This window comes from Vigna angularis, chromosome 8 (assembly GCF_016808095.1).
Source record: "Vigna angularis cultivar LongXiaoDou No.4 chromosome 8, ASM1680809v1, whole genome shotgun sequence".
In the NCBI taxonomy this organism is placed as follows: domain Eukaryota; kingdom Viridiplantae; phylum Streptophyta; class Magnoliopsida; order Fabales; family Fabaceae; genus Vigna; species Vigna angularis.
The window spans coordinates 2657316-2713746 of NC_068977.1; the positions used below are offsets into that span (position 1 = coordinate 2657316).

The window sequence follows — 56431 nt, forward strand, 5'->3', positions numbered from 1 at the left end:
AATGCTCTTTTAACTATGTTTCTTTCTATAATTATCATAATTTCAAATTTTAAAGATAATTATTTAGTCAACCGTTGTTAAAAGTACACTGAAATTGCAAATTTGCCACCACAAGTTTTTTTTTACTACAGTGGCTTGTTAAACATCACCAATCGATGATGTGAAAAACTCTTTTTAGTCAGGCTGGCCTAAAAAGTCAGTTTAAAGCAAATCTGGTACAATTGAGGTCGTTCATTATTAAGCAAAACTACAATCAAGAAGTTGTTTATTTTACAAGAAAAATAAATCAAGTCATAAATTATTACGTAGTTAGAGACAAAGGGAAGAGACATACGTACCAAAAGATTATACTAGAGGAAGTGAAGCACTGTACTGGAAATTGAAGTGGTTTCATGTGCACAGATGACACCAACTTTAAAATTGATAAGACAAGAGAACTAATTAAAACAAACAAGTGACCAAGTTTGGCAAGGAGGTATCCAAAATGGACTTTTTCAGCCTTTAAGTCTTATACACTTCGGCTCAAGACCGGGGGACTTTATTATTGGTTATTATGAGAACAATTTTTGACTAAGATTCTGCTCTATAAATAGAGCATTTCCTGCATTCTAAAAGATACACCAAATCAAGCTTTATCTTCTTCTTTCAAATGAAAACTATATTTCTCAAACTATCTTCTTAGTTTTTCTTCCTTTCTTTTTCTTATCCTTTTTATATCTTAAATTTATTCTTTTACTTTCTTTATAGTTCTTTTTTTCAGCTTTTTTTACAACAACCTCATACTCCAAGACGGATGAAAAGTCCATAGGCCAATTCAAATTATATGGACTCAATTCTTATAATTTAAGAATAAATTAGGAAAAGATAAATGAGTTTATTTTCTATTATTATATTTGTATTTTATAATTGAAATATTATCTTTTTATTTTAAAAATAAATGATTTATAATTACTTTATTTATAAACCGAGAGACACATACCCAAAGCTAAAAGAACATAAATTTCTGACTTGAAGTATTATTAATTTTAAACCGGATTATTTAATTTTTGTATTTGTTCTCTAATTTGAATTAAAGCACCCAGAGATTTTTTTTATCGGAACATGAATCTTAATAAACAATCCCATCGCCAATTTTTCAACTAATGGATTTTCAAAACCAATTATCTTAATTATGTGTGCCACTTGCACTCTTTAAGTTTCTCTACCTTATAGATAAACACTTATTCAAAGTTTTCCCATTACACATTATAGTTTTGGTTATAATTAGTGTAAGAAAAGTTAACAATAGCAGCTAAAGCCTCCGTGGTAGTGGAGAGATATAATAATACACGTTTTAATTTGGTCCTGAAATGCACAAAATGAAAATTAACTTTTTTATTCTTTGCTACATAATAATATTATTTTTTATATTTATTACTTACTTTTTATGAATATTTTATATATTATTAATATTGTGTTTGTTGATTTAAATTGATAGTTTGATAATTATATTATGTCCTTTTGAAGGACTTTATTTTTATTCTGATAATTTCTTTAGGTCCCCGAGAACACAAGTAACTTGAGGATTACGGGACTTGCTTTTATATGTGATAATAAAATTTAAAATATTTATTTTTTATTTTTATATTATATATTTGATAATCTTAAAAGAAATATGCACTTACCAACATTCAATAAATATATTAAAATTAATATCATTGTATTATATTAGATATATACATGGTGGTAGAGTGGACCATACATGTCAAGTGGCCAATTTCATGGGGGTAAATTAATGTTTTTAATTTCTTAGACTATTTTGATTTTGATTTTTCTTTAATCCATCAATTTCACACGTTAAACGAGTAATGAGTCAAACTAATACACCGGTTTGTTTTTTTAATTAAAAACTAATTTAAAAGATTTAATTTTATATTATATTATTTAAAAGATAAAAATATATAATAACATTATAACTTAAGTTATAATAATCATTAAGAAAATTTTAGCATATAAATGTAGTAATAATTATTTTAATATATTTAATAGATATTAATTAATGAAGTAAAGACTTATGAACAATTTATATAATCAATATATTTTAAATAAAACAAACGTGATTACAAGTCTAACCAATGATATATTTTAATGTAAAATAAATGTAAATGCAAGTACATGTGTTTTTGCTATAATTACAATAAACAAGAACTTTTCTGAAACAGGTAACCTTTTCTTTGTGTGTGATCAGTAAGAAAAAGTTCTTCATTTTCCTCTTTCTCGTATTAACAATCATTAAATATATATTAATGAAGAGAAAAAGAAAAGAAATTTTTGTCCAAAAGATATTAATGATTTCCTAAAATAATTTAGTGTAAATAATTTGAAAATTTTATTTAAAATACAAGGAAACGTTAAGATTAAAAAGAAACTGACTTCTAAATAAACTCATATTAAATACTATTATCAATTTTATATTAAGTATACTGACATTCTAAAATTCATCAGTCATTATGGTCGCATGAAAATTTATTAAAAGAAAAGAAAATAAAATAAAATAATTGAAACATATACGACAAGAATCCCATAAAGATTAGACTTCACCTAATTAATAGTTTATGCTTTTATTTAATAATTAATATTTTTTTATCAAGATATATATATATATATATATATATATATATATATATATATAATTGTCTTAAATCAACCCTCTAGATGTACCCAATAATTTTTTTAGGTTTTACGCAAGTATTTAAAGATTATAAGACTTTTGAATTTACAGAGTGATTAGGGTACATTGAGTTTTTCACAAAAAAAAGTCTTCTCTAATATGCATCTGACCCACCAATTAAAATATCCCAACTCCCCTTCCCTTTATAAATGTCCATGCATCCATGCACCAAAATACACATCAAACCTTTACAAAACCAGAAACCCTAATTCCTTTTCCTTTTCAACCATGTCTCTTGCTCTAAAACCTTTACTCTTGTTCCTCGTACTCTGTGCGTTGAATCCTTTACCCTCTGTCGAGTCTGCAATTCCATTTATAACAACTCTCCAAAACCTGAGGGGCATTAGTAGGGGACAAAACGCGGATGGCGTAGGTATACTAAGAATCTACCTTAAAAGTTTAGGCTACCAAGTAAACGAAAAATCTCCTTCCGACAACAACTTCGATGCAAACGATGAATCTGCTCTGAAACAGTACCAAGCTTTCCATGGCTTGCACACCAGTGGTGTGGTGGATGATCAAACCATCGAAACCATGAGCCTCCCGCGTTGTGGAATACCTGATATCACAGCCACTCCTAACCCTAACCCTAACCCTAATGGTTTGTCGTCGTCGCCCCCCCAAAACTACAGTTACTTCCCAGGAAATCCAAAATGGAGCAAGTTTAACTTAAAATATCGAGTGACTGCAAACCCTTCAAATGTTGCCGTCAGCCTGAATGTCTTGAGACAAGTATTGAGCAATGCCTTGAACACCTGGAGACAGAACAACAGTTTCACGTTCAATGAAACCACTGGTGTATCTGACATAGTCGCTGGCTTCCAGCGTCTCTCCCACGGGGATGGCAACCCATTTGATGGGCGAGGTGGGGTTCTGGCACACGCTTTTGCTCCACAAGATGGAAGAATGCACTTGGATGCAGATGAAAGGTGGAGCACTACAGGGATATCACCAACCATTGATCTTGAAACTGTTTGTTTGCATGAACTTGGTCACAATCTGGGGCTTGGACACAGTAACGATCCTAACGCGGTTATGGCACCCACATATGCAGGGGTACGACGGACTCTAAGACAAGATGATAAGGATGGTTTAAACAATCTATATGGGTTTTAAGAACTTGAGAAATAATCTTCAGGTGTAGCATGTGTTTGGCCTAGGTGTGTCAGTAATTAATTTCATATATGCTGAAACCAGTTGCATGTACTACTATTAAGCAACAATTAAATAAGCCACCAACTACACTTGCGATCAAAATTTCCTTGTTATAATAATATTTACCGAGTAAGTAATTGGTTATCATAATATAACGGTTGAAAATTTAAATGAGTACATTTAACGTAAATTAAAGAATAAAATTCATGGTTTTATGATTTTTAATTACAAAGAATATCAATTTTTTATTATATAAATTAGATTGATGTCATGTCTGGTGTTTGATAAAAAAATATATAAAAGTAACTTTGCTTAATTGTGGAACACAAATTTTATGTAAAGGGGAAATGAGAGAAATGAAAAATGAGAAATGATATTTGATCCACATAAACTTTTTATATTTATTTGATATTATTATTTTTTACTTTTTAAAAAAAATATTTAAAAATTCATTCTTTTATAATATTTTATGCTTATGTATTAAAAAAATGTAAATGAACGTAATCATACCATGAAAATCTCGAACCTAAACTGTCCTCTTTGATTGGCTTGCAAAAGCTTAATGCAGTAATTAATTTTCCTTTTTCAATATCCTCTAGACCAAATGAAATATCCTGTCATAATTTCAAAACTTTTAACTAAATAAACTTGTACTTGGAATCTATAACTACTGTACTTGGAATCTATAACTAGCTATACCAAATATAACAAAATTGACGCGCTGAATACGTCCATAAAAAAAAAGAAATTACCTTATGAGGAAGTAAGTTGAATTCCAATCTTATTAATTAAAGTTTTTAGTAAGTGCAATTGATTGTCATACGGTCACATAGGTTTCTATCGGATAAGATCACCAAAGGAGGTGACTAGTCTAAATAGGTTGCGGTGAATATCACAATGCGTCATCCAACTAACTAAGATAAGAGAACAATATTTGATAATTAATTGTATGTCCATGAAGAAAAGATTTCGGACGGTCTCTAACAATAAAGATTCCTAAACATCATTTCCAATCAAAATTATTGGTAATAATTATTTAGTAGGCAATGAATCACAATTGGGTCATGATTAGGATTTCCTTAATCATAAGTTCATCTCATATAAATAAGTGATTACATTTATTGTGAACTTAAAATTTTTCTATGACTCCCAGATAGGATTAGTTACTTACTTGAGTATTAGAGTATCTTTGATAGATATATCCGAACGGTTTGAAGTACAAACAAAAAAGAACTTTGACCAAAGACATTCAAAAATACATAAATCAATTAAAAGTAAAATGTAAAATAGTGTATTTTATAGAAATCTTCGACTCTACACCTGAGATAGTAAGTTTATCAAAATGTCAAATGAACTTTTACCTATATTATTCTAGATGAAATTGTGGTGTTATTTGAATAAATTTAGCCAACTGTAATATAATTTAAAAAGTTAAAAAAATTAAATTATTTTTAAAATGTTTAGATATTTATAAAGTAAGTTTAGTTTAAGTAACATTAATTATTTTTAGCTCAATGTAATAAATGGATATTTATTTCGCATCAGATTATTTAATTAACGATAACAGAAACTACTTAATAATAAATATCAATTTTCCTTTTCTTAATATCGATCCCTGGACCAAATAAAGTTTCCATGGCAAAATTTTAAAAATTTTAATTAAGTAATTGGTTGAATCTTGTACTTGGAATCTATGACTAGCTGTACCAAATATGTCAATAATAAAATGTTGTAATTAAAAATCAAATTAAAAGTTATAGTATCAGCTTTCAAAAGTCGACTTTAATAAATTGAGGTTTATTATTTTAGAGTCGGCTTGACATGTGAGACAGATAAATACTATTAAGGGTTGTAACATCCCACAATTTATACAGTCATCAACTATATACTTAGAATAATCACATGTATTAATATGGCAAAACAGTTTTACAATTAAAGGGAAAATAGATTCGAAAAAAAAATGGCCGAACGGTCTTACATAAATCAACGAGCGTTCACAAAATGAAATGAGGACGAACGGTTTACAAAAATCATTACCGAACGTCCAAATATCTACACAGACAAAGGAGCGCTCGCTCACAGCCGCTCACTCTCCTAACTACAAAAACTAAACTAACCGAACGCCTCACTGTTCGGCCTTCACTTCTACTTCGACGGGATTGGCGTCCTCCAAATTTTCTTCTTCCAGTCTTTCTTCCAATAACGCCTCTCCGTCTGCTCACATCCACACGGATGATCATTGCATAGACAAGACGAAAGTTCATGGACAAACGACAACACAAGAAAATAACACAGGGTAAGCTTATTGAATTTAATTCAAGCCAGAACATACATTTCATACATATCAAATATATCAAATGAATCATAACACGTACATTCAATTCAACCATAACTCAATCCAAATCCTGATACTAGACCGACCGTCCGGACTGTATGAATCCTGTGTAGCTAAGGCGTCTGTGCACTCAGGTGGGGTAACTGGAATGCTCATCAGTAGCCACCTAAGGTTAGTCTGTTCTGTCCAAGTTACAGTTATGGACTAGACCTCCTGCCATTCCCACGCATGACATGCTCCTCTCTACTTGAGAACGAGCATTCACGGAATATCAGGATGGATCACCATCTAAGCTTACCACGTTCATACTTACAAATCTCAATATCCATTCAAGAGTCGTTCCACCCTGGAATGCTCGTTCAAATCCACAATCACAATTTCAGTTTTCATAGTGTTCGCACATCTTAATTCATCCTCTTAAATACATTTTCATTCTATGTTCCACTTTCTTAAAAAGACGAACATTCAGCCCCCTTCATAATGAGGACGAACGTTAATATGGTACAGAGAAAGACACTCATTTCTGACAGAAGGAAAACGAACGTCCTTTCAATAACGGACGTAATGACCACTTGGATCAGTTAAAAGACTGATTCTTGAACGATTCAACTGATACTTAGAATAACTTAAATTTCAAAGACATGAGATTAAATCCAATTGAATAAGGACATCATAAAACTTTTAGATTTTAAAACGGATACGAATTTATAAAAGGTACTACCCGCCAGTCAATGACCGAACGCAGTAGCGGATATAAATTTACTGTTTGGACGAACGCTAATTAACTGTATGGACGAACGCTAATTAACTGTATGGACGAACGCAATTTCCCGTCAGGACGAAAGCAATTTCCCGTCAGGACGAACGCTACTTAATTTCAGGACGAACGTTATTATCGCTCGTTGCAATTTTCAGAAAGAACGAGCGTTCGGTCTAAGACCGAGCGCTACTTAGGATATTTACGTTTGGCCGAACGCGCAACGTAAGGCTAATGTAAGAGAGCGTTCGTTCTCAAAGAGAATCCTTTCCAAATGACAGGGTTCAACTACTTCAAGGAATTTTTACCAAGACTACCGAACGGTCAAAGACCATTTCGATAACGAACGTTCATTTTCATAAGATTTTCATATTTACATTTCAAATACAGTACCCATATTTTCCAGTATAAACTTTCATGCATTTAATCACTCATATCATGGCACGATTTCATTTTTCTTCATACATCATCTCATCATACAACTCATTTTTTAATTAAATCAAACCATAGAACATTTCATCATTTACATGCATCCTTCAGAATCATATTCGCACACCAAAATACAATAACACAAATCATACTTCAAACAACACTTAAACGTACATGCAGTACAGTACAATCACATGAATTAAATATAATAAGCTTCCCTTACTTGGATAGCAGTGTACGCCCTAATGCAAAAGTTGGGTTCGTCTCTTACAGCGTTCTACCCTCAGTTTCACTAGACACCTTCACTTGATCTAGATACCAAAATCAGAGATTACTCAGATACAGTCCATGCATGAACCGAGAGCATGGTTTCGCATGAAACCCTAAATGGACAACTACTAGAGAAGGGAACTTACCAGCTTAGATTCAAATTCTGTCCGGTCCAAAAGGACTATCACAGCTGGACGAACGTTCCTACGGTTCTGAAATGGAATTCGGAGAAGAGCTTGGTGAGTTACAGTAGAGAGAAGTTTGGGAGGTTCTAGAGAGATGGAGGAGAAGAGGAAAAGTCTGAGTTTGGAAGAGAAGAAGGTGCGCGTAGAGAGTGGGAGATTTTCCAGAAAATTTGTTTTTGTTCAAGACCCACTGTCAGACGGACGAGCGTCCCTCTACACGACACCTGTGCTCCACCACTGATTTCAGAAGTTTCCACTTTGACAAGTGGCACGCATGCATGGCTCGTTGGTGGATTTTCAATGTGCTGGACGCGTGGCTCGAAGCATTAATGGAAGCAAAGAGGTGAATCATCACTGAATTAAATGCGACGTGACAAGGGTAAAGAGAAGAAAATTTCAATCTAGAATATCCAAAATTTCTTAACATAAAATTTAATAATGATATGACGACCCCTGGTTCACTGATCAAGCAGGTTGATAGATTATGACGTAATGTGTCTACTGTTATATTTCTATAATTAATGACTAATAAGCGTCATTTATGTATAATACATATCGACCTGTCCTTTGCTATATAATACATCAACATGTCTTTTGCTACGAATCACACATCTCATTTTCAGAATTTAAACGTTCTGAAATGTAGACAAATTTCAATTTATTAAATTTTAGTTACTGTGAGGGTCGTTTTATGTGATATTGTTAGAATAAATGACTTTGTTCAAAATTATCTTATAAAATGGTTTTATATCAAGTTGATCAAGTTGACGTAAGACTATTAACTACTTTTTGATACTAAAGTATATACATTTTATGTAAAAGATTAAACATTAATAATGTGCGGTGGCTTGAAAATGAATAAAATAATATATTTAATGACTTTGATATTATATTAAAAAGCAAATATTAAATTTAATTTAATTTCAGAAACTTAATTTATAAATATATTTTAGAATATTGTAACATCCCAAAATTTATACAGTCATCAACTATATACTTAGAATAATCACATGTATTAATATGGCAAAACAGTTTTACAATTAAAGGGAAAATAGATTCGAAAATGGCCGAACGGCCTTACATAAATCAACGAGCGTTCACAAAATGAAATGAGGACGAACGGTTTACAAAAATCATTACCGAACGTCCAAATATCTACACAGACAAAGGAGCGCTCGCTCACAGCCGCTCACTCTCCTAACTACAAAAACTAAACTAACCGAACGCCTCACTGTTCGGCCTTCACCTCAACCTCTACGAGATTGTCTTCAGCTAGGATTTCTTCTTCAAGCGCTTGCTCCAGAGAAGCATCTCCTTCTGCTCACATCCACACGGATGATCATTGCAAGGACAAGACGGATATACATATACAGACAACACAATGGAAAGTGCAAGGGTAAGCTTATTGAATTTAATTCAAGTCAAACATATATTTCATACTTATAATATTCATCAAGTAAATTCACAACATATACATTCAATTCATACATTAATTCCATCCAAATCCTGATACTAGACCGACCGTCCGGACTGTATGAATCCTGTGTAGCTAAGGCGTCTGTGCACTCAGGTGGGGTAACTGGAATGCTCATCAATAGCCACCTAAGGTTAGTCTGTTCTGTCCAAGTTACAGTTATGGACTAGACCTCCTGCCATTCCCACGCATGACATGCTCCTTGATAATGCTAAATTATACCATATTTTAAGCATCATTTTAGTGGCAAAATCAACTCCTTTCTTACTTATAACTTGCTTAATCCTCTTGTTTTGCCTTGTTTTCTAAATAATTGTGTTTTTGGCTACTTTGATGTACTTTCATCAATAATCCCTTATTTTGTAGCTAAAAATGAGCTTGGAAGAGTCTCCAACAAATTATAGAGCAAACCAAAGCAAGCACATGCAGAAACGCTCGTCGCCAGCAAGAGTACGCTCGTCCAGGACGTTTAAAGAGGACGCTCGTCCAGGAGGACGCTCGTCCGAGGACGCTCGTCCAAATGCGAGAGGGAGAGGACGCTCGTCCAGCCAGGCAGAGGACGCTCGTCCAGCCAGGCAGAGGACGCTCGTCCAGCCAGGCAGATGACGCTCGTCCAAGCTAGCAGAGAGGACGCTCGTCCAGCACGTTCGTCCAGCAAGCAAGAGGACGCTCGGCCAGCTTGAAGGACGTTCGTCCAAATGCGAGAGGCTCGCGCCCGGGCGCGAAAACAGAGGGGCGCCCGGGCGCGACTTTTTGCCAGTTTTCAATATTTCCCGAGAGCCTCGCGCCCGGGCGCGACTGACAGAGGGCGCCCGGGCGCGATTTTTACTGATGTGGCAGACAGCTTATTTAACCCAGAAACGCGAAGGGTTTGAGGTCTTTGGTTCTTTGGAGGTGCGATTTCACGGCTGGAGCTCATGGAGGGCGTGAGGAGCTTGTGGGAACATCTCCTCCTCTTCCTTTGGGTCTCCTTCTTCATCCATCTTCCATGTTTGTAAGCTTTAGGGTTCTCCATGGAAATAGAGAACCAAATTCATCTTTGTTGGGATTAGTTGTAGCCTTTGAATCTTGTGTAATTGTTGAATGATTTGAATATATATATGCCTTTTCTATCAATTGCTAGTATTCTTGTTTCCGATCTTAAAGCTTGCATGTAATGGGAACGTTCATGGCTTGATTTTGGGGTTTTATGGATTATGGGAACGTAAGATGAAACCCGGAACTGAAATAGGAGTCCTTGTGGGTCATTGATTCTAGGAATGGAAGATGATTCACATGTTGTCTTAGATCCTAGCTCTTTAATGCGGGTTTTGCTTGTTAGATTGCCAAGGAATTGGGGTTTGATAAGGAAAACCTAGGCTCTTTCACCTAAGGAATTAGGGCTAGAGTGTTTTAGTGGATTGACTTTAGTAAATTGATAGAGAGGAGTTGAAATTGGTTATACACAAGAGTGCATTGGTGAAAACTAGCCTTAACAATGTCATTTCATACCATTTCTAGTCTTTTCCATTTCCAAGTGCCTTCAATACCAAAGTCCAACCTTGTAATTATGTATGAATTTACATTTCTGCACTTGTTCTGTAAATTGATGTTATGTTCTTGAGTCTATATGAGTTGTTAATCGCATAATTCTCTAGTATTACGAGTCTCTTGGGAAAACGATACCCGGTCTTACCGGTTTATTACTGGAACGATTCGGTGCACTTGCCGAAATCGAGCCCAACAAGTTTTTGAGCTATCACTCCTCTCTACTTGAGAACGAGCATTCACGGAATATCAGGATGGATCACCATCTAAGCTTACCACGTTCATACTTACAAATCTCAATATCCATTCAAGAGTCGTTCCACCCTGGAACGCTCGTTCAAATCCACAATCACAATTTCAGTTCTCATAGGGTTCGCACATCTTAATTCATCCTCTTAAATACATTTTCATTCTATGTTCCACTTTCTTAAAAAGACGAACGTTCAGCCCCCTTCATAATGAGGACGAACGTTAATATGGTACAGAGAAAGACACTCATTTCTGACAGAAGGAAAACGAACGTCCTTTCAATAACGGACGTCATGACCACTTGAATCAGTTAAAAGACTGATTCTTGAACGATTCAACTCATACTTAGAATAACTTAAATTTCAAAGACATGAGATTAAATCCAATTAAATAAGGACATCATAAAACTTTTAGATTTTAAAACGGATACGAATTTATAGAAGGTACTACCCGCCAGTCAATGACCGAACGCAGTAGCGGATATAAATTTACTGTTTGGACGAACGCTAATTAACTGTATGGACGAACGCAATTTCCCGTCAGGACGAACGCTATTTAATTTCAGGACGAACGTTATTATCGCTCGTTGCAATTTTCAGAAAGAACGAGCGTTCGGTCTAAGACCGAGCGCTACTCATCATTTATACTTTTAGGACGAGCGTTCGGTATAAGACCGAGCGCTACTTAGGATATTTACGTTTGGCCGAACGCGCAACGTAAGGCTAATGTAAGAGAGCGTTCGTTCTCAAAGAGAATCCTTTCCAAATGACAGGGTTCAACTACTTCAAGGAATTTTTACCAAGACTACCGAACGGTCAAAGACCGTTTCGATAACGAACGTTCATTTTCATAAGATTTTCATATTTACATTTCAAATACAGTACCCATATTTTCCAGTATAAACTTTCATGCATTTAATCACTCATATCATGGCACGATTTCATTCTTCTTCATACATCATCTCATCATACAACTCATTTTTTAATTAAATCAAACCATAGAACATTTCATCATTTACATGCATCCTTCAGAATCATATTCGCACACCAAAATACAATAACACAAATCATACTTCAAACAACACTTAAACGTACATGCAGTACAGTACAATCACATGAATTAAATATAATAAGCTTCCCTTACTTGGATAGCAGTGTACGCCCTAATGCAAAAGTTGGGTTCGTCTCTTACAGCGTTCTACCCTCAGTTTCACTAGACACCTTCACTTGATCTAGATACCAAAATCAGAGATTACTCAGATACAGTCCATGCATGAACCGAGAGCATGGTTTCGCATGAAACCCTAAATGAACAACTACTAGAGAAGGGAACTTACCAGCTTAGATTCAAATTCTGTTCGGTCCAAAAGGAAGATCACAGCTGGACGAACGTTCCTACGGTTCTGAAATGGAATTCGGAGAAGAGCTTGGTGAGTTACAGTAGAGAGAAGTTTGGGAGGTTCTAGAGAGATGGAGGAGAAGAGGAAAAGTCTGAGTTTGGAAGAGAAGAAGGTGCGCGTAGAGAGTGGGAGATTTTCCAGAAAATTTGTTTTTGTTCAAAACCCACTGTCAGACGGACGAGCGTCCCTCTACACGACACCTGTGCTCCACCATTGATTTCAGAAGTTTCCACTTTGACAAGTGGCACGCATGCATGGCTCGTTGGTGGATTTTCAATGTGCTGGACGCGTGGCTCGAAGCATTAATGGAAGCAAAGAGGTGAATCATCACTGAATTAAATGGGACGTGACAAATATCAATTAACATATTTTAGAGTGGGTTCACACGTAAGCCAATCAACAAAGATATGATTATATAAAATAAATCAAACGCATAGATATCGTAGAAAGAAATTAAAAACATCATTATCCATTTTGTTTTAAATCAGAATGTTTACTTCTGTACACACGACAATGCTATATTAATCTTTGTTGCATAATTGAGTTATCAAAGTTTCAACTATTTTACGAGGATAGGGTCTGTATTTTGATGTACTAGCTTCAAATTTAATTGAGACTTCTGAATACTTTTCATCAAAATTTATGATATTTGCATAAGTATTGATGGTTGATGATTAAATTATGCTGAAAATTTTAATTAGTTATTTCTAGTGAAAAATTTTCTTTCAAATACCAAAAGTGAACAAATACCGAAAGTGACATTCTTATTACAGTACTAGTGCAAGTATCATGGATTAAACCTCTCTTATATGACAATAATTTCGAATGAATTACTATTTTTTTTATTTTTCCCCTTTATATTTTTTATTTTGTTATTTTTAAAAAGTAATGCACCATCAGTTATTAAATTGATTCAAACTTAAAATAAGAAATACGAAATGAATCTTAAAAGGTAAAAGGCGCTTTGGTATCCCTTAAGTTTATTTATCTTCATACACTCACGTATATATTCACACGTACGGGTAAAATAGTTATAAAAAGTAAATTTTATATTTGTAAAAGAAAAGAAAAAGAAAAAAATTATGTGTGAGAAGTATTATTACTTTTTTTTTAAATAATGATAGAGTGATACATATTTATAGTCATAAAAAAATAAATTTTAATACTTAAAAAATTATAAAAAATAAAAATAAAATGAATATTGTCAGAACCAGAAAAATCAAAAGTAAGGAACCAGTAAAATCCAAGCACGTGTCGTTAGTGGAATTCACGTGTCAAGAAGGGAGCTTGACACTCAGATGACGAACACCAGCTGGTGTCAAGCGAAGGAGACCCGGAAATCAGTTAGTGGAAAACAGGTGTCGACTGAAGAGGGGACGTCCGTTCTCGACTGTGGAGCAAAACTTGGATTTTCAGAAAAACTCTCCACTCTCCTATGCATGCACTCTCTTTCCAAAATCTGATCTTCCATCTTCCTCCTTCTTCTCTCTAGAAAACCTTTCCCTTCTTTCTACTGTAACTAATTTTTCTCTTCTCCGATCAACATTCAGAAACCGTAAAAGGGATCCCGGCGTCCCAAGCTTCCTTTTAAACCGAACAAGTTTCAAGTTTGAGCTGGTAAGTTTCTTTCCTTAGTCGCTCCTTCTTTGGTTACATGCAAAAACCAAGCCTGGTTGCATGCGTGGGCAGAGTCTAAGTTATTCTCGATTTTTCATGTGGTTCAGTCTAGTCGGAAGAGCTAAGTGATCGTGAGGGTAGAAGTTGTAGTTGGAAAACCAATTTGCAATCTGAAGGACGTACGTTCACACTAGAGGTAAGGGAAGCTTATCTAATTTAATTGAATGTTGTTGTATGCTTGCTGAAAATGAATGCATGTTGCTGAATGAGTGAATGTATGTATCCAATATGAGTATGATGCATGATGGTTGATATGTATGAAGTGTAGGAATGTGAATATGAGTAATCGTTTTGGAGTATGAATTATTAATATGGATTTTATGAAGTATGTAAATTGATATTTGGCGTGAAGTTATAAGGTTATGAAATGATTATTTGAGATTTGAGTTGGAAATAAATGAAATCTGAATATGAAATTTCTACTATGATAGAGTACGTTCGTTACGGAACGGTCATTGACCGTTCGGTTTTCTGTGAACATAGTTAAAAAGGGATTCTTTCATTTGGATAGAATCCTAGTGTAGGACGAGCGTTCTCGTGTGGAATACTATGTTTGAGCGTTCGGCCAAGCATAGTTGTATCCGGATATCCCTTGATAAAGTAATATATATATATATATACCCTCGTACTTGAAGACTAAGTAGTGCTCGGTCTTACACCTAGCGCTCGTACTAAGTAGTGCTCGGTCTTACACCTAGCGCTCGTACTAAGTAGTGCTCGGTCTTATACCTAGCTCTCGTACTAATTAAGTAGTGCTCGGTCTTATACGTAGCGCTCGTACTGAGTAGTGCTCGGTCTTATACCAAGCGCTCGTACTAATGTATAATCAATCTTGATAAAATAGCGTTCGTTCAACTTCAGTAATATTTTCCTTTACCATGTTCGGTCATTGACTGGAGTTCGGATTTCTTGAGGTAAATTCAAATAAGCTAAACATTCATAAACGTTCGGTTTCTTCATATGAATGCCTCTAAGTATTATTATTGGAATATCTTGAAGTGTCGGTATCGATTGGTTCCAGCTTAGAGTCGTAGCCTTTGGTGAGGTCTTTCAGCGTTCAGTCAGAGTTAGTTCATATAATTGAATTCCCATTGCAAGGAATGTTCGGTTCATTCGTTCCCTGCTATATCTATTACGTTCGGTTTTTCTCTCAAAAATGACAGTAAACCTCTCGGTCTAATTCTATTCTGGAAATGGAAATCTCTATGTCTCGTTCCATGCGTTCGTCCTCATTCTGAGTGAGGATAGAACGTTCGGTATTTGGTGCTTTATAAACCTTTGAATAGAGAGGATATTTAATTTATTGACAATAAAGATGAATTTGAGAAAAGTGATAATGAAAGATGGAATTTGGGAATGATTATGAATGAAATAAGAAGAGAATGTGATATGACTGAAATTATGTGAAGTTGAACGATCGTTCCGGGGAGGAACGAGTCATGTATTGAATATTGGAATTGGTAAAGTATGACTGGGGTTATGCTACTGATGGCAGTTCATCCTGATGTTCCGTGAGTACTCGTCCTCACGTAGAGGAGGGTAGGTCATGTGTGGGAACGGCAGGAGGTCCTAGTCCTTAGGGGTACTTTGGACTGATAGGGCTAACCTCGGGTGGCAGCTGTTGAGGGTATCCCAGTTACTACATCACCCGGGTGCACGAACGCCTGTAGTTACACAGATTCATACAGTCCGGACGGTCCGTCTAGTGATAGCTTTCGTATGGTTATGTGTGTTGAACTATTCTTGTGTTGTTGAAATGTTTAATTTATATGTTGAAGTATGAATTAAATTACATAAGCTTACCCTGTGTTTTTCCTTGTGTTTTCTCGTCCTTGTACGTCCGTCTTGTCTTTGCAATGATCATCTGTGTGGATGTGAGCAGAAGGTGAAGCATTGTTGGAAGACATGATCGAAGAGGAGAATTTGGTGGACGTTGAAGTTAAGGCCGAACCTTAGGTCGTCCAGTTTTATTAGATGATAGTTGTTATGTAGTGATCGTTCGGCTAGTAGTATAGGTTTTAGCTGGAGTGGTCGTTCGACCAACGTATCTGTTTCTTTTAGTTATGTTCGACTGTTCCGTATTTTTCCCGTGTAAACCGTTCGGTCAGATCTCTGTATGTTCGGCCTACATTTTGAAATACTTCTATAAAGACGTTCGGCCTTGTGCGTTCGTTCCTTTAGTGGAAAACTGTACTGAATTATTATTACATGTAATTAATTCTATTATATGGTGATTACTGTATTTTTGAGATGTTACAAATATAAAAAGTTATCTATCAAATTATCATGACTTGTATATCTTTAATGTAAGAGAATATGTCATATGTAATAATTTTAAATGATGTCATTCAACTAATAGGTAGTCACCTAGTCCTTGTCGAGAGTGATTTCACATTCGACATCCTTAGCCACCTTTCCAATCTCTTCTTGACATCTGGTCAAGCTGGGTTTAGGCCTGCACCAATCACACATTGTCTTTTCTTGGTAAATTTCAACTGCAACTGTCTCTAATGCAATAGTGTTATTCCTATCTCTTCGACATAAATGGAGGCTCACCACGAAAACAACAACTACACTTCTATGACGTGGGCCTCATGGTTTCAACATATTTTATACTATACAAGGAGATCTCCTCTTACATTGAGGTGCCACGCTGATCATCGACGGGTTTGAGACTCTCTACCATGTGTTCTACCTACTCTAAGATATCACTAAGAGTGTGATTTTGTTTGACACTGAATAACAAGTTGAAGGAAAATTGAGACTTTTGTTTTCCGTTGTTTCTATTAAGGTGCCTCTCTTATGAATTCCAGTAATATTTTAATTCAATTTTAGTTTTGTCCTTTTACTTAAAAATTGATAGTAATGGCTTTTTGTTCTTTAATCGTTCTATTGGGTGACTAAGAAAGTGATGGATGATGTTTCTTCATCGTCCTTTAAAAGTGTATTTTGTGTCATAACATCAATGAAAACATTAATGTAACAAAAGGTATTTCTTTTATGTAATAAAAAAACAAAGAATGTTATTTTAATAATGATTACAACTATAGGATGAGAAAACAAAATGACTTGATTAATTGTATGCAAAACCTGGGAAGGAAGAACAAGAGTAGAATCTAATCAGCAAAGAGAAGGTGAAAGAATGTAGAGTCCATAGAGAATAAGAGAGGAAGAGTATTAGAAAAGAATTTACCAAACACATAATTCCCTTATAGCACATAGTCCTTCAGTATCACATTCTCCTTCTTTTTCCTCACGCTTTTTCTTCGATACTCATTTTGTTGATTTCTCTCCACATGTCTCTTTACTATAACTAAATTTCTTTTCTTATCCAGCTAATAGTCATTTGACGCACATGTTACATATGCCCTTGCGTTTTCCACTCATGGGATATACTAAATGTTCATGGCTTCAAAGCCCTTGATAAACTCTATAGCTTTGTGAAAGTACTAAAGGAGTTGATCGTTCTTAATTTTAAATGTTCTCTTTGATCTACAGGACCACAAATTGGGAGTCTGTTTTGTAATCTACTATGTCCGCTCCCACGACTATAGCTAAGATAAGACTTGCAATTAAGGCCTCATACTTCGTCTAGTTATTAGAAATTTTGATTTTGAACACTAATGAGTGTTTTATTACTATACTATTCGACCCTTCAAGTATAATACCAACTTCTTCACCTTTCTTATCGGATGATCCATCAACGTACAACTTCAATATTTGGTTTGGACGGTCACCCTAACTTTGGACCTTAGTAGCGAACTCTACCAAGTGTTGTCCACAGACTAAGCTGCACAGTTTGTATCAGAGGTCGAATTCTAATAACCCAACTAACCAACTTACCATCCGACTAGCCAAATTGAGTTTCCTCAAAATTTTGGCGATAGATGATCGGTGAAAATGACCACCTGATGACTCTATAAGTATGGCATCAGCCAATGGGCTACCATAAGTAGTGCTAGTGCCACCTTCTCGATCTATTGGTAGCGCATCTCAACATCCTACAAAACCCTACTGATATAATAAATCTGTTTATACTTAGGGGTCTTTTGTATCAAGGTCGCGCTTATCACTTCATTAGTAACGACCAGGTAGAGTTGCAACTCATTTCCTGCGACTGGTCACACTGCTTGTTCCACTTGACAAGAGAGTGTTGGTATCAAATATACTTTTATTGAAAATAAAAGGTTTCAGAAATACAAGAAACACTCTTAACTCTCACAATGATGCACACAATCATCACAACTCACAATAACTTAACCCAACACACAAAGTACAATCCCACTCTTTGTCCTTCTCTGGAATTTCACGCTACACACACCACACTCTTCTAGCTTTCTCTCTTTCACACACTCAATATTCCTCTCTTTCTTCTCTTTGCAAGGATGCCCACTTCTTTCTCGGTGGTGGCGTTTTTTCTTTGCACACCTTACTCTCTTTTATAAACAATAAAGAAATAAACTCCAAGAAACATGGTGCAGAGTTTCGGGAATTCAGCAGACAAAGGGAAGACACTTTCCCCAAAATCCTCAACTTTACAAAGTAGGGAACATTGGCTTCCTTATTCAACAAGTGGGCCCCATCCATTTAACGTTTACCCAACAGAGAGCTCTTCTTTATCATCTTTTAGATGAGTCTTATTTTCTCGGCCAACTTGGGGATAAATAGAGAGAGGTCAGGCATCCCACCAACCTTTATAAGATGCCCGTGCACTTATCTGAGTTTGCCTCAATGACTCGTGTGGTTAGCATGAAACCCAAAAAATTTGCCTGCTGCAACATTGAAAGTACATTGAAAGGGTTTCAATCGCATAATGTATCGCATGATTTGACGAAATACCTCCTCTAGATCTTTGACATGCTCTTCTATTGATTGGGATCATACTAACATATTATCAACGTAGACCTCTATACAATGACCTATCTTATGGTGAAGTAGTTTGTCCATGAGGCGTTAGTACGTTGTCCCGACATTTTTCAGACCGAACGACATAACCTCATAGTAATAATTTGCTCGTTCAGTGATGAAAGTTGTTTTATCCTTATCGAAAGGATACATGGGTATCTGATTGTACCTAAAGTAAGCATCCAAAAAGCTAAGGATCTAATGGCCTAATGCACCATCAACCAGCCCATTAATGCTCACGAAAGGATAAATGCCCTTTGAGTAGGCTTTGTCGAGGTTTTGAACTTAGTGCACATCCTTCATTGACCACTCAACTTTTTCACCTTCATCACATTCGCCAGCCATGTGATGTATGTAACTTCTCGAATGAAGTTGACCTCTTCCAACTTCTTTACCTCGACCTCAATGACCTTTCTCCTTGCCTCGTACAAACGACGCTTCTTTTGGGCGACTGATTGAGACTCCTTGAAAAAGGTTAACTTATGAGAGATCAAGCCTGGTGAATGCTCGACATGTCAACAGTTGTCCACGCGAACAAGTCACTATTAACCTTCAATACTCTCGCTACAACTTACTCTTGCTTTAAACTCATGTTGTTGCCGATATTGGTTGTTTGTCCATCTTATTTTCCCATGTTCAACGACTTAATTTCTTCCTTTGACTTCATTTTGTCTTCTGTATTAGATTGAGGATCCAAGTCAGCTATAACCACTTCAGATCATCTGACCTTTCATGATGGGACATATGGCGTCACCTTAAGTCCAACGACATTCTCACATGACTTTTGATCTGCATCCACCATGCAAATTAATCCCCTGTTAGAAGGGAATTTCATCACCAAGTGATGTGTGGAGACTATGGCACCAAAAGCATTAAGGCATGGTCATCCGATCGACATGTTGTAATGAGTGTTGGCCTCCACCAGCAGATACCTCACTTGGATCTCTTGGTTATCCCAACTGGTTCTGAATCTCGTCCTAAGGTTATGGTAAGAGTGGTTGTGGATCCTTTCGCCCGAGAACACGACAATTTGGTCATTGTACGAGACAATGAGGTCTTCAAACATGGTCATCTTCAAAACAGTCTTCGATTACAAGATGTTGACCGAGATTCCCTCGTTAATTAACATTTTTCGCACCTATAATAAGGATAACAACAAGTTGGGTCGGGCATAGATAGTGTGTATTCGCTACCCGACCCACAACAAAAAAAATATATTCGTTACCCATTTAAAAAATACTCGTAGGTACTTTAAAATTCACAGTTACCGATGAATACCTACAAATATTGAAAAAAAAGATATTTTATAAATTTTTAAAGTAAAATTTATATAAAATTGAAAAAAATATATAAACTACAATATAAATTAAATTAATTAAAATTTAAATCAACCTAATAAAATATAAATTAATTTTAATTTTAATTAAATTTAACTTAATAAAATATAAATTAAATTTTTATTTTTATATTTACAGTCAATTAATTTATAAGCGGATATTAAAATACTCACTATATACTTATGGGTAATAAATTCATGTGGGTATTCACTATCCGTCGAAGATTTTATCCACGGATACTCATGTGCACAAGTATTTTTTCCTTCCCTACCCCATGTCGGGCTATCTCAACGGTGATAACCATGGAGTCATCTTGATCAGGATCAGAGCCTTGAAATCCTTATCCGTGAAGGTGATGGGTGACATAGTCATCAACTTTCGATCAACGATGTTGATGATCCGCCTCCCGCGACCCTTTTGATATTGTGTTTATGTGACCTCGAAGTGGGCAGTCCTTGCTTGTGCTCTTGCTCTTGTGCCTGATCTCTTTACAATGCCTTACATTTGTGAGGCATCTTCCTGCTTAAATTTGACATACTGTTTTAGGTGACTTGTTGGGATGACATTTAAGCATCACAAAAAAGATGAAAAAGAAGTAGCGTGTGGTTCAACCAAACCTAGTCACCACTACAACACTATCACAAACCACCATAGGTACTCTATGCCATTGCGAGCAAACAAGAATCCACAATAGGAGTCACCATGAACAAATAAAAGAATTGAAATTCTAAAAGAAAGAAAAAAAAAAAAAAAGAGGAAAAAGACGAATCAGGTTACCGTATTTAATGAAATTTACTAATAGATTTTTCCTTCATAATTATCAACATATATAAATTTTTATAATAAATATTAATGATTTCATTTTTATTAATAAATTAGAGTACATCAAAATTCTATTGAGAAACATTGTTATCGATGAATTGTTTGAAACTTTTAACTAATTTTGATCATCAATGATGTCTATTTGTTTTTAGTGCAGTATGAATCATATTATATGATAAATTTGAAGAGATTTTACCCTAACCATGCCAAAATAAATTTGTTTACACTATTTCAACAAGAGTAGTTTTGACTTGGAGCAATTTGTTAAATTCTCAAATGAACTTTTAAACAAGATTTAGACTTAAAAGAAAAAAGAGGTTAAGTAACAAATAAATTATTTTGAATTTTCTTTCTAATTAATACTTATCCAAAACTGGTGATGCTTACACATTTTGACCATTTCATTTTTTTTCCTACATATATATCTCAATTACAATTCAGTACTAAGATATATAACGTAAAAAAAATCAAATTAACTTTTAAATACTAATGTAATTAAATTGCTATATTATAAGAGTCCCTTGTTAATATTTAGGCACAATTTACGTCAATATATCATAGTGGTTTTTTTATAAATAACTTAGAATATTTTATAATTATTTTGATTAGTTGAATGAAATTTAGTAGAGTTTAGGTTGAACGAATATAATTTTTGTTCTCTCATTATTACATTATGTTTTTATTTCCTATTTTTCAATCAAGTTAGTCGGTCATTGTAATATTTATAAAAATATGGTTTTTCATAATGTTTCTAAAATACGTAATTATCAAACTTTTTAACATATTTCAAATTGTATTTTTCAAATTGTCTTTCTATCATAATGAATTATAACAATTTTCTCTCTTTCCTTTTTCTTTTCTTTCTTTCTATTTGATTATAATTAGTTATAATCAATGTGAAAGATGCATGAATGCGTTGGTCTTGTTATTGGTCATATGAGTCAATGTCACTGCTACAATCTTATCCTATTCCTGGTCAACTTTCCTTGGTCACCAAGGTTATTCAATTATTGGTCCAACCATGTGGCCGTGCACAAAGCTTAGACACATGCTTTCCTTATAAAAGCAGAAAGAAAAACAGTTCCAAGACATTCCACCTTATAACAAGCAAAAATGGACTTTCTCCTAAATTGCTTAACCTTAAACACCACCACTCTTATTGCATCGTTTCTTTCTCTAATCTTCTTATTTTTCTATCTATATCGTAGAATTTGTTCTGAGAAACGAGCTCCAACAGTGAAAGGTGCATGGCCAATACTTGGTCATCTTTCACTGTTAAATGGTTCAAAAACACCCCATAGAACTTTGGCTGCTTTGGCTGACAAGTATGGACCCTTGTTCACCATCAAACTCGGTCTGAAAGATGCTTTGGTGCTCAGCAACTGGGAAATGTCCAAGGAACTCTTCACCACAAACGACCTTGCCGTTTCATCACGCCCTAAACTCGTTGCTGTGGAAGTCATGTCCTACAACCAAGCCTTCGTAGGGTTGGCTCCATACGGACCCTATTGGCGAGAGCTTCGAAAGATTGTGACTGTTGACTTTCTCTCCAACCGCAGAATAGAGCAACTCAGCCACATTCGTATCTCAGAGATTCAAACCTCATTCAAAGAGCTATACGATTTATGCTATACTAGTGTAAACAACAAGAAGGAGAATGAATCTAGTTATGATGCTGCTACTTTGGTGGACATGAAAGAGTGGTTTGAACATTTGACTTTCAATATAATAGTGAGGATGGTGGTGGGGAAGAGGTACTTTGGTGTGGCGCATGTGGAGGGCAAGGAGAAGGCAGAAAGGTTTATGAAGAATTTAGATGAGTTCATGAATTTGATGAGCACTTTCACTGTGGCTGATGGGGTTCCTTGCTTGAGGTGGTTGGACTTTGGGGGCCATGAGAAGGCCATGAAAGCAACGGCTGAGGAAATGGACAAGCTGTTGAGTGAGTGGTTGGAGGAGCACCGTGAGAAGAATGGTTTGGATGGAAAGGTTAAGGGCGATCAAGACTTCATGGATGTGATGATTTCAGCACTTAATGGGGCTCCGATTCATGGGTTTGATGCTGATACCATTTGCAAAGCCACTACCCTGGTAAGTAGAATAATGAGCCATTTACTAAAATGCTATGAACATGGACATGGAAGCAAAATTGTATTCTGTCAAAGATTGAATATACATATAGTATGTCCAGTTTGTTTCTTGTTTTTAATCAGAGGACTCTTGATGAAGCTTGAACATTTTTTGCAGGAATTGATTTTGGGTGGAACTGATACAACTGCTTTTACTCTTACATGGGCACTTAGTCTGCTAGTACGAAATCCTCTTGCAATGGAAAAGGCTAAAGAAGAAATAGACATGCATATTGGGAAAGATGGATACATAAGAGAATCAGACATAAGCAAACTTGTGTATCTTCAAGCCATAATCAAAGAGACATTAAGATTGTATCCACCAGCACCTCTTTCATCACCTCGTGTGTTCTCAGAAAATTGCATCTTAGGTGGCTACCACATAAGAAAAGGAACTCGACTAATGCATAACCTGTGGAAGATCCACAGAGACCCTAGTGTTTGGTCAGATCCTTTAGAATTCAAACCAGAAAGGTTCCTCACCACTCACCAACATGTGGATCTCAGGGGTCGACATTTTGAGTTGTTACCCTTTGGAAGTGGGAGAAGAATGTGTGCTGGAATGTCCCTTGGCTTAAACGTGCTTCATTTCACTTTGGCTAATATGTTGCATTCCTTTGACATCTCAAATCCTTCGACCGACCCTGTTGATATGACTGAGTTCTTTGGATTTACCAACACCAGAGCTACTCCACTGGAGGTTTTGGTTAAACCACGTCTATCTCCAAACCGTTATCAAGCTTTGTAATCCTTATGTTCTGTATTGTCCCTGGTTTATGGTTGTGGTTGCAGTTACAATTTCGTCACAAAAGTTGACATTACAAGAAATTGTGGAAAAATGAAACCATGGGATTGTAATGAGTTAAAAAACCTTAATTCTCCGGCTGAAGTTGGTGTTGATAGCTGAATTTTGAATTATGCTTTTGTCATTACGTCGTCAATCGATTCATGGTTTGTGATCATTTGAATGTATTATGTGAACTTGTGATAGTTTTGTTCTTCGGTAGATGTCTGTCACACAGAGTTAGTTGTCATGAAAAAATGTAATTTTGTAATGAATTATACAAATCACTGTATCGGTTTGTGATTCCTAGGAGAATATATTATCATAGAAGAATAAATGAAATGGTGCGCATTCCAAATTTCTGAGGGTGCTTTGATTTATTCTATGAATGAATTGGTTAACTGCTTAACCGTGACTGATGAAGCTGTGTATTAGAAGGCAAAGGCAAATTACAGGGTATTCTATGAATGAATTGTTTTAATGTTTATGCACCTAATTTTTAAAATCTATCACATCAATCAAATCTTACACTAATTCTCACAAACTTTACTTCCAAATCCACTCTCAATTACCCACAAATCCATTCAAAAGAATAACTAAAAAATTATCCTCAAATCCACTCAAATCCATTCAAATCATCTACCCCAAATCTACCCAAAAGAACACAACCTACGCTGTCTCATCAATTTAACGGAAAGATCTATTTAATTCAATTTTACAAAAATAAAGACTTAATTGAAACGTAAAAAAAATAAAGATTCTATTTGAGATTGAAATCAAGGACCTATTGAAACATTAAATCTTTTTTTTTCATGGAAGGTTATTCCCCGTCTAGCTCATAAAAATGACAATCAAATTTTGGTTTCATCGTATCATTAATTTCTTAATTTTGCATATTCTTCGATTTGAAAGATTATTTTGCAACTGATAACATATATGGAAGGATATGACCATGAAAGTTTGGTTTCACAATATGATACTTCTGAATTTGAGCATGGTCATCTTACTACTCTTACCGTTTCGGAATTATGACATTCAGTTCATTATGTGCAATTTTCCACTTTGCTGATGTGATGTAAAAAATATATTTATAACAAAGTTATGAATATTATGTTCTGAACTAGTTACGAGTAATATTTCTGTCTCATTCGTTTTCTGTTTTTTTCTTCTCTTCGAAATTTATATTCATATAATCCAGAATGCTTTATGACTCCTTACTTTTCTTAAAGCCTCGAAAGAAAGTACTGGGTAAGTTCCAAATTTGAAAAAAGAACAAATACTCTCTGTGAGAACCTGAATAATTAAGCACTTAAATCCACACTCTGATCACCATTTATTACACCTTGCCACGTCAAAACCCACTCACTTCCACTCTGCATGCGTCGGCCATATGTCACTGAGGGAACGTTCCAAAAACGTTAGTGGAAAACAAGTGGCATGCCGAGAACGGACGTTCGTCCTGTGTGGGAAGGGAAATCACCCTCTGCATGCGCTGACGCCATCTGTCACGTCAGAAGCTTCTAAAAGCTGTAGTGGAAACCAAGTGGCAGTACGTGAATGCATGGCCGTTTGATTTGGGAGAGAAATGATTTCTCTGAAAAACAATTTCCATCATTTCCTGCATTCACCTTCTTCCTCACGAAACTCTTGCTCTTCTTCCCTCCAACATCTCTCTAAACTTTCTTCATCTTCTCTCTAAGATAACTCACCATCAACATCTCTGTTCTCGTTTCAGAAACCGAAGGATCGTTCACGGTGTCGTGAGCTTTCATTTGAACCGAACACATTAGGATTTGGTGACTGGTAAGTTCTCGTCCCTGAACGTTCTCCCCTTTTGTTTCTGCGAACCAATTTCTGGTTGCATGAATGAGTTATAGGTCTTAACTGTATATGATTTTTGGTATCTTAGATTAAGTGAAGATTGTGGAGTGATTCTTTGAGTAGAAAGCTGTGAGAGAACGAGTGAAACCCTAGCAATTGGAAGTGCACTGCTAGACCAGGTAAGGGAAGCTTTAGTAATTTAATTTAATACTTGTTTGATGTGCATGAAAGAAATGAAGTGTACTGGATGTCTGAAATGCATGAAATATTTGATGTTTAAGTATGCATAAACGAGCATGGTTGCACTGGATGTATATGATGAATATTGTTTGAACTGTATGCTGAGAATGAAACGTATGATTTGGAATATGATTAAGTTTCTGTATGGTTTGGGATGATAATATGAATTTTGTAATGTATGAGATTTATGGTGGAGAGAAATTATAAGTTATGAATCGTATGAAAACTGTAAAGTTATTGAAAAATGAAAAATCTGGAAAATATCATATTCTCTGCTTGATAATGTACGCTCGTCATCGAACGGTCTTATACCGTTCGGTTTTCCTTGAAAAGGACTTAGAATAAGAATTCTTTCATTCGGAAAGGATCCTGATGAAGAGCGAGCGTCCTTTGAATGAAGGGTTAGGTTTGGGCGTTTGGCTCAGCCTAGCGTGTCCAACGATTGAAATAAATTGAAGTATATTTAGTAACGCTCGGTTTTATATTCCAGCGTTCGTCATAGGTAGCGCTTAGTCTTATACTGAGCGTTCGTCCAAATGAGCTCTCGGTCTTAGATTGAGCGTTCGTCCTAGTTAGCGTTCGGTCTAATACCGAACGTTCGTTCTAAATGAGTGTTCGTTCTATTTAGTGCTCGGTCATTTACCTAGCGTTCGTCCTGATCTTAAATAGCGTTCGTCCTGATCTTAAATAGCGTTCGTCCCAATCTTAAATAGCGTTCGTCCTGATCTTAAATAGCGTTCGTCCTGATCTTAAATAGCGTTCGTCCTGATCTTAAATAGCGTTCGTCCTAATCTTAAATAGCGTTCGTCCTGATCTTAAATAGCGTTCGTTCTGATCTTAAACAGCGTTCGTCCTAATCTTAAATAGCGTTCGTCCTGATCTTAAATAGCGTTCGTCCTGATCTTAAACAGCGTTCGTCCTGATCTTAAATAGCGTTCGTCCATACAGTTAATTAACGTTCGTCTTTTTAGAGAAGTATAACTAAGAATGAAAATGTGATGTTGAGGGAATTATAAAATGTGCGAACCATATATGAGATGAAATTATGATTTTGGAATTTGAACGAGCGTTCCAAGGAGGAACGTCTCTCTGATTTGATTATGATGAGTTGTATAGTATGACCATGGTAAAATCGCTGATGGCTGTTCATCCTGATATTCCGTGAGTGCTCGTCCTCACTTAGAGGGGAGTAGGTCATGTGTGGGAATGGCAGGAGGCCCTAGCCCTATTGAGTACTTTGAGGCTGATAGGGTTAACCTCGGTTGGCAGCTGACGAGTGTTCCAGTTACTACACCAACCGAGTGAACGAACGCCTGCGGTTACATGGATTCATACAGTCCGGACGGTCGTCATTTATGAGAGTTGGATAATTTATTCTATTCTGATTCATTGATGTATGTCTTGTGTGTTAATTTCTTATGTTAAATTGTATGTGAGCTGTATGAATTAAATTACCTAAGCTTACCCTTGCAATTCCTTGTGTTGTCTACTGGTTATGTACGTCCGTCTTGTCAATGCAATGATCATCCGTTGTGGATGTGAGCAGATGGAGAGGCGCCACTTGAAGAAATGCTGGAAGAAGAAAATTTGGAAGACGCCAACCTTGTTGATATGGAGGTTAAAGCCGAGCCTTAGTGTGCTCGTTAGGTTTTAGTCTTTGGTTTATCTGTATAGTTTTTGGAGACGTTCGGTTATTTATTTTTGTAAAACCGTGCGTCCTGAATCTTGTATATTTTGGAAAATTTTACTGTACCTGGTATCTGTTTAGCGTTAGGTTTTTATAGCTGATCTTAGTTAAGACTGCACTGTTTAACTCTGTAAATGTGATTAGTTCTAATTAATGGTAATTACTATTTATTGGGATGTTACACTCTCCAAAATCTTGCACAAATTCTACTGTAACACTTTTATTTTTGTTCGTGTTTAATTATTGTATCTTGTACCGTCCGGTCCTCCCCACCTCCCCATTCATAAACCGAACGTCCACCCAGGTGGATCACCAAGACCGAGTGTCCAAGCTAACACTGTCCGACCACACATAGACCGAGCGATCCCCCAAGGTCGACCATTCATGAACCGAACGTCCACCTAGGTCGGCCATCAAGACCGAGCGTCCAGTGTGATCGATCAGCAGAACCGAGTGGCCGCCCACCCAGGTTGACATCCCTGGCCGACCACCCTTCTGACCGGCCGTCCCGACCGACACTCACTCGGTCGACTACACGGTTAAACGCTAATGACTCATTAAAGCCCTTAAATGAAGATTAAGGTACGATTGGGCAGTTATCAGGCCCACGAAAGGTAAAAGCCCATTACAATCAGTATAAATAAAGGTTCCAGGTATGATTTCGGGACAGATTGCTTACGATGCAATATATACATGCATTACAGACAACTCGGTCATGTTACTGACTTAAGCGTCAGAGTGCCTTTGACAGGTAACCGACCGCCCAGCTTGGAGAACAGGGTGGAACGAACGCCACAACCAGGACTTGAAGACGAGAGAGCCCGTCCGACCCCTCCCAGCGCGTCCAGACCTCAAAAAGAGGTAACCGTCCGGTTTTCGCCAGCTTCAAATGCCCCCTAGCGACGAAGTCGCTCGGTCTGCCTCGGCTCGTGGGATTTAGCAACGTCCGCCCGGTCTTCGACAAACTCACGTGTTTTAGCAGGGTCATCCAGATCTGGCCGAAACATATCTTAAATTTCATCCACTACTTTATTGTTCATAAAACCTTATTGTTGGGCACAATAATTCAGTGGAGCACTCTGTACCTGATTTTCTGTCCCACCTATCTTATACTGAGTGATAAAACAGCCTTCATAACCGAACGGTCAAACTATTGTTACAAGGTTATGCCGTTCGGACTGAAGAATGTAAGGGCTACTTACCAACGACTCATGGACAAAGTCTTTTGCCACCAGATTGGTAGATGTATGGAGATCTACATGGACAACATGGTGGTGCGAAGCCGGTGGAGGACCATATGAAAGATCTTGCGGAAGTTTTCCATCAAGTACTGCCAAAGCTCATATTCAGGGTTGTTTGACACAAAGTCAATATATCTTCTGCAATATGCTTCTTAAGAGAAAAGGCGTACGAGAATCTACAAAATCGTGCCCAAGTCCACTTTTTATATTATGACTCGTTATTGATCCAGAAAAAGGACGGTAGAACTTTATTTTATGATGTTGCAGGAACTTAACTCTTCAAAGACGTCCACCAGTGTATTACATGATGGATTCAAATTAATACTTCCGACAGGTTGAAATAAGAACAAACTATCAAAGAATTGAAACCGAACAGGTTTTACTTACTTGGCCATCCGACGTCATAGCCAATCAAGTTAATGTCAAAATAACTTTCTGCGAACCAAGAGCTAAAGAGCCAAGCTGATTCTCAACTGAGCACCTTATCTTTTCTTTAAAATCTTCCGAGTGATGTCATACAATACAATCATTTTATTTTGCAGGTCTGAAGACAATAGGGCATCTATACCTATGACACATCCTCATATGAATACTTCAAATGTCCAATCAAAGATCGAACGGTCTAGCATATATTTGGATATTATCAAACAGGTCACAAGGCACTAAGGCATGAGCAAGTTCATCCTACCGATTGGTCTCAATTATATCTTTGATATTATACATCTTGCGGATCATTAAAGCAGTTACATCTCGACCAATCGGTCGCAATTATATCTTTGATATTATATATCTAGCAGATCACAGGACTTTAAAGCAGTTATACCTCGACCGAACGGTCTGGACTTTTGATATTGTCTTACAGTGCAGATAATCACATCTTGCATACAGACTACTACAAGAGCGGGCGACAAAGAACCGTTCGTGCCGAGGCACCCAATCAATGGAAAAGGTTTCCACACCAGGGTCACAAGAACCCGATATCGTTGACGGATAGGCAGCATTCGGACGCATCCAACTAAGGGATGAAATCCCTAGGGGCCACGCATGTAACGAGGCGATATAAACGTCAACAAAGGCACTCATCATATAAACAATGAAGTATAGCGATCCTATAAACATTCAAGTACAGCGATCCTATAAACATTCAAGTATAAGAACATAAAGTTTCAAGACAAGTACCAAATGAGGACATACACGCAGCAAACAACCCTAAGAACAGTAAGTACAAAATAACAGAATGTCTAAAAGTTAAATCTATTCTATACAAGGTCTAAGACGGGGGCATCCTCGACAGCAGGAACCCCTGAATTCCCCTCGGGTGTCTCGATTCGAGCAGCTTCCTCTGTTGCCATTGCCTCGGTGGGCGTCCCTGCAGGCTCGTCATCTGGAAATGACCCGGCAGGAATGACGTCTATCGGAACCCACTCTCCTTGGTAAACGTCCTTCCGAATGTCGAAGTTGACTCCTTCAGTACAGACATTCAAAATATAGGACACTTGCCTTAGCGCCTTCTTAAAGCCCCTGGTATGTTCCAGGATGATAGCATCAGTCATCTCATCCTGCAACTCCTGGTTTTCAGTAATGGTCTGGCGCAAGGCCTCCCTCTCGGCAGTCAAAATTGTCAAGCTTTTCTTCAACTGCTCATTCTCTTTCCTTGAAAATTCCAGATCAGCTACAAGCCGTTCGTTGACCTTTTTCATTTCAACGCTAGCCTTCTGCAGATTTTCCGTTATCTCCCGACCCTTCACTATCATCTCCTCGGATTCCTTCCGCTGTTGCTCACACTTAGCGTGTTCGATTTTTAGACGCTCAAGCACGGTGACCAAGTTACCTCGGTTGGAGGCATACGCTAAGTTCCAGGCAGCCGCCGCCGCCCGACATGTGAATTCTAAGCAGTCATCTGCCATTTTTTGCTCAGAAGTCTTTTCCATGACTTTCTGCTCAGCCAAATCAAAGTTGAACTCGATCTTATGGCCAAGATTAAAGGCCACATCCCACATGCCGTTCGGAATGTCGCGATCGGCATGCGGGTCGACCACCCCTCCAATACTCTTCCCCTTATCGGAAGCTTTCGGATCTCCACCGGTGACAGCCTTTCGTTTCCTTGAAAGCGGCCGTTCGGGAGAAGGTGGCGATTCATCATCGTCATGGATAGGATTCTTGATAGTCCTCAAGGCTGAGGTTCCCCCTTTATTCTTATCGGAAGCTTTCGAATCTCCACCGGTGATAATCTTTCGTTTTCTTGAAAGCGGCCGTTCGGGAGGTGGCCGCTCGTCATCAACATGAATAGGATTCTTGACAGTCGTCAGGATCGAGGATCCCCCTTTATTCTTCTTGGCATGAGCAGCGGCAAACCAGTCAAGAGAAGCTTTTTTACCCATAACAGCTATACGCAACAGAACACAACAAATACCAAGTCAATGATGCAAAAACAAAATTCAGAGCACTCAGTAAAAGAACATACCCAATACCCTCGAGTTCATATCGTCATGCTCGAGGCAGCTGATAATCTTTCTGGAGGAAAAGGGGCGAGGCAACGCAGCTATAACACTCAGAGCCTCCAACTCGATATCAGTCATATCTTCTTTCGGCCAAGAGGTAAGCTTCCTAGGGTTCTGGGTCCAGTACAAGGGAAACTTGGAGCTACTATCCTCGTTAAAAAAGAACGAGCGACCTGATTCAGTGATAGACACTCTAAAAAACTGGGTTTTGAAACCTCTAAAGGATTGGGCGTATAATTCCAAAATTGGGTCCCCAGGCTCAGTAATTAGAGAAACCCAACCCCTCTTTTCGATCGGCCGGGTCCTAAAAAAATAAAGAAACAGGGCAACCGTGGGATTAAGGGCCAAGGCTTGGCACATAACCGCGAACGCCTGTATATACCCCCAGCTATTTGGATGTAGCTGTGTGGGAGCGACATTCAGAGTCTTCAGGACATCCATTTGAAAAACATTTAGAGGAAACCTAAGGTACATATCGTAGAACAGATAAGAGTAAACATAGAAGAAATCGTCTTTAGAATTCTCTTTACCATAGAAGACTCTCTCGTTTTCCCCACAGGCAACTAATTTAACACAGGAGCCATAGCTGAGATTTCTAAGAATACAATTATCGTTTGCCCAATTCAATAACACAGCCCTACTATCGAAAATACTAGGGAATCTACTTACATCTCGAGAGGCCCATTCATAGTTACTCCCGATAGAGGAAGGAAGATTTTCGGGCTCCTCCACCGCAACACCATCATAGACAAAGGCGTTTTCACCATAAAGTATGGAGACAACCTCACACTGAGCCCTATTCCGAGAACGCTCTGGTGCGTCAGCCTGGTTGCCACTCCGCCTTTTCTCAACAAATGCTGGGGCACAATCTGAATAGGAAAAAGAGTCCATGAGTTACCTGTATGTAAATGTCAAAGGAAAGTCTGGAGAAGGAGAAATGAAGAAGTTGGTCGAGGCGATGAAGTAGAAATGACGGTTGCGCTAACCAGGGTTCCTCAGAAAATCCTTTCACATTGATGAGGGAAGCTGATGTAACCGCTGATCATTCCGCACCGTAGGATTAGAAAGAATCCAACGATCCCACTTTTCAGACTCTACCAATACCCAGAGGCCGGAAAATCAAAACCCAAAAACGGTGCGCAGCACGGAGCTAAAAACGGTGCGTAACACAGAACCCTCCTAATAACAACCACCTTACAGTCTTAAGTCGAACGGTTAACTCGGACTTGGGGCACTATGTACGGACGGTATGATATTATCGGTCAATACCACTCGGGCCACTATTAGGCTAGAGCTAATGAATCTAGCAAGGAATAAAACGTTCGCATAAAACGCAAATATGATCTAAGCGGTTAAGGTAAGTTTATATTTTATTTTGTTTATGTTTCTATTCTGTTTATATTTTATTGGGCTTATATCAACTTAAAGTCCATAAAACAACTTATAAATACATAGCCAGGGCCATAAGTCAAGTAAGTTCCATTCACGCTCACATTTACATCATAGATTGTTTACATCTGAAAGTACTCAATTGAGTATTGTGATTCATTTACCATACGCCTAACTTAAGCGTCCGAGTGCCCTTGCAGGTACATCTCCCCTCCGTTGGAAATTGAAGTTTGCCGAACGATCGAGTTGCGAAAGGAGCGAGCGTTCAGATCAAGGTCCGCCGAACAATCAAAATTATTAGGATACTTTTTGGATGTAAACAATCTATTGATGTAAATGTGAGTGTGAATAGGACTCCTGGCTTGCCTTCCTGGCTTTGTATTTATAAGTTGTTTTATGGACATTAAGTTGACATAAGCAGAATCAAATATAAACAGAATAAAAATATAAACAAAAATAAAAATATAAACAGAATAAAATATAAACTTACTGTCGTGGTATAAAGTCAGAACCATTAAAACGCACTCAAAAACCCCTCTGAATGGACGCCAGGTGTCAAGCAACGAGGATTAAAAATCAAATAGTGGGATGCAGGTGTCAGCAGAAGAGCGGACGCTCGTTTGACGTGGGAAGAAAAATGATTTTTCTGAAACTTCCTTCCCACTCTCTTCTGCATGCAACCTTCTTCCCAAAACTCTGAACTTCTCATTTCTCCTCCTTCTCACTAGAAACTCTTCCTCTTTAAGAAATCTCACCCTTTATCTACTCCGATCTACGTTCAGGCACCGTAGAAACGTTCCCGACGTCCTAAGCTTCATTCTGAACCAAACAGTTTCAGTTTCTGATCTAGTAAGTTTTTCTCCTTTAGTCGTTCGTTTCCTGGCACATGCAAACCAACTCCTGGTTGCATGAGTTAGTAGTATTCTTCTGAAACAGTTTGTTTGTTGTTTGTTTTGCTTTGAAGAGTTGATTGAACGTTGGGGGTAGGAGAATCTTAGTCAGACAAACTGCAATTCTATATCTTGAACGATCGTTCACGCTAGAGGTAAGGGAAGCTTATTAATTTAATATATATGATTATGTGTTGCATGAACGTTCGTTGACTTGATTGGATATGAAAAATGATTGAGTTATGTTATGATGTATGAAATGTATGAAATCTCTATGTTTGGATGTTATGAAATCTGAAAATGATTATGATATGAATGTGAAAGATTATGAAGTTATATGTTAAGAAATGAGTTAGAATATAAATAATTTTGGTATGAAATTTCCACTATGAAATTGTACGTTCGGTACTGAACAGTCCTCGACCGTTCGGTATTTCTAGTAAGCTCAGTTGAAATTGGATTCTTTCATTTGGAAAGAATCCTAGTTGAAGACGAGCGTATTCGTGTGGTAATACTATGCTTGAGCGTTCGGCCAAGCGTAGTTGTATCTGAGTAGTCTGTGATAAACTTAAAATTTGGTAAATATATGTATTCGTATATTTAGTCATTTTAAGTTTAGTAGCACCTGGTCTTATACCAAGTGTTCGTCCTAAGCAAGTGTTTGGTCTTACACCAGACCCTCGTTCTATCTCCTTAAATTAAACTTCATAATAAGAGCGTTCGTTTAAGCTCTCTAGGGTTAGCTCAATGTAGTGTTCAGTCTTTGACTGGCATTTTGGATTCCTCGATACTAAACTCAGTTAAACTAAGTTTCCATAATCATTCGGTTTCTTCATGGGAATTATCCTAAGTCTTCTTCTTCGAAAGTCTCGAAGTATATGTATTCATTGGTTATCGCATAGAGCCATAGTACTGGGCAGGGTCATTTCGATGTTCGGTTGAGGTCCTTAAAAGTCAGTTCATCTAATTGACTCACTTTTAAATAACGCTCGTTCCATTCGTTTATAGTGATAATTGATTTTACTCGGTTTCTTTCTCAACCCGATAATACCCTTTAGTCTAAATCCCTTCTGGAACCGAAGACTCCTGAGACTCACTTCAAGTGTTCGCTCTAGCCCTATGTGTTCGAACCGATTTCAAGTTCGGGTTGAACGTTCGTTATTTGTAATCCTCATGAATCATTGTACGAGGTGATTAAATGAAATATTTATTAACGAAAGATGAAGAAAATGTGATTTAGAAATGTTGTGGATTATGGACGAGCGTTCCAGGGAGGAACGACTCATGTATGAATGTTGGAAATTGTAAAGTATGACTGTGGGTATGCTAAGCTGGCTGTTCATCTTGATGTTCCGTGAGTACTCGTCTTCACGTAGAGGAGGGTAGTTCATGTGTGGGAATGGCAGGAGGTCCTAGTCCTTAGGGGTACTTTGGACAGATAAGGCTAACCTCGGGTGGCAGTTGTTGAGTGCATCCCAGTTACTACATCACCCGAGTGCACGAACGTCTGTAGCTAGACATATTTCATACAATCTGGACAGTCAATCTACTAATAGGCTTTGTACGATATGCATGATTGAAATGTATCTTGTGTGTTGGATTATTTGAAATGTATGTTTTTGCATGAATTAAATTACATAAGCTTACCCTGTGTTTTCTTATCGTGTCTCATTTTGTACGTTCGTCTTGTCATTGCAATGATCATCCGTGTGGATGTGAGCAGAAGGGGGCGAGCTGTTGGAGGAAGCGCTGGAAGAAGAAAATTTGGTAGAAGTAGAAGTAAAGACCGAAAAGTAGAACGTTCGGTCAGTAGTGTAGCGTAGCAAGGTGGTCGTTCGACCACCTCCTCTTTTGATTTTATTTGACCGTTCGGTAGCTTCTTTTGTCAACCGTTCGGATTAGTTTCGTACCGCTGTACATTTTAAATGTGTAAATCTGTCTGTAAGGCCGTTCGGCCGTAACTGTATGCTCTTCAAATTTAAGACTGATCTGAGTTATTATTAAATGTAATTATTCTATGATATAGTTAATACTGTATTTTTGGGATGTTATATATAACACCCTTCCTCCAGGTACAATAGACTGCTTTGCCACGGTGAAATCCCTCTTCAGACAGCAGTACGCGTCCAGCCGAATGCAGGACCTGACACCAGCAGAACTCGTCAACACCAAGCAGGAGAAGGACGAATCTCTAAAGTCCTTCATGAAAAGATACAATGAAACCGCTAGGCGGATAAAGGATATTGGCCATTCCTTTATTATCAGCAATCTACCCTCATGCTTGAGACCGGGATATTTCTCGGAGGACTTATATGTCGAGCCCCCCAAAACCATGGAGGAACTCCAGGCTAGGGTGGCAAAGTTTATTCGGGTAGAGGACATCACGCAGTCACGGAAGAAGCAGCAGCAGGAGACGAACGACGCGAACAAAAAAGAGGGAAAACGATCATTCCATAATAACGGGGACCATCCCCAGAAAAACTTCCCTCGCGTTACCAGTTTAACCACTTTGCGGCTTTTAATGCTCCTCGCGCAAAGGTTGTAGAGGAAGCTCTTGCCACCAATTTGATCACACTCCACCGGAGATGTTCTCCTACGGACACCGACAAGGGAAAAACCTGTCGGTATCACCTAAATAATGGTCAACCACAGAAGAATGTACCACGTTAAAAAACAGTATCGAGCAGCTTATCCGAGAGGGTCATCTCCGTAAGTATGTAAAGACGGATCGGTCGCGGATAAGAAGCTCATCAAGGTCTCCAAAAAGAAATACCGAATGGCCACATAGAAAGCAGGAACGAAAATGTAGGCGAGAGTCGCAGCCGCAGCCATAGCTCTGACCGCACAATCCTGAGGTGTATCGACTAGAAGTGATGAAAAGTCCTTCCTAACACTAGCAACGCGACTCACCTCAAATTCTACTTTAGTTAAAATTTGTTGACATGTTTATTTCAGTCAGATTATAATTGCTGAACACTATTTTTAATTTTATCCTAAATTCAATTTGTTGTCATAAGATCGAACGGTCTATCATCAAGCAAGAACGGATACAGCATCATAATGCTAGACTGAAAAAGGCATAGAACAAGGTCGAACGGGCTCTCAATAAACTAATGCTGATACAACGCAGCAACAGGTTAAACACCGAGCGGGTCGGTCGTCCCAGTCGTCTAGCACACCTGGACGTTAAACACCTAGCGGGTCGGTCGTCTCCGTCGTCTAGTACACCTGGATAGGCGAAGTCACCGAGCGCTCATCGTATTCAGGCAAAGCCACAGAGCAGTCATCCTATCTCTTCGACTACCGAGAGACTCTCCATGAACGATCATGTACGCCTACTGGAAAGGTCTCCTGGGTCATGAACGATTATATTGGGAAGCGTTCCTTGGCCGAACGGTCAAGCAGGAAGGACGTTCGTTGTAGACCGTCCGAGAGCATTGACGGAGAGATAGTTTCCGGACGCGTCCAACTAAGGGATGTAATCCGTAAGGTCACTGGGACCCGATCGCGTTGACGGATAAGACAGCTTCCGGACGCGTCCAACTAAGCGATGTAATCCCTAAGGTCACTAAGACCCGATCGCGATGACGGATAAGACAGCTTCCGGACGCATCCAACTATGGGTAGTAATCCCTAAGGTTCCAGCATTTAACTAGGGGATATAAACGTCAACAAATGACTAAAAAAAAATAAACGCGATCCTATAAACATTCAAGCATAAATCCAAGAACATAAGTTTCAACAAGTACCATAAAACAAATACCAAGTCAATGGTGCAAAAATAAAATTCAAAGTGCTCAGTAAAAGAACATACCAAATACCCTCGAGTTCATATCGTCATGCTCGAGGCAGTTGATAATCTTTCTGGAAGAAAAGGGGTGAGACAACGCAGCCATAGCACTCAGAGCCTCCAATTCGATATCAGTCATATCTTCTTTCGACCAGGAGGTAAGCTTCCTAGGGTTCTGGGTCCAGTACAAAGGACCTTGGGACTATTATCCTCGTTGAAAAAGAACGAGCGTCCTGATTCAGTGATATTGTATAAGATTAAAATATTGTATAAGATGATTGTAACATCCCTGTTATATAATAACTACGATTATATAATATAGACGTCAACATCTAAATAAAGAGAACAGTTATAGTATGACATGTAATTAAGTGCGAAATTACAGTCATCCAAATAAAGAGGCGGAAATTTAAACTTAAACAGTTCATACTCATATTCGTACAGTTTACATACTAATATACGTACAGTTCACATACTAATATACGTACAGTTCACATACTCATATACGTACGGTTCACAGTTATATTATCAGTAATCCAACATATCTCATATTTTAGGATAATTCATTCCCACGATCATACTAATCATTTCACACACTTAATAATCCAAAACAACAACAATTGGTCTTGGAACCGAACATTAAAAGCTTAGGCCGAACGCTACAAGAACGTACGCTATCAGACTGCAAACCGTAAGGTCGAGTACAGTTTGGACGAACGTTATCAAACCGAACGCTATTTGAACGGACGTCAAGAAAACCGTACACGATCAGATCGATCTCTGAGGTCGAACACTGTTTGGACGAACGCTAATAACCTGAGTACTCTCAGACCGAACACCATCAGATCACTATGATGTCGACAACTGTTTGGACGAATGCTCAAAAAGCCGAACACTATCAGATCACTATGAATACTGTTTGGGCGAACGATCAATAGATCTAACACTATCAGATCACTACAATACGGTATGGACGAACGCTCAAAAATCCGAACACTATCAGATCACTATGAGGTCGAAAACTGTTTGGACGAACGCTCAAAAAGCCGAACACTATCAGATCACTACAATACGGTATGGACGAACGCTCAAAAAGCCGAACATTATCAGATCATTACGGATACTGTTTGGACGAATGCACATATGGATCAAATACTACGAGACCAAATACTGTTTTGGACGAACGCACATATTGATCAAATACTACGAGAACAAATACTGTTTTGGACGAACGCACATATGGATCAAATACTACGAGACCAAATACTGTTGGGACGAGCGGTAAGAAAAGTGACGTAGTCAGACTAACTCAGTTTGGACGAACGGTATGAAAAACAAACGTAATCGAACTAAATTTGTTTGGACGAGCGGTAAGAAATTGAACATAGTCAGACTAACTCAGTTTGGACGAACGGTATGAAAAACAAACGTAATCAAAGTAACACTGTTTGGACGAGCGGTAAGAAAAGTGAACATAGTCAGAATAACACAGTTTGGACGAACGGTATTTTCTAGTTCTGCAGAATTATGCAGAATCGTTTCGAGAATTCCAGAGCCCCAATTTTCATCCCCTTTTCCCCAGATCCACGTACAACAGCACAATTTTACAACCACTCATACAGATTCATACACAACAAAGTCACTCTAAATACGAAATTTATTCATCAAAGACAGTATATTATGGATTTCAATACATACATAGTTCATACAATCCAGAGAAAAGGATCTAGCTCCCCTTACCTCTTGAAGACTTCCTTTGTGAATCTTGAATCTATCTCCCCCAAGACTTGCAATACCAAGGCCTCCTTGCAACTGCAGCAGCTCACAACTCCACCTCTCTCACGGATTTTGCAGCAAGGATTTCACTCCCCAAGTGCATAACCATTTACCCCTTTTATCTCCTACACGTAATGCTTTTAGAAATGGTGCAAAAATGAAAGCAAGGCCCGAACGTGTGCTGTTCTCCATTTGCCAAATAAAATAAAATCCCACTTCGGGCGGCTGGTGCTTCCCAGCTGTCATTGGTCCCCCCATCTTCTTTTGACTCCAAAACATGTGCTTGCTGAATTCTTTTTTCCAAAAAGACTTTTCCATGGGCCCTAGGCCATGTAACCGTGAGCTCCACTTCATTTCCACGTGGCTCCTCACTTAGGTTCTTATAATGACTCGCTATTAAAAACAGTTTAAAATTTGTAACACCCTCCTCACGCACACACGCATTGTCCAAAGCATTGAATTGAATCTTTTGTGATACGAAATGAAAATATTATTACAAAATAGAAAGTAACCTGGAAAGATCATTGTCTTTGTCTTGGATGCAAAGTATGAGTTGAAGATTGTTCCAGGGACATGACGCTTCGGAGCAATATCAGAACGGTGCCGCTTGGAAGAAGTTTGAGGTTCCGCATCAAATCTTTGTTTTCGCTTCTGATTTTGCCAAAGGCTTCCGAATTGGTATGGTAATAAACCATAAAAGCTATTCTGCGATCAAACTTGGTGTCAAAAAGGCTTTGGTAATCAACAACTGGGAAATGGCAAAGGAATGCTTCACCACAAACGACATAGTCGTTTCCTCTCGCCCCAAGCTTGTTGCCGTTGAACACATGAGCTACAACCAAGCCATGTTCCGCTTAGGACCATGTGGTCCCTATTGGCAAAAGGCAAGAAAGATGACAATTTCAGAGATTCTCTCCTCTCACCGAGTGAAGCAGCTACGTCATATTTTTGAATCAGGTTCGATCAAGGAACTCTTTACCTTTTGGTGTAGCAACAAGAACGAGTGTGGCTATGCCTTGGTGGAGTTGAAGCAATGGTTTTCTCATTTGATATTCAACATTGTTCTTCAAATGGTTTTGGGAAAGCGATATTTTAGTTTAGGAACCGTGGATGATGAGAAGGCAGGGAGATGTGTGAAGGCTGTGAAGGAGTTCATGCGTCTTTTCGGGGTGTTCACAGTGGGAGATGCTGTTCCTTGGTTGAGATGGTTTGATTTTGGAGGCCATGAGAAGGCCATGAAAGAAACTGCCAAGGAAATGGATAGTCTTGTAAGTGAGTGGTTAGAGGAGCATAGACAAAACAAGGCTTTGGGTGGAAAGGTTGATGGAGTTCAAGATTTCATGGACGTCATGATTTCAATGCTTGATGGACAAACAAGTAATGGGTTCGATGCAGATACCATGACCAAATCCACTGTACTGGTATGTGTATATGTTCAAACACGACTTTCGATTCTCTGTTGTATTTCTTTTTTTATAAATTGCTCCTCATACATTTTTATATTGCATATTTGTTTTTGCAGTCAATAATTTTAGCAGCAACTGACACAATCAGTACCACTCTTACCTGGGCAATGTGTTTAATATTAAGAAATCCTAATGTATTGGAAAAAATTAAAGAAGAGCTTCACATAGTTGGTAAAGAGAAATGGCTAAGTGAGAATGACATTACTAAGTTAATATACCTTCAAGCTACAGTCAAAGAAACGTTAAGACTGTACCCTCCAGCTCCTCTCTCTGCACCTCATGAATTCACAGAGGATTGTACTATAAATGGATACAATGTCACAAAGGGAACCCGTCTGATTACAAATCTTTGGAAAATCCACACAGATGAATATGTTTGGTCAGACCCATTAGAGTTTAAACCAGAAAAGTTTCTCACAACACATAAAGATATTGACTTGAGGGGTCATCATTTTGAGTTGTTACCATTTGGAGCAGGTAGAAGGATTTGTCCTGGAATATCTTTCAGCCTTCAAGTTGTTCATTTAACTCTTGCTAGTTTTTTGCATTATTTTGAAATCATAAATCCGTCGACTGAACCTCCTGATATGTCTGAAACCTTTGGATTGACCAACACTAAAACAACTCCACTTGATGTTGTGTTTAAACCATGTCTATCTCCTAATTGTTATGAAAGCAATGAAGAGGTCTTTACATAAAACTATATATATTGGGAGATGAAGATGTCTTTCATTTTACATAATAGAGAATAATGTTCCTCACCACTCACAAAGATGTTGAACTTAGGAGTAACCATTTTGAGTTGTTACCCTTTGGAGGTGGGAGAAGAAATGCGCTGAAATGTCCCTTGGCTTACACACGATCCATTTCACTTTGGCTAAAATTGCATTCATTTGACATCTTCAATCCTTCGGCTGAACCTGTTCATATGACTAAGTTCTTACTAGAGCTACTCCACAGGAGGTTTTGGTTGAACCACGTCGTATGTCCAAATAACAAGAAAGTGATGCTATAACAATTTTAGAAAACTCGATACTGATATAAGATCTGATATGAACATGTGAAAAAAATCATGTTTCTTATATTATCTCGTAGAAAGAGGTTTAAAACATGCAAGCATGCAACCCAATCACTTTGCCCTTGCACCCTCGAATTCCTTTGACGCCTGCTGAAATCTGTTCATGGTGCATCCAAGTCCTTCAGCAATATCCTGCATTGTTTGAGCTCTCCACGATGACCTCCATTGGTGGGTACCATTTTTGTATGCTCCACCACAAACGACATAGTCGTTTATCGGCCGTGTTAATGTTTATGTACTGTTTGAATAAATGCCTCATTGAGCATTGTGACTTTTATGTAGTATGTGTGGTCCATCAACATGAGCTTACAATTGCTATGTGTGACATCCCAAAAATACAGCCAAAACTATAAATTTAGAAAATCACATTTAATAATATTTCAAACAGTTTTTCCACTAAAAAAAAAAAATTAAAACTTCAGAAATAAACGAACGCTCAAGGGCGAACGTCCTTGAGTACAATTCAACAATTAAGGACGAGCGCGAAAGGCCGCACGTCCATACAAAAGTTTACAATTCAAAACCGAACGTACAAGAAAATCTGAACGAACGGTTTACAAGGGACAATTACCGAACGGTCTTAACAGAACAAACAAGAAGATAAGATGGTCGAACGACCACACCAACACAAACTACTGGCCGAGCGTCTCACTGCTCGGTCTTCACTTCGACATCAACCAAGTTCTCTTCATTCAGCATTTCTTCCAAACGCTCGTCTCCATCTGCTCACATCCACACGGATGATCATTGCAATGACAAGACGGACGTACAAGGACAGTGGACAACACAAGGAAAACGAAAGGGTAAGCTTACTTAATTTAACTCATGCATTAACATACAATTTCAGGTAAACAATTCAACATACATGCATATCTCAACATACACATTCATTACATAACAACCCACTTTAACGTACGTACTAAATAAAACGCAACACGACTGACTGTCTGGACTGTATGAACTCTGTGTAGCTTCGGTGTTCGTGCACCCGAGTGGTGTAGTAACTGGAACTCTCATCAGCTGCCACCCGAGGTTAATCCTATCTGTCCAATAATCATCAGAACTAGGACCTCCTGCCGTTCCCACACATGACGTACCCCCTCTACGTGAGGACGAGTACTCACGGAACATCAAGATGAACAACCGGCTAAGCTTACCACATTCATACTTTACAGATTTCAATAATCAATTTCTGAGTCATTCCTCCCCGGAACGCTCTTTCAAAAATCATAACTTTCCATTCATCTCATATATATATTCTTCAGCATTTACTGTTCATCAGGTACTATTCATTATTACATAATCATTTTCACCATTCATAAGAAAACCACCAACACCGAACGTTCTGTCCCCAAAGACCGAGGACGAACGCTGTAAATGAGACCCAAAAAGACGCTCGTTCGTATTAGAGTACGAACGGCAAAGAAACAATTACGTTCAGGAATGGCCGAGTAAGGTACTGTTAATTGGACGAACACTGGGGAAAAGAGTACGAGCGCTCAAAATAATACCGAGCGTCATTTAGGACGAACGCTCAGCATAAGGCCGAGCCTCATTTTAAGCGAGCGCTCGGTTTAAGACCGAGTCTCATTTTGAGCGAGTGTTCCGAATAAGGCCGAACGCAATTTAGGGCGAGCGTTCAAAATAATAAGACCGAATACCATTTAGAGCGAACGCTCGGTATGAGACCGAGTCTCATTTAGGACGAACGCTCAGTTCAAAACAGAGCACAATTAGGACGAGCGTTCAGTATAAACCGAACACCCTTTTAGAACGAACGTTCAGTATAAGACCGAACCCCAATTAGAACGAGCACTCAGCATAAAATCGAGCACACTAAAGGACGAACGCTCAGTGTGAAACTGAACGTCAGTAGCTTTAAAATAATAGATATTGATTTCGGAGAAGTGTTTACGAACGATAAAATACACTATTACATATATGCATACAACAGAAGGGAATTTATCAAAGCATACCATATACAACAGTGCTTGGCCGAACGCTCAAGCATAGTCTTTAGACACGAGGACGCTCGTCCTCAACAAGTAATCGTTCCAAATGAACGAATCCCACTTCTGTTATTTTCATCAGAAAAACCGAACGATCAAAGACCGTTCAGTAACGAACGCATAAGCAAAGTATTTTAGCCGAGGACGCTCGTCCTCAAACAAGAGTTTTATTCAAATGAAAGACTTAACATTTCAACCAGGTTACTTTAGTAAAACCGAACGGTCAATGACCGTCCGTTCAGTACGAATGTACAATTTCATGAGAAATTCAGTTTCAATTTCAAATTCCAGTACATTTTTCATCATAGACTTTCATAGCTTCATATGTTCATATCAAAATCAATTTCCACATTTCATACGATCCAGATCATCAAATCTCATATATATATATTGCATACATCATACATAAACTTAGTCATATATCATTTCCAATCAACAAATAACGAACGTCCACTTAAGCCAATCATAGCAACTTCATACAGTAAAATGACGAACGTCCATACCATTCATTCATACATCATGCATTACTTTCATGCAGCCAAATAACGAACGTTCACATAGTATAAATCAACCAGTTAAATTAAATAAGCTTCCCTTACCCGGAAATGAACGAACGTCCACTTACGCACACAATTACTCCTTTCCACTACAAATCCTCCGCTCGTCAACGCTCGTTAAACCAAGCTACAATGAACGAGCCCCAACCAAATCAGACAACTCTACTTTAAGAAATATGACAAACGCACAACTCAGAATTGAGTTTTCATGCATAGAAAACGAACGTCCAGAGAGTGGGAAAAGACTTACCAGCTCAGTCTGAAACGAACGTCTTCTCTGGAAGCCTTGGATGTCGTGCGTCCTTCAAGGTTGCCGAAATACTGGTTGGAGGAGATGAATTGGGTGGTTTCTTAGAGAGAAATGCAGAGAACGTAGAGAGAAGGAGGAGAGAATACAGAGAGGGAGAGTAAGGAGAAAGAATTCTCAGAAATGGAGAAGAGAGGCGCGCACAGGGGGAGTGGAGAATAAGTTCAACTCTCAGATTTGCTTTCCACTCCGCCAGCGCACGTCCGCACTCGCCAGCGCACTCCACTACGCCGCTGACAGCCATGACGGACGATCGTCCCTTCTAAGCCGGACACGTGTAATCCACTCCCGCGAACGCATGTTCATTTTGACTGTAGATGCCGGACGTCCACTCCCAGGCGGACACGTGTATTCCACTACGCCGGACGCACGTTCCCACTGTGCTCTGATTCAGCTTGGCGTGCGACAGCTGGCGTCTGTCAGTGGATGCCAGGCGCTGCTGTCGCCCATGTGCGGAGCTGAGGTGGCTCGTCCTGCGCCTGCCACGTGGACTCCACTGTGCACGTTTTTCTGAAGCGTGACACTATGCATTAGTTTTCTTTTTTCTTCTTAATTCTCTGTTTGTGAAGTTGTGTCAATAGTTTCCCTAGTATTGATTTGTTACTTGTAAATTATAACGCCTCACTTTGTTATGCTTTCATATTATAGGACAAATGATCAAAACTGCAAAATCCGTAATTGAATCTTTGAACATATATTACGCTTCTCATGCCTTTAATTATTGACTTCATTGAATAGAACTCGTCCACAATTTCTAATTTCAATAGGAAACTTTGGAGGAAACGTAGACGATTTAATAAGTCTTTCGTCCTTATATTCAAGTCGACAAACGATTTGCATATCAATATCACATATATGCTTTCATTCAAATAAGAGCGTTCATTTTTGAAAATTTGTTTAAGGGGATGTGAGTAAATGAATTTGAGAATATAATGTGTATTGTTTTTTTTAAGAGATTTAAAGGTAAAATAAATGAATTTTAAAATAAAGTTTATGAATAATTTGACTCATGTAATATATTAAAAATAGTTTAATAAATAGAAAAATAAAATTACAAAATTTGTCTTATCATTAATATTATTATTCATCATTATTATTATTAATTATCATTACTATTATTGATATTATTACTTATTATTATTAATTACATACAACACAACCACAAATAAAGGAGCAGAAGAGCACCTACAATACAATTAATATGACTGAAATCAGTTCCAATAAAAGTTATCAGAAATAGTATGTATTGACCCAACAAAAGGTTCCAAATGCAATTTGCACATGAAATAAGAGTTGCAAGTAAAAGACAATATAATAACTTCATTGAAAATACCTTTAAATCTGGGATTTTGGTTTCATTCCACGTATCCACGGAAATCTTTAAATGGGCCACTCACAAATCTCTCCCTAAGTACAATAATTAGTGAGTAATCATAGCCGCCACTGAATATAGATGATATCTCATGAACTAGTTCATGTGATTGTCCCATTCGTATTATTTTTTTCCAAATTCATATCCCTATTAAACATAATGCTTTATCACTCTTTACACTTTTATTTATCTTAAATTTCATCTCCATTTGATTTAGTTTTTAGATATGAATATAATATGCCAAATTCAAAATATCTTAATTCTTTTTTGAAAATAAAACTAAATTTTGAAATTGTTGTTAAATTAGTACATCTTAATTTAGGTTTAATTTTTAAAATTTTAATTCCAACAAAATTGATCTATTAATATGATGTGTCTTAATTTTAATTATTTATCTTTATACTTTTCTAGTCAGTTTTAAAAGTATTATCTTTTCAGTTTTCTTAGCAATATAATAATTGTTTGATAAAATCTTATTGTCGGGAACAATAATACAGTGGTGCACTTGTGGCTGTTTCTCTTTATGTGGGGTAATTTTGTTTTTGGAATTATATAATTTTGTTTTTGGTTACTTAAACCATATCCCAAAGATTAACATGAGTAACTCCACGGTTATATGACGACAACAAAGTTAAGAAAAAATTTAGTTGTTAATTTCATTGCAAGAAAAGGAGAGTTATCGGAAGGCTCGAGATCAATTTTCAACCTAGAGAAAATTTCTAAAAAAGAGATAGGGGAATTAACTCTCTTCTTGATGCATGATAGATGTACATTTTAGGTTTATGATTTTGATATGAGCATGTTGGATTTAGTAATGATAGCTATGTGTCTATGTGTATGGATTTTGGTTGTTCTTGATTATGTTTTTTGTGTTTTCCATTTGGAGTTACCACATTAAAACTTTAATCTCCATTTGTTTACCATTAGATTAAGTTTAATTTTTTATATATGTTTTTTGAGATATATTAATTCACTTTGACCGTTCAAAATTTTAATTTATGGTTTGTAATTAAAGAGATAAATTTTGCAATCTTCAATAAATTGATTCCCACTTTATTTCTGTCTCAAAGTTATTTTGGTAAAATTTCAATTTCCACTTAATTTACCGTTCCATTAAACTAAAATTTTTATATATGATCCCTGAAGGAGCTTACTCCTTTTTTTGCTTTTTTTGCTGTTCTGATTTTTCATTAGGGATCTGTCTTTAGAGGAATAAATTTCGCATATTTGAGTAACCTGATTAACATTATAATTTTGTCCTTAAGTTACCTTAGTAAAAATGTTAGTCTGACTTTGTTTACCATTAGATTGATCTGATAATTTGATATATGTTCCATAAGACATATAAAATCATCTTGATTGCTCAAATTCTTAATTGGATGATTATGCTTAGAGGAATTAATTTCACATATATATGAAAAACCACTTAAATTCCATTTTTAAATTACCTTGGTAAAACATCAATTCCAACCTAGTTAACTATTAGATTAACCTAAAATTATAATATGTAGTTCCTAAGACATATTGATTCACGTTAACCGTTCGATTTTAATTGGATGTTTATATTTAGAGAAATTTTTTTCGGATTTATTTGAAAACTCAACCCCTTCTTAAATTCTGTTTTTAAGTCATACAGGAAAAATTAAGATTTCCACTTTATTATTTATTGGATCGAACTGAAACTTTTATAGTAGGTTTTAAACATGTTATTTACTTTGATCCGTTAAATCCTCAATTAGAGGTCTGTAATGAAAACAATCATTCTACATAATACTTTAACTGTTTAAATTGTTAATAACATTATTTGATTATATTGGGTTAAATTTTGAATAACTATATTTATTAATCTGTATGAACATTATTCTATGTTGAGTTATGAGCATGAATTTGGATCAAATATGTGTGTATTTATATTTATATTTGTGCGATTATCATATAAATATAACTTGTGTTGTTATACATAAGCTCAAATAATAATATAGATAATTTTGGAATTGGTGATTGACGAGAGATGAGATTGACTATGAGAATTTTGTTTAAAAGTTATCTAATAAAAATTTATAAGAATGTTTTAAAAATTTATGAAATTAGTGTATGAATAGAAATTGATGTTTTTATTAATAAATAGAATGAAAAAGTTTTCATTTGAGAAAGAGTGTTACAACCATTAATAAAAGTAAAGGTAAGAATTGGACATTCTGAAAATCAAATTTTAAACTAAAATCAAAAGTATATTATGTGTATAAATATGATGCAAAAAAGTAATTTTAAAATCAAATGTATTAAGGAGGAAAAAAAAACCGAATCTAGAACTCACTGGAAAAAGCTCAGCCGCCTTAATTGGGACCCTCAACAAAAGGCCACTTGACCTCTGAAAAAATCATGCTATCGTGTAATGATCTTATGGAATTTTTAAAAGACAAGAGAAAAATTCGGTAGAAATTTCTATTTTTGTCTCTGTCCCTCCTATCTTATGCTGATTGGTCACTCAAAAAGTTTCGCCACTATCTTCAGTTCACACTGAAATGTTTACATTTCATTCTCAAACCAAAATCAGACCGTCGATTTTCTGCTGACTTTTTGACAGGATAATATATTTGATAACAATATTTTCCAACATTCTAACATACATCACGTGTTATGAGTGATACACGTAGAAAACAATTTTTAGAAATGAGAATAACGTGGAATGAGAATTGGGGTAGATGTTTCAAGTTTTGGGGTTCATCTTCAATATTCAGATTTTGAATTTGAAACTTTGTTACAGAGAGAATAAAAGCTTAGGAGAGAGCACGAACTTTAGAGAGAGTCTTTCTTCCTCCGATTCAGTCACCCATTGATGTGTAGAGTCTCTCTTCCTCCGACTCAGTCACCCATGTCACCCATTAATGCGTGTTGAGTCTTAATTTCTCCCACCCGGTTTCTTGCGTAGCGGTGTGTTAACCGCCGGAGTGACGCATGTGGAACTATTCACAACCACACGTGATCCGTGTCAGAACGTTGTCAAATATTCTTGATAATGTCTTTTTTATTAAATCTCTAAACTATATTAATATTAGTATATTAAAAAACTTATTTAATTTATTTTAAAACATTAGAAATCAGTAATTATTAATATGTTTTAAAAATCTTTAAAATATACTTATATTAATATACAGTAATGTAATGATTCTACGACACACCTAAATTCTTTTATATTCATTTTAATACTATTCTTTCTTACTTTTTATTTTTTTCTTTTTTTAAAAAATACAAAAATTTACACTTTTATAACTATTTTATCTTTTATTATCTTATCTATATCAAATGTAAAAGTAGTTCGTTGTAACATTATTCGTTAATATATTAGTTAAAGAAGTGACCATTCATCAACAGGCGATGATATTTTATACTTTTTGTTTTACATATACTTAATTTAAAATTTTTCTACAATAGTGTAATACCTAAAGTTATCTTATTAATTTAGAAATTTACATTATTATATTATTATAATGAGTGGTGGCCAGAGAGTGAGACATTATTAAAACAAAAATTCTAACCACGCCAATTTGACAAAAATTTGACAACGTCACATGTCAAGTTTTAATTGGTTGAATTTGAATGTTTTTTTAAATTTAAAATCTGATTTGAAATGGGTTGAAGTTTGAATTCTGAAAGTGTCCTTTTCGTTTTCGAACTCTATCTTCTCTCCTTATCACCAGAGGAAAAAGGGTAATTTGTACACAAACTTCAACTGTACTCCCCAACTAGATGAACACTGCTCCCCATTCTCTACTTTTGTTGAATTTTTCCTTTTTGAGATGGGTGAGTGAGTTCAATGTTATTCGGTGAGCTTCCTGTACCAATAATGAGGTTAGGTCATTGATTTCTTCAAAATAAAAATGTCCATTTAGGTGGTTTTCTCCAATTGAGGTGAGATGCATAACCCATGCTGTCAACTTTGACCTTTGCTGACTATTTTAATCATAACTTTTTCCACAGACCTCCAAATGATGTTATTCTTTTTTTATTAGAAAGTAGACTCAAACATATTTTCAATGACTACTAATTTATAATTTTTGGACACCTAAGTAGGTGCAGTTAATTCTTTAAAGTTAACGTTTTATATATTTCTACCACCTTTGACCTTTGCTGGTTGTTTTGCTCATAACTTTCTCCACCGAACTCCAAATGAGTTGATTCTTGTTTTGTTGGAAAGTTCTTTGAGTCTAGATTCTAACAAAACAAGAATCAAGTCATTTGGAGTTCTTTAGAGAAAGTTAAGAACAAAAAAAGTAGCAAAGGTCAGAAAAACAGAGTTGGGGAGCATTGTTCATCTAGCTGGGGAGTATAGTTGAAGTTTCTGTATAAAATACCCTTTTTCCTCTGGTAATCGATTACAAGACCCCTGTAATCTATTACCAGGGCAGAAATTGGCCAAAACTGCTTATGGAGCTCATCTAACTTACATGAAAGCACCTAAATAACATTTTTTTCTCAACAATTCAATGAGCTAACATGTTCCTACACCATACACACTGGACACATGCACTTGTAATCGCTTACAGCGAAGTTGTAATCGATTACCAGGTTAAAATTGCAGTTTTGTACTGAAATTTGATCTACGCTACCCAAATGTGACAATTGCGCTCCCCATGATTGTTTTTTGTTTGTTGTGAGTGTCTTTTTAAGATATTGTCAATGGAGGACCCTTGTTGGTCATGGTTGATGGTTTTCACAACTTGTAGTGTGAAGTTTGGTAAGTCTTCTGTGTAGGGAAGACCCATCCTGGGTGGTCTTAGCAACGCAGGTTAGGTCCTGCACCATACACACTGGAGACATGCACTTGTAATCGCTTACAGAAAGGTTGTAATCGATTACTAGGTTAAATTTGTAGTTTTGTACTGAAAGCTGATCTGTGCTACCCAGGTGTGACAACCGCGCTCCCCATGATTGTTTTTTGTTTGTTATGAGTGTTTTTAAGATTTTATGAATGAAGGACCCTTGTTGGTCATGATTGATGGTTTCTACAACTTCTAATGTGAAGTTTGGTAATGAATCAATGGTGTGTGCGAAAAAGCCCAAACCTTGGTGATACCAACCTCTACGGTGTGTGCGAAAAAAACCCAAACCTTGGGAGAAATACCGCCAACCACAATGGGAGACAAAAGCCAAAGACTTACATAACCACGAAAATGTTGCCAACAACAATGCACGCCAAAATCAACAAAATTCCAAGACGAGGGATATATACCGCCAACGAGTCCACAGTCACAGCATCAAAAAATGGCAAAATGGATAAAGAGAGAGAGACAAAATCCTCGACAGTGAACAAATGACCCAAGAAACGAAGTAAGAAAAGTCGAACTCAAACTCAAAGGGGAGAGAGAAACAACATTTCAATGGTGGACAAAGAGGGAAGAGAACCCAAACGGTGGAGAGAGATGGATGCTTCAATGGTGGAGAGAGATGGAAGCTTCAATGGTTGAGAGAGAGTTGAGAAAACTAAACTGCAAGTGAATCTGAAAAAATAAACTGTTAAAAGGAGTTTCTATCCAAATTCATTCCAAAATTACCCTTCTAAACAAATTCCACCATTTTAGAAAAGCCTTTTAAAACCAACCAATGAAACAATGCCACGTGGCGTTGTCAAAAAGTTGGCAAAATATTGTTGTTAAAGAAACGTTTTCCTAAAGAAATATACATTCATTTGACACGCGATGGGACTCGATAATTGTCAACATCATAAAGGATAGATTGGTCATTTCAGTTTATGGCTGGTGCTGAGTTGGCTTGTAAAAAAGTAAATGAAACGTTGCGTTTCACTTGCTGCCTTAGGATCGTGTGTGGGATTTGAAATTTTGAAAGTTCGAGCATTTCATTTAGGAAGAGGCAATTTTTTCCACCTCCCGGGGTTAGGGTTGAGAGAGAACGAGAGATAACGAGAGAGAAAAAAAAAGGAGAACTCCATTGCTGCCACCAGAGGCTGGACGTGATCGGAAAAGTTTGTACCAGCGAAGGTGAAGCCGAATGCAAAGTTTGTACCGGACGTGATCGATGTGGAGCGCGGAAGGTTTGTCCCCTTTCTAATTTCTCCCCTTTGTACCGTTTGAAGAATATAAAGTATGAGTTTCTTCTTCCTTTCTTCTGTTCTCATAATTTGTCTATCTTTCTTTTTATTTTTGGTTTATTTTCGGAAACCCTAGACTAAAGGGGGAAATGTCGTGAGAGATAAAATTCTCGATTGGGCAAACCTGTAGGATTATTTACTGTCCTTAGTGTTTTTGGGCTTGCTTTGCTTATTTGCAAAAGGGAATATTGCAATAAATGGATAAAGTGTGAGATGATTAGAAGAAATGGAAAAAGGGTAGTGGCGATGGAGAGCTAGAGAGTGAAAAAGTTGCACGAAATCAGAGGGAATAGTGATTGGAATAGTTTGCAAAATGGCACCCACCCAGCACGGTTATTCTGCTCAGCAGCAGCACGAAATGCAACGCAAACGTTTCTAACTCTCTTCGCGCCAATGCTGGAGCTACTTTCCATGAACTGATTCAAATGATTCCCCATTTTCTTATAGTCCGAAAACTCTCTCTCCATGCTGCATTCGCTCCCTCTATGTTCCTTCATTCTTTTCTGTTTGATGATATTTTTTTGCGTTAGAAAAAGGGAAATATTGTCATGAGAGTTGAACATCAGTTTAAGGTGTCCTGAATTTTTCATACATTTGCTTCTGGCACCATTTTATTTTTAATTTATGCATTGTATATGTTATTTACCAGCATCCAATGTTTTTTACTCAGTGATAAATTTGCTTTGGAATCCATCACATATATTTTATTTGTATCACTACTAGGTTGCCCTTTCTTGGTCAGTTGTATTAGCATAGGCGCATTGTATAGTTTATGAACTTGTTTATGTTACAATATTAGGTTGGAATGATAAATATTGTTACCAAACTGAAATGTTATTTTGAATTATGTTAACTGTTGTATTTTTTGATGAATAGAGGTTGAATATATGAAGCATTTGTAATTGTTATTGAGATGTTATTTTTCCTGGTTGATTGAATTTGATTTGGGAATACGTAACTTTTTATGTTGTTTTTGTTGATAAGGGCAATCGAATTAACCATGTGCTTCATTAGAGATAAGCAATAACTCAAACAGTTTTGTAGTCAATACTGTAGATTAGTAGATTTTTTGCTGCAGTAAGTGGTTATTTGTTTGAAAATTTGTGGTTGGTTGTAACAGATATTGTGTACAAGAATAAAATGATATCACTGATTTCAAGTGCTTTGATAGCAACAGTTGACTAAGAAGTTAATGTGGTTCCCAATATTTTGGTACCAGGAATGGTATTATGCAGAATAATAATTTGGTCATTTTAAATGGTCAGCCTTTTTGCAGCAGTTAGTGGTTATTTGATTGAAAACTTGTGGTTGGTCCTCACACATATTTCGTTCAACAATAAATTGATCAACCTCATTTCAATTCGTTTGATATTAAGGTTTGATTAAGTAGTTAATGTGCATCGCGTGATATGGTCAAATGGAGTGGTATTTGGCAGAATAGTTATTTGATCATTTTAAGTGGTTTGATTATTTGGTTTAGTAAGTGGTTATTGACGTACAATTTTCTGGTTAGTTGTCTGAGACATTTTGTACAAAAGCAGAATACTTGAAATCGATATCACTAGCAAAGTATAAATAGAACATTTGTGTGCAATGATTGTAAATATGTTGTTCACCACATATTTCAAATGACATCACCAAAAAAATGTAACAACATACATGTCAGGAATTGAATCCTAAATGTGAATATTGTATTTCAAAATACATTGTCAATATTAGTTGTGGACGACTGTGTGTTTTGCATGTCATTGTGTAATGATGTCAGCAGTGACATGAACCCAGTGGATTGCACACCTGATACCTGCATGACAGAACAAGAGTATAAAATGCCATGTAAATATATGCATGACTTACTAAATGTGAAATGAATAAATTATAAAATCAGAATTGAATCTTACCGGTCCAATTGAGTTGGATGTTGTGTAATGTGTGTTGAGTGTGACATCACTGTTGTTTCTCAATGTTGTATATGGTACGTCCGTCATTGTTTCCTTTATGAGTAGTCCATATGAAGTTAGTTTAACTTGCATTAGTTTGGAAATTTTTACATAAAGAAATGATTATTGCAACTAAACACTGTAAAAATTAATAACATAATTACTTACACCAATAGCATTGGATGTTTGATTAGTGCCTTTTGTTGATGGTTTCTTTCTTTTGATTGTCTCAGTTGTTGACTTCAACCTTCTTGTCTTAGGTCGACCCTTTCGCTTCACACTTTTGGGGCTTTGGATTTGAGCAGTGTTTGTAGTGGTGTCTACATCATGGCCTATGTTACTATCATACAGGTGTTCTTCTTGTATGTGGCTATTGTTGTCGACGTGTGGTGAAGATGAAATTTGTAGGTCATCACTCACAGTAGGCACAAACAACTACATAACCACAACCACAAACATCAATAGAGTGAACAACACATGTTATGATAAAGGTATAGGTTGAAGTACTTACAAATTCAGAAATTAACAAATGATTTAATGAACAACTCTGAGGTTGGAAGAAATTATGGTAATCTATTGCTTCCAATAATTCTCTCTTTTTTTTAGGAATCTTCATTCTTTCAATGATCGTTGTCTACAAAAATTGCATCAGTAACATTAGTTCAAACATACGTACTTCACCAAGGTCAAACATCAATGAATAATTAATGTACCGCAAAAAATGGATTGAAACAACATCGAGTGATCATTCCTGATTTATGCAATTGATTTAACACAACCATCGCAGTCGCAAACAGCATAACCTACACCAAAAGTTCATAACCAATCACTCAATATCCTTTTCACATTTATATTTCATTATAATAAAATAATGTAGAATTTTTTAATCTTAACCGTTCTATATACTCCTCACATAGTACTTCTACACAACAACTTTCGGGTATTTGAACTTACGATGTTATCAATTTTTGAACGTCCCACCTACTGATTAACTCTATAAGAATAGGGCTAGAAATAATCATATCATCAACCATATCCACCAAACACTTGAAAGGTGTTGACTTTAAACGTTCCTTTTGAAAGGATGATAGGCAACCGTTCACTTGAACTATATGTTGTGTCTGGACTCGATGCCTAACTCTAAGTGAGGCCTGCAAGTATAAATCAAACCATATGTTACTTAATTCAATACAACAATGTGCATATTTAATAGTAAATTAATAAAAATACACCATACTTACCATTTCACTGACTTCTTTGTCCATATCACTATATCCTGCAAATTTAACAAAACAAAATAAAATTGATTGTATAATACTATGTATCTCACTTGATAGTCACATGTTCAAATTAATAAATTGGTTAAATACAATGTATCTAACTAATGCATGCATAAAGTGGAATTGTGATATTAAAATTTGAACATTGACCACTTACTTTACCAAAAAAATACAATGTATCTAACTAATGCATGCATAACTAACCATATCACCACTTATTGCATTTTAAAATGTGGACATTGATATTGTATATAAAAACTGCTACAGATGTACAAAACCCGATTTACAAATAACCACATCCGATTAACAAGATAACCAGCTACTGTAGGGAGAATAATTTCATCTCATTCCATTAGCAAGTTGTGAAGGGTCTCATTGTTTCTAAGGCTCTCATTGTCTCATTGAATATAAAAAACTTCTACGGCAGTACAAAACCAGATTTACAAATAACCACATAGGATTAACAACATAATCACTTACTGCAGCTCATTACTCAACTAATGCATGCATAAAGGGTCTTAAAAACCCACCTCAGTCAATGACAGCGACAAAATCAAACTCAAAACTCTTAAAAACCACCTCCCCAATTTTTAACCGAATGGACCCCTTATTACGCCTACACCCTTCTTCTTTAGGGTCAAAATCAAACACAAAAGTCTCAACCTTTTTACTAGTGTGCTTCCTGTCGCACCACACATAAAGCTCCTACAAAAAAGTCTCAAAGAGTACTACTAAAACATGTTACCAGCAAAGCAACCCCACCTCCAACATAGAACACATCACCAACAAACCAACCCCACCTCCCATCAACCCAAAAATAAGAGATTGGTCCCCCAC

The 56431-nt window shown here is 36.9% G+C and overlaps 4 protein-coding genes across 7 annotated transcripts; 3 read left to right on the top strand and 1 right to left on the bottom strand.

Moving 5' to 3' along the window:
- Positions 1–2938: 2938 nt before the first annotated feature.
- LOC108323593 (uncharacterized) lies at positions 2939–3826 on the top strand. Its single transcript, XM_052867128.1, has one exon. The coding sequence runs from the start codon at positions 2939–2941 to the stop codon at positions 3824–3826; it is 888 nt and encodes a 295-aa protein (XP_052723088.1).
- Positions 3827–22309: 18483 nt separating this feature from the next.
- On the top strand, positions 22310–24502 carry LOC108319343 (cytochrome P450 82A3). The gene is made up of 2 exons (XM_052867368.1): positions 22310–23322; positions 23479–24502. Exons 1-2 carry the CDS (start codon positions 22345–22347, stop codon positions 24106–24108), a joined length of 1608 nt encoding a protein of 535 aa, XP_052723328.1. The 5' UTR covers positions 22310–22344; the 3' UTR covers positions 24109–24502.
- A 5693-nt stretch (positions 24503–30195) lies between these two features.
- On the bottom strand, positions 30196–44989 carry LOC108319346 (uncharacterized). Of its 4 annotated transcripts, XM_052867030.1 has the most exons (5): positions 44840–44989; positions 44632–44716; positions 37728–37936; positions 31598–32503; positions 30196–31519 (listed from the first exon to the last, which is right to left on the bottom strand). In XM_052867030.1, the coding sequence occupies exons 3-5, from the start codon at positions 37840–37842 to the stop codon at positions 30393–30395; spliced, it is 2148 nt and encodes a 715-aa protein (XP_052722990.1). In that variant the 5' UTR covers positions 37843–37936; positions 44632–44716; positions 44840–44989; the 3' UTR covers positions 30196–30392. The 4 variants fall into 4 exon arrangements, with proteins under 4 accessions (XP_052722990.1, XP_017405940.2, XP_052722991.1 ...); XM_017550451.2 differs by lacking the exons at positions 44632–44716; positions 44840–44989 and adding an exon at positions 39444–39593; XM_052867031.1 differs by lacking the exons at positions 44632–44716; positions 44840–44989 and adding an exon at positions 39444–39588 and having other exon boundaries at positions 31598–31807.
- Positions 39773–42293, top strand: LOC108319341 (cytochrome P450 82A4). Its single transcript, XM_017550447.2, has 2 exons — positions 39773–40900; positions 41002–42293. Exons 1-2 carry the CDS (start codon positions 40160–40162, stop codon positions 41641–41643), a joined length of 1383 nt encoding a protein of 460 aa, XP_017405936.1. The 5' UTR covers positions 39773–40159; the 3' UTR covers positions 41644–42293.
- Positions 44990–56431: the final 11442 nt, after the last annotated feature.

Coding starts and splice junctions, on each gene's coding strand:
- LOC108323593 (XM_052867128.1), top strand. CDS start 2,939: ATGTCTCTTGCTCTAAAACCTTTACTCTTGTTCCTCGTACTCTGTGCG.
- LOC108319343 (XM_052867368.1), top strand. CDS start 22,345: ATGGACTTTCTCCTAAATTGCTTAACCTTAAACACCACCACTCTTATT. Junction 23,323..23,478: donor TTTGCAAAGCCACTACCCTG/GTAAGTAGAATA, acceptor CATTTTTTGCAG/GAATTGATTTTGGGTGGAAC.
- LOC108319346 (XM_052867030.1), bottom strand. CDS start 37,842: ATGACTGATATCGAATTGGAGGCTCTGAGTGCTATGGCTGCGTTGTCT. Junction 32,504..37,727: donor TATGAACTCGAGGGTATTTG/GTATGTTCTTTT, acceptor TTTCCTATTCAG/ATTGTGCCCCAGCATTTGTT. Junction 31,520..31,597: donor TATGAACTCGAGGGTATTGG/GTATGTTCTTTT, acceptor TGTTGCGTATAG/CTGTTATGGGTAAAAAAGCT.
- LOC108319341 (XM_017550447.2), top strand. CDS start 40,160: ATGGTAATAAACCATAAAAGCTATTCTGCGATCAAACTTGGTGTCAAA. Junction 40,901..41,001: donor TGACCAAATCCACTGTACTG/GTATGTGTATAT, acceptor TTGTTTTTGCAG/TCAATAATTTTAGCAGCAAC.